Source organism: Acomys russatus, chromosome 6 (assembly GCF_903995435.1).
Source record: "Acomys russatus chromosome 6, mAcoRus1.1, whole genome shotgun sequence".
Classification (NCBI taxonomy): Eukaryota; Metazoa; Chordata; class Mammalia; order Rodentia; family Muridae; genus Acomys; species Acomys russatus.
Genome location: NC_067142.1, coordinates 67,672,847 through 67,744,935, shown reverse-complemented (window position 1 = coordinate 67,744,935; position 72,089 = coordinate 67,672,847). Strand labels below are relative to the sequence as shown.

The window sequence follows — 72,089 nt, the reverse complement described above, 5'->3', positions numbered from 1 at the left end:
ACAGGCCGCAGTAGACTCACTCAACACTTGAACTGTGAAAATCATGCCGGGGAGGGGAGCTGAGGGTGGGAGCTGAGGGTGGAAGGTAGGCTCAACAATTGTCTGAGGAACAACGGAGGACAAACAGGAAGCACTGAGATGGAAATGACTCACAAAGGAGGCCCTGGGGGTGCTCTCTCACTTTTATTAACCCCTCCTCATGGAGGAGAGAGTTTCCGTTAGCCTCCCAAATCCCTCAGTGAGGGAGCATCATCATCTTTTCCAAAGACACCACACACCTCCTGACCTTATCTTCCGTTTTAACTCCTGGTGAGCCGTCTTTGTTCTGAATGTTTTGTTTAGTATTTATCGCTATTGATGAAAACAGTGACCGAGGGGGAAGATCTGCTCACAGACTGTTTAGAAACTGTTCACACTTGCTTAGCTTTGAGAAGGAGAAGGCTCTTGGTCTTAGGAACATCTCAGTGGGCTGCTTTTGCTCAGAAGTAGGCCCCGGAGCCTGTTCTGAAAAGGGAACAACTGTTTAACAAAGCATTGGAATTGCTCTGAATTTTAGAGTAATCAGTGTGTTTCAGTTTCCTAAGGTGGGTAAGGGGAAAGGGTACTGTGCTAGGTTAAAAAAAAAAAGAAAAGAAAAAGATAAAAACTTTGGTTCATTCATAGCAGCTGCTAATTCTGTGGAAGCATTGGTACCAAGTTACTGGAAAAAGATGCCCACTGGTATATAGTATTTCATTATAAGGCAAACAGATATAAATAACTTCTAGAGTGACAGTAGGCGTCAATAAAGAATGGTTTCAGGGGCTTGAGGAAATGATAGTAAGATTGTCCCTGTGCAGGAGTGGCCAAGGAGTTCTGAGCACAGCAACTCAGAGCACTTAATTTTAATGTTTCCTATTATTTAAAAAATTATTGATTTTTTTATATCTATATGGAGACCAGAGGCTGATGTAGAGTGTCTTCTTTTATCACTTACCTTTTTTTTTTGAGCTGGGGTTTCTCCATAAGTCTGGGGCTCATTAATTGACTAGCCTGGCTAGCCAGTAAGCTCTGAGTATCTGCCCTTCACTCCTCTGTCCCCAACACTAGGGTCACAGATGCACACACGCTATGCCGTGCCTGGATGCGGGGACTCTGAACTCAAGCCCTCGGCCGGCACTTTACCACCAGGGCAGTCTCCCCAGCCCCGTACTTTCTATCCTGTAGGGTGCTTTAGGTTCCCGCCCTCGCCCTGAAATCTTCAAGTAAAAGTGAGACAGGCACACAGACACACAGACTTGTATCAGTGGTCTTTGGAGGGGCCTGAGTTTAAGATGGAACAGCAAGGTGAGAACACCTGTAGGAGGTGAGATGGCAGCAGGGATGGGAACGTCTGCAGTCACAGAAGCTTGGAGAGGACACAAGGGGAAAGTAAGCTCCACCTCTTCCCAATCCGGAAAGCTTCAGAAATGCAGACTCTCAATGGAGTACTCAAAGGCCGGGAGAGAATTTTATTTAGACGTCAGATGAAAGGAAAGTCTTTTACCTCAAAAGGCAAAAGATACAGACAAATTTCATTTACATATTTAAGAAATATTTATATTAATGTGGCTTAAGTAAACAAGTGTGGCACAAGAAGTTTTGGGTCACTATTGTCATTGGATTTTAGAAGTTGGTTCTCTCCTTGCACCGTGTGGGTTCTGGGGATCGAATTCAGGCCATCCAACTTAGCAGTAGGTGCCTTTACCTACTGAACCATCTTGCCAGTCCTGCCATTATTAGATAAAGGAAGAAGCGTGCTAATTCGGAAGGGCGTATGTACGCACGTGTCACCTTTCCATTCTGATTTCTTTCTGGACTCTAGGGATGGCAGGGCCTATGTATGGAAAGTATGACGTAAAAGCCATGACAGTCAAATTATTACATAGACATCCTCAGACTTTGAGAAATGTTAAGAAGAGTTTAGGTACTAAAAAGAGAGCTCTGTAAGAGAGGGTCTTGGGCCGTCTCTCAGCCCTTTGTTCACAGAGAAACAGTGGCAACTGTGTCCTCGGAATACAGCAAAAATGAAATGGCTGGTTAGAAGGCACTGGAAGTTCTGAGAGGCTCTTATAAAACAAGCAATTAGTATTCTCTCAATAGGGCAGGATCTGATAGAGAGCCCTGATAAAGTGTGGTAATTAATAGCCACAGTGACAAACATGATTCACCAGGAAATGGTGAAAGGGTAGTCTATTGATGGTTTTCACCAAACAATGACTACCAAAGAAGTTGCTGAAGAGGTTCTGAAAAACAATTCGTGAATCAGTCATGTTGTTCCTTAAGGGCACTGTATAAAGGCAGATCTATTAGTTTTTTAAAAAAATAATTTGAGTTCTAAAACACTCCTGTAGCCACTCTTCTAATTTTCCAGGTTTGTTTATGTTACTGTATAATTATATAAACTAAAGCATCTCTGTGCTGCATCTCTAGCTGTACTTTTCCGTTTACTGCTCCGCTCTTACCTCATTTTCAATTTATTTACAACTAAAACACAAGTTCGATGAAGTCTACTTCCTGTTCACAACTCTGAGCCTCTGTTTTTGTCTCACAGTTCTCAGGTGAGGTGCCCTGGATTGATGCTTGAAAGCTTTCCCATTTTTACGCACAGTCCTTGCAGTCATGACGAAGGCCCTTTGTGTTTTCTTTTCATGTTTCTCCCTCCCAAACCTTGGTGACACTCTAGTTGTACTTTCTAGGTTTTTGAACTTAAGCATGATCTATCTATCTATCTATCTATCTATCTGTCTATCTATCTATCTATCTATCTATCTATCTCAAACAGGAATGAGGGAAAGATATTTAAAGGCTAAAACCACAAGAAGACCTTGAGTGTCTGCACAAGCAAGCCGAGAATAGGTAGTCAAGGTGACTTCAAAATAGTCCTTGAATGTCTGCATAAGCAGGTTACAGAAGCCAACAAAGCAAAACAAACCAAAAATCAAAACCCCAAACCAACCAACCAACCAACCAACCAACCAACCAATGAGTGTATATGGCTGACATAGCCACACCATGTGGATGACCCTAATGCCTATGACCCTTGGGGATGGCAAGGCCTTCTCCTGGTTGGGAGAGCTTGTAGACAGTGTCAATCATAGCCTGAGAATGCTCCCCTGCAAAGACTTCCTATGAAGAGGAGCTAACCTACCTCCCCACTCAGTTGTATATAATAAACCCGCCTTCTTGTTCAGTGCTATATAATAAGCTCTCTGGGTTGTCCAGGTTGCTGCTGATCCATTAGAATGCATGGTTTACCTGATCCCAGCTTTTATGTAGGTGTCGGTGTTGAAGTTACTTTTATAAAACAGTGTTTGTTTCTCTTAGCTTATTTCTTAACCTGGCTATCACACAAAAAATAGAGACTCTTTTATAATACAAGGCTTCAGAACACAATCTGAGCCGTTTAAGTCTGTTCTCCACCCTCTATGCTATTTTATCTTACTCCCAGCAATACTTGCACTTTGTAGCTTTCCTCGGCTCCAGCTTCTTCCTCCTGATCTTCCTTGGACCTCTCCCCAAAGCTGAATCCCCTACTTCCTCCTCTGACTCCTCCTTCCCTGGCTGGCAGGAAGTTCAGCCCTATTCTCTCCCCTGCTCAACAATTGGCTGTAAGATGCTTTCTTGGCGTACTGGGGGGACAACTGGAAGCAGTGTTCACACAGCATTAAAACAGGAGATTATCAGAACAAGGATTGCAACCAGATATGAGAGATATGGAAATCAGCATTTAAATACACAATAATTTTATGCCTACATGTCTGTGTCTGCCTGTTTTTCCTTTCTTCCTTTTCCCATCACACCAGTCAGGTCAAGCCCAAAGCTGTGCAGGTTGCTGCAGATAGCATCTGAACAAGGACCTTGGCTACTGGGAGTGCACATTGGTCCAGGGAGGGAATATGTCAGTGAGACACTCTCAAATAAAGGTGAATGGGAGGGCATTTCTAAGCAATGAGTGCAAAACCTGGGACAGGCAGAATCTAAAGAGAGGTAGCTGTATGTTAGTGCTTTGAAGGAGATTTTGAGGGACTGTAGAACAGCACTGGTTGCCAAAGGACAGAGGAATAACACATAAGGTGTTATGAAATGATACCATTGCAGAAAATGGTTTGGTCCATCTCTTATTATAATGTGGGGGTGAAGGTATCCATGTGTATTGCATGAAGGCCCTGAAGGTGCAGGACTGCCACTTTGGGTACCTTCAAAACAGATAAAGATATACTGATCCAGTAAAGAGCCTGATTCCAGGTACGAAGGACTCTGGCTGAGACCAGAGTCCACGGAGAGATTGAAAGCGTGGCCCTTGAAGCTGGTCAACTCTTGCACAAACTACAAGGAAGATGTCATCACCAGCCTGGGGTCAGATAATGAGGCTGATGCAAATGGCAGAGGAGAGAGCATGAGACGTGGGTTTGGGAAGTAACATGGAAGCTATATTTTTGATATGTCTGATAATTATATCCATACAGGTAACTCTAGTCAGGGGAGACAAAAAAGACAAAAAAAATCTATACTTTTTATTTTTCATTCAGTGGCTTGGTTACATCCTTCATATCTTTTTTTAATTAATTTATTCATATTACATCTTGATTGTTAGCCCTTTCCCTGTTTCCTCCCATTCTTCCCTCCCTCCCATTTCTCTCCTTCTCCCCTCCCCTATGTCTGTGACTGAAGGAGACCTCCTCCCCCTATATATGCTCTCAGAATATCAAGTCTCTTCTTGGTAACTAGCTATCCTTCCTCTGAGTGCCACCAGGTCTCCCCATCCGGGGGACATGGTCAGAAAAGGGGCACCAGAGTTCGTGTGAGAGTCAGATCTCACTCTCCACTCAACGGTGGAGAGTATCATGTTCGTCGGCTAGGTCTTGGTAGGGGTTTGAAGCTTACTGCCTATATTCTCCTTGGCTGGTGCCTTAGTTTGAGGAGGACCCCAGGATCCAGACTTGCCTGTCATAAAGTTCTTCTTGTAGGTTTCCAGGACCCTGTGGGTCCTACTATTTCCTCATTCTTCCAGGCTACTCTTGCCTAAAGTCTCAATCGGATGTCCTCTCCTCTGACCCACTTTCTTGGTAAGTAAAGATTTTCATGGTACGTATCCCTTGGACTACTGTTTTGATATAAGTGAGTATATACCATTTGTCTCTTTTTGTTTCTGGGTGAACTTACTCATTATGATAATTTCTAGATCAATCCATTTGTCCACAAATTTTGGGAATTCTTTGTTTTTAATAGCTGAGTAGTATTCCATCATGTAAACTTCATATCTTTTTATACAAATGATTCCCTCTACTTTTAGAGGCCATTTCTTTAACCGCCTGAAGCTTCAGTGGGTTCCACTCAACTGTTTGAGGCTGCCGAGCTTACAACAAATTGAAGAAAGGCAGAGAATTGCCATACCGAGGGGGAATAAAAACTTCGTCACTAACTGAGCTATGACAAGGTCTAGAAGAATTGTACTAGACTTTGGGGCCCAGGTCTTCAAGCAGCCCAGAGAAATCTCACTGGAGGGGGAGGATCTTACTACTTTTTTAGTTTTTCTAGTGCTTTTGGACAGAATGAGCCAAATTCCCCAGGCCTGAGGCCACGGCTCTTCTCAGTTGGGCTCCGGAGACTATGTAGAGCTTTGCAGGACTGGAACTGAGATGCATCAGGAACACTGAAGAAATAAGAACGGAGAGATATGGGGCACCAGAGTTCATGTGAAAGTCAGTCCCCACTTTCCACTTAACTGTGGAGAATGTCTTGTCCATTGGCTGGATCTGGGTAGAATTTTGATGCTTATTGCACGTATTATCCTTGGCTGGTGCCATGGTTTGAGCAGAACCCCTGGGCTGAACTCTGGTGCCCCGTATTTGACCATGGTCCCTTGATGGGGAGGCCCAGTGGCACTCAGAGGAAGGATAGCAGGCTACCAAGAAGAGACTTGATACCCTAGGATCATATACAGGGGGAGGAAGTCCCCCTCAGTCACAGTCATAGGGGAGGGGAATAGGGTGAAAGTGGGAGGGAAGGAGGAATGGAGGATACAAGGGATGGGATAATAATTGAGATGTAATATGAATATTATTAATAAAAAAATCAGAAAAAAGGGGAGATAAACGGGAAACGAATGAAATCCTGATTGAGTGTGTGTTGTTGACAGGGGCTTGGCCATATCAAGAGCTCTGAAGCCTCAGGCAGCCCCATGAATGACAAAGCCTTCTCCTGGCCTGGGTACGTATGTTGAAAGAGACTACAGAAGATGTCAACCACAGCTTCCTCCTCCCAGGAAACTACTGCCTAAGACAGTCAACCCTTTATGGAGATGAGATGTATCTCCTACCTCCTCCCCCATCTTCTCACCAGCTGTATAGATTAAGCTCACTTTGTGTCAGCCATGCATCATACATGCGTTGAGTTTCCAGGTTGCTGCTGCCGTGTCTGCCAGAGAGTGCATGGCCCCTCGACCCCAGCTTCTCAACATGTGTGTGTCTGCTCTCTCTTCACCCTCTCACCATCCCAGTCAGGTCGGGTCCAGAGCTGGACAGACAGGTCATGGCAATTTTCAAACCTATGGTGTGTCTTATTGGTTAGAAGTGCATTGGGTGGCTTCTTCCAGCTGCAGAGAAGCTGGGGGTGGAATGTTTTGGTTTTCACTGTCTCCTTGTTAGGGGTAGGCAAAGGGGAAAAGAGTCAGAAATGTAAAAACTCAAGTTAGGAACTTGGGTTATATCTCTTCTCCTCATTCGCAAGCCTTTAGATTCCTCTGATTTGTACAGATCTTTACATATTTTGAAGAGTGTTAGCTAAAGGGCACAAACTTGGAGACAATAGCTTCTCCAAATTAGTGGCATTTACTATCATATAGGCACGTAGAACTGTTCTTAGTTTTATTGTTTCCCTCTGTTATTTATTTACTGTAGATCTTTAAAAATAATTAAAAATTGTATTTATTCTCTCTCTCTCTCTCTCTCTCTCTCTCTCTCTCTCTCTCTCTCTCTCTCTCTCTCTCTCTCTCATGTTCATATCCCATAGCACATATATGGAGGTCCAAGGACAACTTTGAAAAAGTGGTTCTCTCCCACCATATGGGTCTTGGGGATGGAACTCAGATTATTGGGCTTGGCAGCAAGTGTCTGTACCTGATGAGGCAACTGGACAGCCCTATTATGAATATTTAACCTCAATTATCTTGTTTAAGTCTGTTCCTTATAGCCCCTTAACTCTCAACTGACTGTAGTCTGCTGAGAAAATCGAGGCCACAACATATGAAATTCCTCAACATCCATAGAGTTTAAAGAGTAGGACCCACGATTGTGGTCTTTATCTCACTCACATCCAGTATGCTACAAACTACTTTATGCTGACTTTACTCTTTGTATCCTAATATTTGGAATCTTGTGGTAGCAGGCATACCATAAGGATTAGCTAGACATTTATTGAAACCTCTTTACAGGATTTAGACACATCAATTCTTCCTCCTAAATATTTTCTGCATCTCCAACTTTTAGTTTACACTTACTCAAACATGTATTTAACAATGTTTGTTTGTTTGTTTATTTATTTGTATGTATGTATGTATGTATGTATGTATGTATGTATGATGTATGTATGCATGTGCATGTATGCAAGCCACAACATACATTTAGGGGTCAGAGGACAACTTGCAGAAGATGGTTCTCTATTTCCACTGTGAGAAGTCTTGGAAATCAAATGTAGGTGCTCAGGCTTGGTGACAAACACCTTTACCTGCTGAGCTATCTTTCCCACCTTGAAATTTCTCTCTCTCTCTCTCTCTCTCTCTCTCTCTCTCTCTCTCTCTCTCTCTCTCTCTTGTTTTTTTGAGACAGGGTTTCTCTGTGTAGCCTTGGCTGTCCTAGGCTCACTTTGTAGACCAGGCTGGCCTTGAACTCACAGCAATCCACCTGTCTCTGCCTCCCGAGTGCTGGGATTAAAGGCGTGCACCACCACTGCCCGGCTCATATTTATCTCTTAAGATTTATTTTTATTTGTGTATATTCATGAGAGAGAAAGAGAGAGTGAGGGAGAGAGAGAAAGAGAGAGAGAGAAGGGGAGGGAAAGGAGGGAGGGAGGGAGGGAGGGAGGGAGCGAGAACACCATGTATATGGGTGCCTGCAGAGGCCAGAAGGGGTTGGATCCCCAGGAGCTGGAGTAGCAGGTGAGGTTGAACTGTCCAATGTGCTGGAATTGTACTTGGGTCCACCAAATTGTCTCTCAAAACGCTCAAGTTTGTATTTTGAACATGAAATCGCAAAATACAGAGATTCCCCCAAACACACGCCTTCCTGACGTGTATTCGCATTCACCCCATTGCTAACACGGGCCCTTCCCTATACAGGCGTGTATTCTCTGCTGAGCTCAGCTTCTCAACCGTCTCCAGTTGCAGTTTCTACTTCCACTTCTTCCTCTCATTTCTCAAGGCCTAGCTTTCCAGCTTCAGTGAGTGTGGAAGCTCCCTGCTGCCTTCCTTCCTGGCAGACTTGGGTATTACGTAAGTTTTCTGGAGAATTTACTGACACGTCTCTTATTTCTTGCAATTCTCCCCTGCCCTGAATTTTGTGAAGCTAAGTTCTTCTGGTTCCCCTAATGTATATCAATTCCTCCTTCCCCTCCTCTTGGGATCCCTGTCACTAAGGCTCTTATGCTGTCAAACCACATACTACTCTCACTTAGCAGTACCCTGGCTCTTGCTTCCTCTCAGATGAAAACAGTTCCCAAACCTGTAACTCTCCAACCATATGATTTTGTTCGTCTCTAAAAGAGGTGCAGGAAAATAAAGCAAATCACGTGTGTATATGGAAGACTATCTAGGGAGCAGAAGTGGAGACTCCAGAAATAGGAGTGTACTTGCGTATACAAGGTATGACAAGGAAGTCAGTGAGGATGGAGCTGAAAGGTTGGACATTAGTAGAAAATGATGACAGAGATGCAATCGTGAGGGGTCAAGCCACGTAGGCCTTATGGACAGTTTTAAAGCTGGAAGCTAGCACAGTCCCTGGTGCACAGTTCTGGTGTTGATGGTGTTCTAGACCAGGGGAACAGCAGGGAAACAGCTGGTTACACATCTGTATTAAAGGGAGAGCCAACACTATGCGACCACAGATTGGGTGGGAAAGGACGACTCCAGTGTTTTTGTCCTGCAGCTGGAAAGGTGGGGTTGTGATATACTGAGCTGGGGAACACCGTGGCCAAGACAAGTTGTGGGGAGGCTTGGTGGGTGTCTGCTTGTACTGATTAATACATTAAAGAGGATTTAGTGGGGAAGCGTTGAGGTAGCTGGATAAAGAGGAGGGAAATAATAAGACGGGGAGCGTGACCTGACCTGTGGACTCTAGAGGATGGCGGGTAAGACAGAATGAACGCGATTGAGAAGGCGTTGATTAGAGATGGTGGGGTGCTCAAAGTGAAGATTATGGAGGAGCGCAGTGAATGTGTGAAAGGCTTTTAAAGGAATGGAGGACAGGGTCACTGGAGGGGAGGCCAATGGCCAACTCGAAAGGTGTAGAACACTGAAAGTCAGCTGGGGGCTGCGCACTTCAATCGATGGGGAGTGGTGACCACAACAGGAAGAGCAGGGTGAGGCAGTCTAAAACCACCCACTCTATGGCCATGCGCGATCGCCTTCTTACTAAAGTTTTATCTGAAGTTTTCTTCAGAATTCGTCATCACTTCTCCTTTTCTCTTATTCTTTCTTTTGTTCTTTGCTTTCACCCTTCCTTCTTCTTAATTCCTTATTGAAAAAAAATTAAAAAAAATTTAAAGTCTTGCTATGTAGTTCAGGCTGGCCTTGAACTTATAGTTTTCCTACCTCGGTGAGTGCTGGGATTGTCGGTTGTACACATATGATTGTCTAATCCTGGATAGCACTCTCACCTTCAATTATTTATATTTTCTTGAGATGTTACAGTCCTGGGATCTGTTTGTTTTCCCACCTTTCGGGGCAATTTCTTTTTTTCCCCCCTTCAACTTGGGACCTTTTTTTTTACTCATTGAAGTTACCCCGTGTTTCCTACATCTTCTTTCCTCTCACCGTGTGCTACTCAAATGCATACACCCCCGCCCCCCCGCATCTTTATTCCCAGCCTCCTCTGAGTTCCTCTGCTCCCCTGCTGTATTCGTGAATGCTCCACAAACAGCCTTAAGATGTCCTCCTGGCACCTCGGTTACTGGGGCTCAGTTATGTTTTCCAGTTCCCTCTCTTCATTTTTAAATTTCAGCCGATCACAAAGGTGTTTTGCCTTATCGTAGTCTAAGCCTCGTCTCCCACATGCACTCAGCCACTGATTCCTGAGGATTCTAGTTTTTTCTTTGTGCGTCTATGTGTGCGTGCATGTGTGAGTTTGGGCGTACACCTGCCTTGTTGAGCGCATGTAGGATGGAAGACAACCTAAGGTCTTGGTCTTTTCCTTCCACCTTGTTTTAGAGAGCGTGGAGAGATGGCTCGGTGATTGAGAGCGCTTGCTGCTCTTCCAGAAAATCCAAGTTTGGTCCCTGCATCAGGCAATTCACAAGCACCTATAACTCCAGCTCTAAGAAACCATGTGCCCTCTTCTGGCCTCGATAGGCACTTTCATGCATCTGTGTACACACACGCACACACACACACACACACACACACACACACACACACACACACCAGGCTAGCTGGCCCACAGACTTCTAGGGATTTATTTTTCTGCTTTTCCCTCTCATCTCTCTGGAGGATGCTGGGTGGCAGATGTGCATTTATGCTCTTGGGTTTGGCTTGGAGTCTGGGGTCATAGAGTCAGGTCTTTATGCCTATGCAGTAAGTGTTTTGCTCACTAAGTAATTTCCCAAGCTTGTGGATTCTGCTTGAGAAATATGAATTCTATTTCTGAAATGTCAACACTCATTGAATCTAACCCTTTTTCTCTGTTAAGTAAAAAAAAAACACAAACAAACAAAAAACAAAGTGGCATTTATCTCGCTTCCTGAAAAGCTAGAAAATACACTTTATCCTATATTAATTCCTGCAGTACAATGAATTTGGGTATGGTGACACAGTTGGGAGGCTGTTACAGGATGATGAGGCTAGCTTGAGCTTTATAACAAGACCCTGGCTCATAAAATTAAAAAAAAAAAAAAAAAGATAAAATCAGGTAAATAGAATATTGTGCAGATGTGACGTATCATCCCACTATAATCTATGATTCAGATATATGACGTTATAGTTTGAAAATCACTCTAGGACTCCAAATGAGATAAAAGGTTATAGCTGTAGTTTATCACTGTAAATAAAAATAGAAACAATAAAGAAGTCACCATCTATGGGGAAGTATTCCCCATAGGCTTCTTTGTAGCATTAATCATGTCTTTATTTGTTTATAGATGTTGAAATATCTGTGTTAAGCAATACATTCTGTGTTCTAGGAATGTAGCAATGACAAAATGCCCCCTTTCTTGAACTTAGAGGAAAGTGGGTGCATCAGCTCTTTGTAATGGTAACAAAATCTGACAAGAAGCAATTTAAGGAAAGAACAGTTTATTCTGGGGACTTGGGGGGGGATACATTCTGTCATGATGGCATCACAGAATGGAATAGGAGGCTGGCTCGCCACTGCAGTCAGGAAACAGGGCAACAGATGCTTGTGCTCAGCTTGCTCCCTGCTCTGCATCAGCCTGGATCCCCAGCCCATAGAATGATACCATCCATACTTTGAGGTTAGTCTTCCCACCTCAATGACCCTAGTCTGGATAACCCTTCACAGACATGCCCAGAGATGTGTTTCCATGGTGAGTTTAGATTCCATCAAGTTAACAATCAAGGTTAAGCACTGCAGTGTGTGTATGTCGGGGGTGGGGTGGGTGGGGTGGCGGCAGCGGATGGCAGGTAAGAAACTCTACAGGAATGAACAGCGTGACTGGGATGTAGCTTGCCCAGTATGGCGGAAACTCTGAGTTGCATCCTCTAAACCATGTAAGCTGCATAAATAAAATCCACATCCTTGGAGGGAAAAAAGAAACAAAAGATATTTTCCAGTAGCGGTCAGTGCTATGAAGAAACAAAGGCCAAGAATGAAAGGGGGGGGGGGGGCGGGGCGGGAGGCAAGAAATCATTTCAGGTGAAATATCAGGGAAAGCACCCCCGCCTTTTTAAAAAAGTTGAATTATTTAGTATGTGAGCAATGAAATGAAGCTAGCTATAAAATGAGAGCAGCAAGCCTGAAAGGCCCTGAGGTAGTATAATCTTGGCGCGTGCAAAGACACGATCAGCGTCGCTGGATTATTTATAGGACTTACAATAGGGGCAATTATCTGTTATTTCTGTTTACCTATTTACCTATTTAGAGCTATTTAGAGCTATTACATGCTAGTTTGGTTTTGTGCTGGAATTCACTGTGTGACCCAGATTGGTCTCAAAATCATGGCAATCTTCTTGCGTTAGCATCCTAGGTACTGGGATCAAAGGTATGAGCCACATCGCCTGGTTTGCATGTCTGCTTGCTATATGTTGTTTGAAGATTCCTGACGACTGGGGCCATGGCCATGATATTCAAGGTCACTTCAGTACTTGCTGAACCGTAGTGGAAGTTATGTGTTAACTAAATGTATAAATAATTATATGACAAGTACTTGTTAAATAAAATATTGGTAGGATGGATTAGAAAGAGTTTTCTTAATTTTATGTGTTTGAGTGTTTTGCCTACACGTAGGCTTGCACGCCACATGCCAGGGACCCTCAGTTATCATACTCGGCAGGGAAATGATCTGTGGGAGGTGAAGAATGAAACTTGAGTCAGCACCACATCTGCAGGTGCTGGGTCAAAACTTCCAGGCTCTTACCTCAGGCTTTATTTCTCTTACCCGCTTGAACACAGTAAGAGTTTGGGCAAAGGTTACCAGGTGACAATGATCACAACAAGGCTTTAAGCAGGGCTACATAGCAACCCCCCCTGGGCAAGCAGCAAAGCACCCATGATATTTGCAGTAAGAAGGAGCCCTTTGCTTAAGGCAAGGGCCTAAGGAAGAAGGATTTGTAATAAGCTTAAGGATGTATTCTACTGATGGAGGATGCAAAATACTCAGGATAAGGGCCTAAGCAATGCTCAGGATATTGGGGGATTGAGGAAGGCTGGCTTCATACAATAGTATAAAGGTTTCCAGCTTGGAATATACCCAGAAAATGCCCTACCACACAACAGGGACATATGCTCAACCATGTTCATAGCTGCTTTATACATAATAGCCAGAACATGGAAACAGCCTAAGTGTCCCTCAGTAGAAGAATGGACTAAGAAACTGTGGTATATTTACACGATGGAATACTACTCAGCTATTAAAAACGAGGAATTCCTGAAATTTGTGGACAAATGGATTGATCTAGAAATTATCATAATGAGTGAGTTCACCCAGAAGCAAAAAGAGACAAACGGTATATACTCACTTATATCAAAACACTAGTCCAAGGGATACGTACCGTGAAAATCTTTACTTACCAAGAAAGTGGGTCAGAGGAGAGGACATCCGATTGAGACTTTAGGCAAGAGTAGCATGGAAGAAAGGGGAAATAGTAGGACCCACAGGGTCCTGGAAACCTACAAGAAGAACTTTATGACAGGCAGATCTGGATCCTGGGGTCCTCCTCAAACTAAGGCACCAGCCAAGGAGAATATAGGCAGTAAGCTTCGAACCCCTACCAAGACCTAGCCGACGAACAGGATATTCTCCACTGTTGAGTGGAGAGTGAAATCTGACTCTCACATGAACTCTGGTGCCCCTTTTCTGACCATGTCCCCTGGATGGGGAGACCTGGTGGCACTCAGAGGAAGGATAACAAGTTACCAAGAAGAGACTTGATATTCTAAGAGCATATATAGGGGGAGGAGGTCTCCTTCAGTCACAGACATAGGGGAGGGGAGAAGGAGAGAAATGGGAGGGAGGGAAGAATGGGAGGAAACAGGGGAAGGGCTAACAATTGAGATGTAATATGAATAAATTAATAAAAAAATGGTTTCCAGCTTGTTAGGCAACATTCACTCCTAGCCTTCGGCAGATCAGGAGTCAGCCATTGGTTTTTCCTTTGATTAAACAGGCTCACGTGTTTAACAAGTCTGGTTTCTCCAGTGCTTTCCTTAAGCCGTGCCTCCTACAATCACATGCAGGCCTGGTGCTTGTGGAGACTAGAAAAGGGCACCGGATTCCCTGGGATTGGAGTTACAGAATCATGAATTGCCAGGTGGCTTCTGGGAGTCAAACCCAGGTTCTCTGTAAGCGCAGTAAGGACTCTTAAGCATACAGCTGTCTCTCTAGCTCCATGGGGATTCGGTTTTTTAAAAGGTAAATTTTATGTCTCCTCCCTTCACTTGGCTTTCTTGAGCTAGGATCTCCTGTAATCTAGGTTTGGCTTGGACTTGTTACATAACCAAATGTGGCCTTGAACTTCTGATCTGCTCTGACCCTGTCTCTGAAGTTTAGGGGTTATAGATATAATGTGCTATTATACCCAGGTAATTTATATTTTATAAAAAAAGAACAATACTCTTAAAAGTAATAGAGGGACAATTTAGAGAAGGGCAAAGAAAAGACCAAGGAAAAGCAATAGCTGAACATGGCCGTAACATGATAGATACGTACTGATAGGATAACACTGCAAAGGCAGGGGTACCTTCGTGGCCTCTGCCAAGGTGTGCAGCTAAGAAATTATGTCATGCAACAGATTTAGTGTAAGAGGTTTATTGGGGGAAGAGAAAGAGCAAAAGGCCATCTCAGAGTTGGGACATGGGTGAGAGATAGAGACAGACAGGCTGACAGAGAAAGAACAAGACAGGGAGTGAGAGAGAACGAATGAGACAGAGATGTAGTGGACGTTTGGTCATGTTATGTAAACATGTTTTTGTTTTGATCCCAAGTGTGGGATGTTGTGGGATGTGAAACTGCATCTATCCACCGCTGATAATAGCCTTGTGAGAGGGTGCATGGTCTTTGCCATCTGGAAAACATCCTTGTGCAGAGGGTATAAATAGGACGCGGTGGGGGGGGGGAGACAGAGAGAGAGAGAGAGAGAGAGAGAGAGAGAGAGAGAGAGAGATTTGGCCCTTCTATGCACCACACCTGTCCCACTTGTCACACCTGGTGGTGGGTGCTGATGTAAGCTGATGCTAGGTCCCTGAGGGCAGACCAGGGAAATGCCTGATTGCTAGCACATACATGGAAATGTCACAGTGAAATCCACTGATAGGCATTAGCGATTTTATAATAAAACCCAACACTATTGCCTATGCCCTATCAAATTGCACATTTTGCTCTTTATCAGAGGCAGGATCCTTGTGTCCTTTGTCAGTCTCTATCTCAAGAAGTCAGGTGTTCCGACTATTTTCCTCTCTGAATTCTTCCTGTGTGTTTGGGTTGTCATAAGATCCTGAGAAGGGTTTTAACATAAACATTCATCTTTGCCTGGTTGATTAAGGCTCCTTCCTATTCATGAGCTCGGTCTGGCATTGCATGCCTTTAGTTGCAGCACATAGGAGGCAGGGACTGTCATATCTCTGTGAGTTTGAGGCCAACCTGGTTACCCAATGAGTTCCAGGAAATCCAGAGCTACATAGTGAGGCCCTGTCTTAAAAACAAACAAACAAACAAACAAATGACTCGTTCGTATTTGTGCATAGACATGACCACAGGGAGAAAGCAAAGCAGAAATTAGGGTGATAACAGGCTATTCAGGTGGTAACCCGTCAGCAGAACCTAGGGAAACAAGTTCACTTATAAGTCAGGGATTGTAAAGGAAGACTAGCTGAAGAAATGTAAGGAGAAGTCAGGGGCGGGGGGCGGGGGGGAGATGTGATTTGATGAGACCTAGGAGGAAATGTTATGACAGCTGAATTTTGTGTCGTTAAATGATGCAAAGATACAAGCGTGTAGAGGAAAAGCCTGTGCATCTTCAGGGTGCAAGTTTTGAGGGGTCGGCAGGCTGGGAGTAAGAAATCAACCTCAGCCATTGTCTCTTATTCCAGAGATCTTTTAGTTAGAACATGTCAGTGCCATGTCCTCCTCTTTTTCCAATGTCTTTGGTTCGTCTCAGGGAAGAGGAGGGGGCGGGGTCACACTGGCTTCATTCAGACTGGAGAATTCAATCACCTTTCAGCCCATTTTTCTCATTACCTTGAAATCCAGGATGAGATGCCTGTCCCATGGCCATGGAGCAGGACTTCCCAGTCTCATCTGTGGCCATCTTCCCTTAATCAGCTTTTACACTGGATCCCAAAGAAGAGGAAAACAGTTCTTTCCCAAAAACTTCAGGCGGGAGCCCTATAGCTACATATGGTCTAGATCAGTGGTTCTCAATCTGTGAGTTGCGAGCCTTTCACAGGGGTCACCTAAGACCATTGGAAAACATAAATATTTACACTATGATTCATAACAGTAGCAAAATTACAGTTATGAAGTAGCAATGAAAAACATTTTTATGGTTGGGCATCACGACAACATGAGGAACGGTGTTAAAGTGTTGCAGCATTGGAAGGTTGAGGGCCACTTGTCCAGATGTTGGTTTGGCGGTGAAATGGAGTGTGGACAAAGGGATTAGACACCGCTATTTTGAGAGCGGCTAGTGTACTCTTTTGACCGGTATAAGGTACGGCAAAGATAGATATTAGACATGTAAATAGTTTTAGGGACTGGGTAGATATGACGTGAGTGAAAGGCCATAGGAGGGATGGAGAGATAGAGTCCCATTTAGAATAGGACCAGTCCTTTTCAGGTCATTGGCACGCTGTGGGAACATGGTTCCAGCTCGACAGAAGCTCCAGGTGAGTTATTCCAGTTTCCCCTGATGCCAATAATAGAACAACCGAGGAGCTGAACACCAGGAGGGCAAACCCCAGGCCTTTTCCTACAGTGACCTGATATGCTGCTGAAATCTCAAGTTTGAAACTACCCTTTTCCTTCTTCCTTCCACTTTCCCTGTATGTACCCTTGGGTACAGTCTCCATCTGGCCATCTTTCATTTCTTGTTCGCAGACCAGCAAAGCCGTTATTGACACACTAGGTCTCCTTCAGCTTTATAGTCGTTGGGCCAATATCCAATCCAAAAAGGATTCCCTTACCCGTGAAGGACTCTCTAACAAGCCTACGCATTGAAAACATGGCACCAGCAGGGCTTGCCCTCCTCTGTTTCCTCTCCCTTGCTAAGCCGTTAGATTACAGTCCTAAAATTAGTCCTCCCCCCCCCCCCCCGAGATCCATTCCTTATTTGGCTATTTCCTTATTCCTGACTAAAATTCCAAGGTCCAGCTACCAAAACATCAAGGCCCAGCAATCGAAAGTCATTATTTGGCTGCATTGATTAGCATGTCCAATCAAGACTTATGAAGCCATCCTAGCACATATTCCCCCTTTTCTCCTTAAAGGCCACTACTGCAGAAACATCTCCTGTCTTTGCTGTCTTTGTTCCGTCTAGGGACAGCCTCCTCCCCGCTCCCCGCCCCCCTCCCCCCACTGTCCCCCTTCAGCCAATCTGCTTGTTCCTCAAGGGTAATACATCTCCACTATGTTGAGAATTTGGTGTCTGGGTATGTTCTGTGCCAACTTAGAGGCCCCTTCAACCCCCATCCTAAAGAAATCACAGAACTGTGCTGCATGGCACAAACCTATTCTACTTGTTTTTGGTGCATTATCTCCTTCAATGATACTTTCACTATTCCAGACTTTCTCTCTACCTTACATATTCCTAATCAACCCACCCTATTATAATGACTCTTAGCCTACTGGCATCTCAAAGCCACCTAGGAAGCTTTTGAAAATGCAAATGGCCGTGTTCTGTCTCCAGAGACATACTGATTTCATTAATCTAAGCCAGAGCTGAGGTGGCAGCATTCTGCAATTCCTGAGGGGGGTGGGGGAAAGAACATTTGCCTTTGCATACAGAATAGATAAGGGTACTATAAAAGTAAATTAATCTTTCCGGTGGACTGGGGTTTGTCCCTCACTGCTTTAAAAGAAGATTGATGGTGTATTTGTGGACTTGGGAACCTTAACTCCAGCGGACAAATTCATCCTCTTTCCTCACTCACATTTATTTATATAGCATCACTCATCTGCCTACTTCTCTCAGGGCCAGGGGATGAGGAGGGAAGAGAAAACAATGATAAATGAGGAAGGAGAGAGCTGGATGTGAGTACTGTGGGGACAGGAGGTAGCAAGTAATGTATGCTGGGGGCATATCTGGTATGTGTGTGTGTGTGTGTGTGTGTGTGTGTGTGTGAGAGAGAGAGAGAGAGAGAGAGAGAGAGAGAGAGAGAGAGAGAGAGAGAGAGAGAGAGAGAGAGAGATTTAATTAGAGTCATCTGCATGAGCAGATGTTGAGGATATCTGTGAATGTGCCTGTGGCTGCACCCCTGAGGAGTAGGACTTCCCCTCCCCTGTGACCTTAACTGCCAATAGCTGCTCAGGAAAGGCTAAAATTACTATTTTTTTTTTTTTCCATAGGAGCTTGTGACCAATGAAGTTTTCTTTCTTGTTTGTAATGCTTGCTTTGTGTTTTGGGAGTAGAGCACCTGGGTCTTAAGGACAAAGTTACAGTTGGTTAAAGCCACTTGTTTCTTCCAAGAAAAGAAAACAATGAGTTATATTCCGAGTTCCATGTGATCTTTAGGCATGAATAAGGTGATCTAATGAAGTATTATCAGCTGATGTGAAGATGAACAGAAGAAAAGAGTTGGATGGAGAAAAAAATCAAGAGTTTTGATTCAGAAATACTTTGATACACATTACTAAATATGTGAGTGGAGATGACAAAAGGCACTTGGTATCAGCTGGGAGGCTAGGGATGAAGACATTAGTTTGTGACCATTAGCAATAAGGCAGTGTTAAGACAAAGGGAATAATCACACCAGAACAGGACAGGAAGATGGTGGCGAAGAGAACCTCTTGAGTCTTAGCCCGAGTGCAAACCTTCTTTGTGGGTTCTGCAATAGAAGTGGCAGCTCAGTGAGGAGACTGAGGAAGAGCCAGAAGCAAAGGAGGCAAGCCAAGGAAATGCAGCGTCATGGAGGCCAGTAGGCAAGGTTGTAAGGGTTGCAGGTGGGTGAAGGGTTGTAAGGAAGGAAGAAAAGGCTGGGTCAGGAAGCACCATTTCATTACTTGGTCTTTTGCAAAACATAACCTCAATCATTCTCACACAGTTTCCTAGCCTTTTAGACACCTGTAGAGATGTTCCTTCTTTTGTTTCAGTTGCAGTTCTGGCCAGTTCAGTCTAGATGTCAAGCTAGGGTGTGATAGCCTGTTCTAGAGGGTTAGATGGTCCTTTCCAAGACATAGGCTTAAGTCTGTTGCTTCCCCAACTTTATAGATTTCTTCTACCTCTGTGAGGGTCACTGGATGTCTTGTGATGTACTATTATCATTTTTTTGAATACTTGCACACTTGAGGGGCTGGTGGGAAGGCTAGCAGGTTGAGGCACCTGCAGCCACACCTGGCAGCTCATCTCCTGGGATCCACATGGTGGGAGGAGGACCCGATTCCCTCTAGTTGTCTTCTGTGCTGGGAGTTTGATGCCAATTTGACACAAGCTGAAGTCATATGAGTGGTTAAGGAAATGGCTCCGTAAGCTAGGGTTATAGGCAGACCTGCAAGGCATTTTCTCAGGAAATGGAGGAAAATGGTGGTGGTGGGGGCATGGAAGTGATATAATTATATTTCAATTTCAAACATTAAAAAATTAAAAATAAAAAGCAAAGTGATTTGAAATGAAAATTTGTTTTTAAAGACCAACAGAATAATGCTTTGTATTGTAATAATTTAAGTATTTTATGCACATGTAGAAGAAATAAAAATTAGGATATCTTAGAGTCAAAAAGTCTTAATGGATTGTCTAAAATGATGCAAAAAAAAGTCTCAAGGTAGTTGTTATACTACAGGCATGGAAAGTAACCAGCTTAGAATGTACTAGAAAGACATGTTCCAGGAGGCTGTCTCTATAAGACAGTTAATACACTTGACTAAGTGGAGAGTTACATTGAGGACCATTTTATGTAGTTAATAGAGGATATAGAAATATGTAAGTCTACTGAAAACCGAGCAATGAAAAATAAGGTAACTATTAACTCTAAGAAAAACAAAAGGTTGTGTGAGAAGAGAAATATAATTACACTTGCCTATTACATCAGTAACTGACACTTTTTAATAGGTTCGTAATGATAAAGTCATTGAGTTTGTATTTATTTACATTAGAAAAACAAGGCAGCTCCGTGTCTTAGCAAATAGTAAGAAACCAACAGATTGTGTTTGCATGTGTGAAGTAGGGGCGTCGGGACCATAAAATTGTTTACCTAGCTCATACGTGCATTTCAAACCATTGCTGGACTTTCAACTATTGGTAGATAAAATGGAAAAAAAAAAAAAAAAAAAAAAAAAAGAACACAGACGACTGTTGGTAGGATTACATATTTCTGACTTCAGAAAGTTGTTTATGGGATATTGTTAAAAAACAAGTCAAAACAAAAAGATGAAAATAAACTAAAAGCCAAGAAAAATTTATGAAAATATTTTATTTTGGTAAATGAAATATTTGGTAAAAATAGTACTATTTTAATGTACGATTATTAATGGTAGTTATCTTGGCTGTCATAGAAAACTTTTGTTTTAGAATGTGTCAATTACTCACAATTAAAGCACATGGGATGTTTTTTGAGAAAAATAAAATATACCAAAAGAAATATGTAAAAACCCTTCTTCTCCCTCCAGAAATGCTTTTCAAGGACAGAGGAGTGTTGTTTTTTCACATTTGGAACTTGAGCAAAGGCAAGAAATGACATGAATGTAGTCAAGTAGTATGCCTTTTCTATTCTCAGTTATTTTATTTTACTTGTTGGGACAGAGTCTTGCTGTGTAGCTTAGACTGTCATGAGACTTCCTATACTGTAGCCCAGGCTGGCCTGGAACTTAGGACTTTTCTAGCTTTGATGCTGAAGGCATCAAGCAGATTCTGTGATTTCAGGAGATAAAATTTAATAGCAACGATAATGTCAGTGATCAGTTTTTTTTTTGAGACAAGGTTTCATGTAGCCCAGGCTGTCCACAAACTTTCTGTATAACAGAGGAGGGCATTGACTCCTCCTGACTCCATTTCCCAAGCATTAGGATTCTAGGAGTGCGCTGCCATACGGTAACTGGCAAAACTAGCAGTTAGACCAGATGTTTTTGAGCTTTTAAATGTTAGGCACTGTGCTAAGAGCTTCAGGTTTACATTCATCCCTTGTGTTCCTGGGAGATGGTCTAGGCTATCCCTAGATGCCAAGAAAAAGTATGTATATACTTAGTATAGATACAATTCTTTCTCAAATATTTGTTTGCACCTGATAGGATGCACACAACATAAGCAGGCCCACAGTTGCAGAGCCAATACTGTCTTATTTAATTACCACACAAACCTGTTACACATGCATTTATTTATTAAAAATATTGAGCACTGAGAATGTATGAGGCATTAATGGTTACAGCAACAAAATAATTATTGTCTCTGTTCCCATGAACTTACGCTCTTATGATGGTAACAGTATTAAAAATAAAAATAAGTGTAATAATATAAATGTATATGTAAAAAAATTTAAAAGTTAAAGAAATAAAAAATAAAATAAATATTCAATTACATGTGATAAACAACATGGAAGGCCTAGGAGAATAACAAGGAGATCCAGTTCAGGTATAGTGCTCTGGAAACCAGGCTTCTTCTGTGTCCTCTTCCAAGGGCTCAGTAGACAGGTTCTACTTGCGTCTCTTCAAAGCTTTCACCAACTTACTTGATGTCCTTACAAGTATTTATCCCATGAGAGATGGGCTTATTTTATGAGGAGAGAAATGAAATAGATCAATAGAGATCAGGGCTATAGCCTACCTCCCGTGGCTGCAAAGAGGACGTGAGAGCCCTGATGGTTAGATTGTAGGGCTATTGGTGGCACGAGGCAGGACTACGTTAAAAAAAAAAAACAAAAAAAAACTAGGCTAATTATAATAGGGGATCCTAACACAAGATAATTTAAAATTTCATCACCTTATTTATTTATTTACTTATTTAGTGTGTGTGCACGCGTGCAAAGTGCACAAGTGTGCTCTGCCTCAGAGAACAACTTGTTTCTCTCCTACGCTGTTGGTTCTAGGGATTGAACTCAGGTCATCAGGCTCCTTGAAAACTGTCTTTTTACTCACTGAGTCAACTCACCAGTCCCAAGATAAGTTTTTACATTTTAGTGATGTCTCCAGACTTTTTTTTTCTAGTGGTATTTGGATAGCTGTAAAATGGACCTTTTATTTTATTTGCAAAAATCGTAGGAAAGAAGTAAAAATACAAGAATACAGGGGCTGGCAAGATGACTCAGTGGATAAGAGTACCTGCTGAGCAAACAGGAGAATTTGAGTTCAAATCCCCAATCCCCTTGTAAAAAGCTTTCATGGGCTTGTAATGCCAGCACTTTAGGGGCCAGAAGCAGGAGGATTGGGCTTTCTGGCCACAGGCTTAGCTTCAGGGTCAGGAAGAGACACTGTGTTCTGAGAGGAAGGTGGAGAATGATAGAGCAGGTCCCTGTATGGGCGTGTTCCCGTCCACACGCACATAAGCACACACCACACACACATACATTACACACATATTCACACATACAAAATAAAAGAAGATAAAGCAGTCATGGATTTACCTCTCTGGCCTGATTAACTATGGAGTAAATTGTCATGGAATCATTTTTTATGGACTTGGAGCTTTCCATTTCCTGTAAACAGACAAACAAACAAAGAAACAAACAAAGAGTTATATGTACAAAGAGGTCCATATGTACATGTATTTTGGGAAAAGGCAGTATGACAAAGGAAGTGGTATTGCCAAGGGAAGCTGGGGACCGAGCTCCATCAGTTCAAACCTGTGAGGTTTTAGCATGCCAGAAGGTTATTGCATCTTGTCTTTTGTCTTAGCCTTTACTGGCCATAACTGGGGCCACTTGCTTCAGCTGCTCCATTTATCCTTGTTATTCTAATGGGCTAGTTAGCATGTAAAGGTGCGGGGGACCGGAAGTGTAGGAACTCCAAGTTTTGAGAGCGCTCTCTCTCATGCACTAAGTAGTAGTAGCAACAAAAATACTCAGGCCCTAGATGAATCTGTTCATATATTGTGATACTTTAATAAATTAATGAAGGAATTTTAGAGATTAATTTAGACCCCCAAAACTCTCCAAGGTATAATGCTTTTTTTTTCGTTTTTGTTTTTTGTTTTTTGTTTTTAAAGAAGCTGACAAATGGGCTAGTGATTAGTGTTTTGGGTTTGCTCCCAGTGGGAGTTGGGAATGGTAAATGAATAAGCGGTGTGAATGCCCCTTATTGGTTTCTTTTAGGAGTTTACTCCCCAAAGACTGTGACTGGCTGGGCTAGAACTGTTTGCTGTTTAGAAAAGTGGCCCCACATTTGCCTCACTCATGGGTAGTGGGGACAGAGGATTTCCCTGTGCTTGTCAAAGGCCGTCCTACTGTGTGGGAGTTCTCTTGCTTTCATTTCCTTTCTTGTGGAGGAGGTCGAGTCCCCAGTCTCTCTTGAGACACTGCTCTAAGCACTCCTATCCCCAGCTCTGCCTGGATGACAGCTCCTTCTGGAAGAGAATCTCTTCTGATCTAGTCAAGCATGCCAATGGAAAGGGAGCGAGCTGATCTAATTTGTCCCTTCAAGCAGGTTGAAGCTACCCTGAAGGGACAAGACCTACTGGTGCGTTAAGCAGCTACAGAGAGCACTGAGAAGCAAGTGAAAAACAAGGTTCCCTCAGGGGTAATCACGGAGGACACTGGGATGGTCAGCCCTGTACTTGCCTTTACCTGCATTGGGCGGATGACTTGTGCATACACAGTGTTCCCAGGGGAGCCTGGAGCATCTGTGTTCCTGGGGTAATCTAGGGTGAACACAGAAAGGCACAGCTGTCAGTGGTAGGACTCGGGGCCTGTTCCTCACAGCATCTCGGCAGGTCTTGCTGGTCTCCACAGCACTTCTTTTATTCCCAAAGCAGTTATTTCAAGCTTGCCCTTTCCTTAAGGGCTCTCTCCCCACCTCTCAATCCTTAGTATTCTGGGTTAAACAAGAACTTCCATATGATCTATTTTTAACCTCATTTTTTGGGGGGGTGGAGGTAGAGGTGGTATTCTCATGACTCAAGCGTTTTAGTGACTTTCTCGTGTCAAAACACGAAGGACTAAATACTGCAGTCCATGGGACATTGTTTTCACAGCCCCGTGGGACAGATTGGACTACTTTAGAGACAAGGAATTACAGGCTCAAGAGAGCTTAGTAGACTTATAGAAAGTCTGTCAGGAAACAATGGGATAGGAGCTGGAATGCTTGTTTTCTGACCCCTGACCTTGCGCCATCTCTTCAACAATGGCATCTTGAAACTATCACCCATGGGATGAGGCAAAAAAAAAAAAAAAAGCCTGCATTCATCTATTTATTGCACCTACTTTTTCAGCAGTGACTATCCACTGTCGAAACCTTGGCTGAGTATCAATGGTGCAGTCACAGAGCTTGGTTTTGAGTGTTGTATGCCCAACTCCTATTTCTGCCCCAAACCTGTGGGGTGACAGTGGATGGGTGGTTCATGGATGCTTTCACTGGGATTTATTTTCTCCATCAGAAAGGAGGTAAGTGATCTTGACTTTGCTATAGAAAACGGTGATGTCCCTCACATGTTTGGGAGGAGCTCTACGGGTCTCATGGCCACCAGCCAGCCTCTTGGACACCATAGGGTCCAGTTGAATAGTGATGCTCTGCTCTCTCTCCTCTCTCATTGTTCAGCCCTCTGGCAAGCCCCTCTTCTCTTTCTTTTATCTCTTCCTGTCTGCCTTAAGTTTTGTGGTCGAGAGCTTGGGTGCTCACCTGCATGTTGGCTAGCCAAAGGAAGAAAACCTAGAAAATAAAAGCAAGAAGTAGAAATGCGGGACCAGGGAGACGAGTCTCTATCCCTACTTCCCCAACGGGCATCTTTCCAGAGGATGTAGGCAACAGGTCCCAAATGAAGGGCGGGTGAGCAGGTGGATCCTGAGGCCGAGTCCTGCTTTTCTCAAGGATACCTCTCTTGAAATATTAACAGATGCCTGGCCACACCCAGGGATCATCCCAATAAACTAATTTAGCTAGAGGTTGGGTCCACCCTCCCTTGACCTTTGGCAACCAGAGACCCAAGACTCTAAACACTTGCAGGCTTAGAGGAGATAGAAGAAAGCAGAAGGAAAACTTACCTCTCCTTTTCATGCAAACATAAATGACCACGCCCACAAGGACAGCTATGATTATTGCAGTAATTATAAGCCACTGTGGATTCCAGTAAAGATTAGTTAGAATGCCTAAGAAGAAGAATAAAGAAGTGGAATTTCTTAGGGTACATAAAATGAAGGCTCCATTGAGTTTGTTTCATCTCTTGAGTCTCTTCTGGGATGCCTACAGAGGTATGGTCATTTATATTCCTGTCTGGGGCTCTGGCAGAAGTCCTCAGTGGCCTTGTGGAAGCAGGAGAGGTAGGAACTGGGGGTGGGGGGTGGGGCGGAGGAGAAAGCCATCCTGACTCCTGAGGCCTAGAAGAGGACACCGACTCACAGAGGCGGAGAGTTTTAGAGCCTGCCTGTCTCTCTGCAGCAGTTTGGCCACTCCCATAGCCACAGTCCAGGAAGTCATGTGGGCTGTGAATTCATGCTGTAACACCACACAGCTAATTGAAGCTCCTAGAAAAGACCCATGGTGGCTGGTGTTACCTTTGCAAAGGCTCTGGGCAGAGACAGAGACGGAGAGATTGCTGATAGCGTTCTCAGCTCTGCAGGTGTAATTCTGGTCACTGGAATTCTTCGGGTCCCAAGAGATAGTGAGATTTGGTCCCCCTAAAGAGATGTTCCCTGAGGCCTGCCACCCAACTGAGACAGTAGAATTTGGATTCTCCACAATACAGGCCAGGTGCATCTGGCAGGTCCCATTCTCAAACAGGAGAGTATGGTTGGTGACTTCTAAGTTACTCAGTCGTTCTACACAAAAAGAAAAGACCTTAGTTAAGAACACATGGCCTTGCTCATCAACCTGTGAACAACATCCCTCACTTTCCTGTCTTGTCTTTTGGTGTGTGTACATGTGTGTGTGTGTGATAGGATGTGTGCATGTATGTGCGGGTACATGCTCACATGCATATGGAGGTCAGTGGTTGGTGCTGGGGGCGGATCTTCCTTTATTACTCTCTACCTTATTTTGGGGGGACAGGGTCTCTCACTAAACCTGGATCTTACTAGTTGGTTGAGGATAGCCGGCCAAAAAGCTCCAGGGCCTTTCCTGTCTCTTGCTCTCTAGTCCTAGGATTACAGATGGTTGCCACCACCCCCAGATTTTCCTGTGGATGCTGAGGGCCAATGCTCGCCTTCTTAAGGGATGCTCTTTGAGCATAGAAGAGCTTTGTTACCTGCTCGGAATGACTCTTCCTCCAGATAGCTGCATGGTTTATCCTCTTAACACCAATAAATCATCTCAAATGTTATGTTTTTAATGAGGGCTATTCTGATCACTTCCTCTGAAATGCTTCCTTGGGCCTGGTGTACATTCAGCGATAGAGTACCTGCCTGGCTTACTCAAGGGCCTAGTTTTGGCCTGTAGCACCAGGTCCCCTGCCCTGTTCCCTGGCACCTCTGATCCCCCATGCCTTTTTTCCTTAGCACTCATGGCATACTGTAAGTTTATTTACTAATTAATTAGTTTGTCTTTTGAGATAGGGTCTCTATACATAGCCCTGCCTGTGCTGGAACTCACACTGAAGACCACTCTGCTGGGTCTACTTGGTCTTTGTGGAAAGTGAGACGGGTCAGTCACGTGGGATGTGCCACTACTTATCATTCCCAAGACCACGACTAAGGCTGTGCTTTGTGCTTAGCATCGTGCACACTTCATAGGGCCTTTGTAAGGAGTGAGCATGGAGACCTACTGTGTATGTGTGTGTGTGTGAATAGCATCATTAAGTATTTTGCTTCCATTAACTGTATGCTTCTGATAAAGAGGAAGTGAGGTGACTGGTGTAGACAGCCACAAGACTTAGTTTTTGACTCAGCTCTGCTTGCTGTTTCGCTGTGTAATGTTATCAAATTGCTTTACTTCTGGGCCCCCTTACGATGCCAAATGCCACCCTCATTATGCCTAGACTACAGTGCACAATGGTAGGCATGTCGGATTGAAATATATGGTTTGGATTTTGTTTTGTTTTGTTTGTTAGTTTACACATGGCTAAATGCCACATTTGGACTCACCGAACACCCTCAGAGTATAACTGAAGACGACTGGTTTAGAGTCCTCTGTGGTTATCTGCACGCTGTACTGTCCTGTGTCTGCCATTGTGAGGTTTCTGAGGAGCAGGGAATAGGACTCGGTAGCATTTAGTCGCTCTTTCCTCTGGGGATCAGGGTGTATGATCTGTGGTTTCTCAGACGGATGTAGCCGGATGATGAGGATCGTAGTGACATGCGACGCTTCTCTCCTATAATTCCACACAATGATCATCTTTCCTGCCGGAAGCTTTAGAGGAAAAGTTGCAGACTCCCCTAGGATACCATTCACTGGCTGGGGGGGTAGGCTGCTTTGTGAAACTTCATTCCCTGTAAACACAGAAGGAGAAGAGCCGTCTCTGACCACCTCCGGTCATCCCTGCATCCTTTCTCTTAATTCTGCTAGTCTGTTTAAGCTATTTGGAAGATGACCAGAGGTGTGATGATGAAAGAAAAGGGTTAGAAGTGTTGTGGTGGACAATTACTCTCCCAGTGGCTGCTCCACCTCCAGTGAAATACCTGGCAGTCTTGGTAAATGGGAAATTGATCTAATTAGACAATCCTGACTGATGGGTGGTCTCCTTCTACCCTGGCTGGTCATACTTTTGTCACTTCAGCCTTTGAAATCTTTTGACACCAATCTGTGAGGGATAAGGAAATATATTAACCCCTTGGCACAAACTCCACCCATTGCAACATTTTGTTGATGGCAGTATTGTCACAGTCAGCCATTTATAATTTAATGTTTGTCTATGTACAGTGCTTATACAATCTAGAGAGCAAGTAGCAGGGGTCTATTTACATACAGTTCTTTATATGCATTATTTCATTTGATGTGGATAACAGTCTTTAAGGCAGAGTTTTAAAAAGTCTGCTTATGGATAAAGAGACTGAGATACAGAGTGGTCAACTGACTTTCCTTGGTATGGCCTCTGAAAACCAGCAGAGTTAGGATTCAAACTCAGGCCTTTAAAACATGTGGATAAGTTGCTTGCGTGTATGTCTGTGTACCACATGCCTGGTGGCTATGTAGGCCAGAAAAAGGAGCTGGGTCCCCTGGAACTGGAGTTACAGACAGTTGAGTCGCTATGTTGGTACTGGAATCAAAGCTGAGTTCTCTGAGAGAGCAGCCTATGCTCTTAGCTGCTGAGTCAACTCTGCAGCCTCATTCTTTAGCGTCAATGCCAAATGCTTAGCTTGTGTTACTCTGTTTTCTAGGTCTCTGCTTTCTTGTCTGACTGGCCACGCTGTGATCATTTTCATATGCCAGACTTACCACTTAGCACTCCGCACGGTGTCTGACACAGGGCATGATCTGTGGTAGTGTTTGGCTATCAGTCAACAAATAACCTCGGTGACTTCAACTTTCAAGGAGGAGTTGCATATGTGTGTATATTTGTGGGATATCCCAGAGGGGACATCTCAGGGCTCCTGACACTTACTCAGCTCTTACATGAACTTGCACTTCTGCTTTCTTTCCTGAATTGCCATATGGTTACCAGGCACATCAGGATTGCCATCACACACCCACTTCTGCGTGGCATGTTTTCCATCAGCCTTTTGACACATGGCTATTTGTCATCTCCACCTCTCTTTCCTCTCAGAATCACATGAATAAAATATAACAAGAAAAACTTTGAGTCCAAAAGTGTCCCTCAAGTAGTATCCCTTGTATTTGAAATTAAAACCAAGCTAATCTGTACTATCAGAAATCAGGAGAACGGTTGAGGAAGGACAGGCAGTGAGTAGGAGGCACCGTAAGAGGGGAACTTAGGGTGTTGATAACAGTGCTCTCTGTCTTTATTTGTGTGTGTAGCACACATGCTCTTTTTTTTTTATGACAATTCATTGAAGCTAATAGCTCAGAATTTGTGCAGTTTCTCTTTGCATTTAGTAAGAATAATTATAGCAATGACAACAAAAATCAAACCTAAAAATGTCATTATAATGATCTATAAAGGACTAAGATGATTTGGCCAGTTTCCTTGTCTGGCACACTTCCTATGACTGCCTTCCTGTTTAATTTGCCCCAACTTGGGGAATTCCTTGAGCTGGCTCTGCACTTGTACCTCCCTGGAAGGCACTTCTTCCAGGCATACGCGTGGACGCTCCTTCATCTGCATAATGCCTTCAATGCTAATGTTTCTTTCAGAGATGCTTTTCTGAGATCACTCTTTCCTCACTATCAACCTCTACCACTCCTTCAAGCCACTCTCCACTGGGCTTATTTTTCTCTATGGCAATCAGCATCTAGTATACTTTATACATTTGTAGGGTTTTGTTTTGCTTTGGTTTCTGTTTGATTGTTTTGTCCTCCCTACTAGAAGTGTAAGCATCACACAGGAAAGAGTTTTTTATCTGTCTTATCACGACTGTGAACATGCTTGACTGGTGCCTGGCACACTCACGCAGAGCATCAGATAAATGCATCGTGAAGTGAATGGACACATCCCTGGTGCTCTTTTTGGAAGGTCTTTATCTAGGATGTTGAAGTTCACTTTCTCCGAATAAAGAGATTGGGCTTATTTTCTCAGTGGCCATAGGACTCACCAGGAACTCCCCTCCCCCCCCCCCCCCCCCCTACTGCCCAGCATATTCCTCTCAGTTCTCTTGATTTTTATAGATCAAAATTATTAGGGTTTTTTTTTTTCTGGTTGTGGTTTGGAGACAAGGACTTATACATAGCCCAGGCCAGCCTCAAACTGGCAATCTTCTGCCTTAGACTCCCGAGGCCTAGAATTACAAGCATGTGTCACTATGCCTGGTTTATTCGTTTATTCAAAAAGCTTACTAGTTGGTTAGTTTTGTGCTAATTTAATGGGTAAAAATTTAGAAGTCGTGGCATCCGGACCATTTTTTTTTTTTTTTTTTGCTTCCCTTCGTATACCTGCTTCTGGTGTGGATCTGGGGAATACATATGTTGTTGTATGTGTGAAAAAGATCATCCTGATTCACTGGCTCACTCTCTGCTAGAGAAGGCTGACAGGTGAGTTGCTCTATGGTGTGGTTGTGGGGAATGGCCTGGGATTAGGCTTGCCTTTGCATTGTCCAAGTACCGCTACTGTACCAGCTACATTGAGTACTCCTTTTCTTTACTATAATTATAATATTATTTCCACATTTTTCTTCCTAAATGAGAGCAGGCTTTATGCTTGTTTACTATGTATTCTTATTGCTTAGCACAGTTTCAATTCAATAAAATAATGACCTGATAGAGGTATATATGTGCTCTACGGAAACACAAGTAGTGAATGAGGGACCAGGGCCAGTTGCCAAGAAGCAAGCCACGAGATACAATGTTACAGGAAGATTTTGAACAACAAGAAGGAATTTTCCATTGCTGAGTGATTTGTAAATTTCCTACACGAGTCTGCTTTCTTTGGATTGCTGTTGCTTCGGACTGAAATTATCCTTCATTTTTACATGGCAAGCTGTTACTTTTCTTTGAAGGATTGCTGAAACACCTGCTTGCCTCTGGTTATATTTGTGGAAGTTTTCACTGGTGCAGGGGAAGGAGAAGGGAGCTCATGTTGAGAACAGAGACGTGCATGGGCATACAGAACAGTAAGAGCAGTTCCCTGCACATCTAAAATGAAATAATGACAAAACCAGGTTGGAACCAACAGGCTTATGATACCCGAAGATCAGAAGTTGCTGAGCATGCTCGAAAGACCACCAGGTGACATGGTTTGGCCCAGAGGAAACACGGGATTTTTCTTTTTTCCTGCATTGGGCACTGATGCTTTTCATCACTCTGGACTAATACCTTTCACATGGATACTGATGTTCGGGGGCATCAAGCTGCTCTGCTGGCGTAAATGTGGAAGAGTAGAGGCAGAATAGAAGAGTAGGAGTTGGAAAGATGCTTTACGGTGGCTCTGGTTATGGCAGGCTACATGGCCTTTGTGTGTGTGTGTGTGTGTGTGTGTGTGTGTGTGTGTGTGTGTGTGTTGTAGAAAGCTTACTTTTGGGACTCTATAAACCATCAGAGGACCACTTGAACTATGGGGAAGGTGTCAAAATTATCTGGTGACATCAAACCAGGCATCACGAATGTCTGGCTTAGCTTTATATTTTTGTACAAGTTGGTACAGTGTACACAATGAGAGCTCTGTAGACCGAGACTAGAATGTAGAAAGTCTTAAAGAGTCACTTGAGCCGTGGGAATCTACTTTGTAAAGTATTAGTAATGTAGAATGCATTGGGGAAGCAGAAAAATGTATGGCAAACAGTGTTTCAGGAAGGAGCAGGTAGGCAGAAGATGGCTCTGAAAAAGAATGAAAAGGCTCCAGAGATCCAAGTGTTTCTAACTTAGATGGTTGCCTTAGGTATGTTCATAGCCAAAGGGGGATACAGTGGACTGCTTTACCTCCCAGGCGATTAGTTCAGAGTGAAAGAAAGTGGGGGCTGATTTGTCAAGGGATTTGACAGAGAAAGAAAGAAAAACATAGAGCAGACCTTTTAGGTGGAGTTTGAAGAAGGAAAGGTGGTCATTAGGACTGTAAGAACCCTTGGTAATGGGCTGGAGAGATGGCTCAGCGGTTAAGAGCACTAGCTGCTCTTCCAGAGGTCCTGAGTTCAATTCCCAGCAACCACATCGTGCCTCACAACCATCTATTATGAGATCTTGTGGCCTCTTCTGGTGCTCAGGTGTACATGCAGATACAATATTGTATACATAATAAATAAAATCTTTAAAAAAAAAAAGAACCCTTGGTAAATTTAGAGAAAAGGGGAACAGTGCACGAAGAAAGACTTTAAAAATATGGTGGAAAAGGAATATTTAAAACACAGAGCTGTTTCTGAGGAGGAAGCCAAAATGGTGCTCTGGAGCACAAGTGAGGTGTCAGTTTTGAATGAAGGTGGGTCTCCTCTGCCATCAAAGCAAGCAAGAATGAGACTAAGACATTTATAGGTGAAGGAAGAGATTTAGATACGTCATATAGCTTGATCTTAAAGTTATAAGACCACTGATCTGATATGTCCTGAAGGAAGATATTCTTGGATTATTCACCAAGATAGACTATATGTGAAGGCTAACACAAGTTTCTGAGAATTCTAAAAGCCATCCCCCCAAACCAAACAAAACCAACCAACCAACCAAAAGACTCTTCTTTGACTACAGTGGAATAAAATTAGGAATCAAGAACAGAAAGAACAATAAAAAATGCACAAATAATGTGGAAATTAGACTTCATTGTCTAAAGCAGTCCATTGGCTAAAGAGGAAGCTGCAGTGGAATTAGACTATCTTGAGAGAGGCAGAAATGAAATGACAGCATGCTAAAACAGAGGGGATACAACTTAAGCACAGCACAGAGGAGTGTTTGGAGATATACATGCTTACATTAAAAGGGAAGGAAGATCTCAAGTCAATAATTTAACAACAAGGCCAAAGATATCAGGAAAGAAAAGAAAGAAAAAGAAAAAGGAACAAGGAAAAACATCTTATCCCCTCCCCCAACAGCAGTTCTCAACCTTTGGGTCACAACCATTGGAAAATACATATTTCTGATGGTCTTAGGAACTGAGACACTGCCCAGTAGCAAAATTACAGTTATGAAATAACAACAAAAATAAGTTTATGGTTGGGTGTTTCTAAGACCATCAGAAGTCTGTGGTTTTCAATGGTCATGACCCATAGGTTAAGAACCACTGCTAGACAGAATGTTTGTGGAAAAATCCTTAACAAAATGACAACAAACTGAACAGAACTCTGAGGTTATACTTCATAATTAAGTGAAAGTTATCTCAGAAATATCAGAGTAGTTAAACACACACACACACACACACACACACACAAAACCAATCAGTGCAATTCATGAATATTAACAAGACAAAGAAAAAAGGACAACATCATCTCTTTTGATATAGAAAAAGACTTGAGAAAAACTTAACACTCTTTGAGAATCTAGGTATGAAAGAAAACGTCTTTAACCTAACAAAAAGCATTTATGAAAACCTGTGGTTAACGTTCTACTCAGTAGGTGTGCCTGATAGTTTTATGTCAACTTGACATGAGCTGAAGTCATCTGAGAAGAGAAAACCTCAATAACCCAGGGTTGCAGGCAAGCCTGTAAGGCATTTTCTCAATTAGTGATTGATGGGGAAGGGTCCAGCCCACTGTGCATGCTGCTACCCCTGGGCTGGTTGTCCTGGGTGCTATAAGAAAGCCACGAGGGGCAAGCCAGTAAGCAGCACCTTTTTATGGCCTCTGCACCAGCTCCTGTCTCTAGATTCTTGCCGTGTTTGAGTTCCTGTCCTGACTTCCTTTAATGAGGAACAGTGATGTGGAAGGGTGAGCCAAGTAAACCCTTTTCTCCCCAACTTGCTTTCTGGTCATGGTGTTTCATCACAGCAACAGAAACCCTAACTAAGACAATATGCAAGACTGAATGTCTTCTGGTTAAAACTGGAAGAAGAACATACCCATTTCTACCACGTCTACTCAGTGTTGTTCTAGAAGTTACAGCTAGAGCAAATAGGCAAGAAAAGGCAACAAAAAAGCATACAAACTGTAAAAAAGGAAAACAGTTCCTGGTCATAGATACTATGGTCATATAAACAGAAATTCCTAAAGAGTATATCAAAATAACCAGAGCCAATATGTGAATTTAGCAAAGTCGCAGGTCACAAGATCACACACAAATAAACTAGTTTGGCTAGGTGTGGTGGCTTTAATTCCAGGACTTGGGAGGTAAAGGCAAGTGAAACTCTGTGAGTTCAAGGCCAGCCTGATCTACATAGTTCCAGGACAGTTAAGGCTATATAGAGAGACCCTGTCTCAACAAACAAGCATAAATCCAACAAAAGCTAGTTTGTATTTGTCTACACAAGCAATGAAGAACAATCTAGAGAAAAAAAAAGGGGGGGGGGGACAAATTCCACTTACAATAGTATCCAAAAGAATAATGTCCTGGGAATAGGGCTTCCTCCAGACCCAGCTATTCCACTCCTTAGAATATACCCAGAAGATGCTCCACCACATAACAAGGACATATGCTCAACCAGGTTCATAGCAGCTTTATTCATAATAGCCAGAATCTGGAAACCGCCTAAACGTCCCTCAGTTAAAGAATGGATAAAAACAATTGTGGTACATTTACACTATGGAATACTACTCAGCTATTAAAAACAAGGAAATCCAGAAATTTGTGGACAAACAGATGGATCTAGAAATGATCATACTGAGTGAGTTAACCCAGAAGCAGAAAGACTCATGTGGTATATACTCACTTATAATTGGGCACTAGCCCAAAAGGTATGTCCCATGAAAGCCTTCACTTATCAGGAGATTGGGATAGATGTGAGGACATCCTATTGGGACTCTAGGTAAGAGAAATATAGGAGATGAGGAAATAGAAAGACCCAGAGGGTCCTAGAAACCTACAAGAAGAACATCACAACGGGTGGATCAGGGCCCAGAGGGTTCTGCTCAAACTATTGCCCTAATCAAGGACAATACAAGTAGTAAACATTGAACCCCTACTCTGAGCCAATGGACAGGACATTCTCCACAGTTATGTGGAGAGCGGGGACTGACTCTGACATGAACTCTGGTGCCCCATATTTGACCACCTCCCCTTGGTGGGGAGGCCTGATGGCACTCAAAGAAAGAATAAGCAGGCTACCAAGATGAGACTTGATAGCATATGACCATATAGTGGAGGAGGAGGTCCCCCTCGGTCTTAGACCTAGGGGAAGGGAATAGGGTGAAAGTGGGAGGGAGGGAGGAACGGGAGGATAAAAGTGATGGGATAACAATTGAGTTGTAATCTAAATAAATTATTTAAATAAAAAAGAATAATGTCAATAGGAGCACATGGATTAGTACCAACTGTGGTCCGAGAAGTGTCATCTGTCATGGGCACCAGTTATGCAATGACTCATAGTCAAATGGTGAGAATAAATGATTCCTGTGGGCTCATCCCTAAATAGCACATCTATGTCAACCACACAAGGGTTGGGAAACATCAGGGAAGATGATGTGGAAAGAGTATAAGAGACAGAGAATGAGGAAGGATGCTATGAAATGCTATTTTCTAGACATGACGTTTTAGTTTCACTCATTAACTCACTGCAGCCATGGCCACTTGCAGAAGACTAAGCCAATACAACCAGTCAACATTCCAATAGGCAATGTTAACTGGGACTCAGTGGGTTCCAGAAACAACAGCAACACCCCCATAACAGCTCAGTGCCAGACATGGCTACCCCATATAAGCTATTGGTCAGGGAGGCCTGAGAAGAGTCTCAGATACACAGGCTATTGCAATTGCTCTTGATTGTCCATCAGAACAACATGGTGAGACCCCAAGGCACCACTCATTTTGGATACAGGGTATAGAGAAGTCAACCTCTAACTTTCCAGGACACTTGCCTCCTGCCGGCTAACTTACATAGTGCCAGAAGGTGCTATGCAAGTTGCTAGGGGAGAAAAGGTATCAACGGTCCCTCCCAGTGCTGGACCCTGTATGCGACAACACTGATATGTCGGCAAGATATGCCTCCTGGGTCAGTAGTGGTATGAAAGGTTATGGTGTGTATATGTGTGTGTGTGTGGTAACCAACTACTTTCCGATCAGATATATGGCCTGCTCCACAGGAAGGAATTTGTACCTCCTACTGTAAACCTCTTCAAAAGCCTTTGATGGGAAATGGCAGACTCTGGACAAGAAAGATGGAGCCTACTGTTGATGTTTTGTAAAAGTCTTCTTGAGGAAAAATAAATAAATAAAATAAAAGTCACTAACTGAGGTTTTGGCTCTTACTCAGGAGTTGGCCTTTAATTTGATTGGACAGGGCCACTAAGTAATAAAAACATGGGATCTAGTCATTTTGCTCTGTAAGCTGATTAGCTGCTCACGAGCTGTCCATAACTTGTGGTTTTTTCCCCCCAGAAATTGTTAGAAACTTGACCTACTTAGGCAGAGTAAAAACCTGAAGCCTGTCATGGACTTGGTTTACTCAAGCAAGCTGGGGTCTTTGGGGGAGGGATTTGGGGCTCCTGGGGGACGGTCCCTTCAGTACTGGGTATAAATAACTCTTAGTGTGTTCAGCTGTGAGTGGGTCATTTATACCAGTGTGTCACTAGCCAAGGTCCAGGGATCTTCAAAGAAGAGGGAGAGAAAAGAATGCAGGGGCTGGAAGATGAGAAGGAGAGCTGTGAAATAATACTGACTTCTAGACAGGAACGGGGTGTTACATATACACCAGGGCAGAACAGCCATGGCCACCTGCATAAGAGAAGCCAGTCAAAATTTTACATATATGGCTGCTGAGGGAGAGAGAGTCACGCATTCATATTGATATGGACGACACTAATTGGACTCGGAGGGTCATTAATGGCAGCCGAAATAAAAGAAGAGAAAGGATGACATGAAGCAGAGAAGGAGGTAACGTGGGGTGGAGGTGCTAAGGGGGAATTGGAGATGGGAGTGAATGTAGTTAATGTTCATTGTATAGATGCATGAAATTTTCCAAGAGAACAGAAGTTACTACATAACAAATGAGTCTATTAATCACACGTCAAGACAGCTTTCTTAATGGAAGAAAATCTTTACCAGTTATACATTCTAATTATAGATATTAATCTAGAATATGCAAAGAACTACAAAACATAAGCATCATAAACCAAACAACCTAATAAAAATGGCTGTGGAAGTGAACAGGGATTTTTCTCTCTTTTTTTTATTATAATTTATTTATATTACATCCCAATTGTTATCACCTCACTTGTATTTTCCCATTCCCACCTTCCCTCCCTCTTTTGCCCTATTCCTCTTCGCTAGACCTCTGACAGAAGGGGGCCCCCTCCCTACCATATGACCACAACCTATCAGGTCTCATCTGGATAGCCTGCTTTCCCTTCTTCTGTGTGCCACCAGGCCTTCCCACCATGGGGAAATGATCAAATTAGGGGTACCAGAGTTCACATTAGAGTCAGTCCCCACTCTTCCTACAACCATGGTTGTAAGCTGCCCACTGGTTAGATATGAACAAGGGGTGTAGGTTTAATTTTCAAACGAAGAAATACAGAATATTAATCAATATTTTAAAAATATTGTTCAATACCCTCTCCAGTGAGGGCAATGAAAATCAAAACTATCTTGAGATTTCATCTCAGGCCAACCAGAATGACCAACATGAAGAATACAAATGACAGCAAATACTGGTGAAGATGTAAGGAAACTAAAAATAGAAGTGCCGTATGATCCAGCAATACCATCCTTGGGTATGTACCCAAAGGATTCCACATCCTACCACAGAGCGCCTTACAGCTTTGCTCACTGATACTCTGTTCACAATAGCTTTGGAATGGGTTCACCCTAGATGATCATTCATGGATGAATGAATAATTCAAATGTCATACGAATATATGATGGGATTTTTATTGACCTATAAAGAGAAGTGAAATTATAAAAATTTAAGGAAAATGTGTGGAACTAAAATTTTCTGAGTGAAATAGCCAAGACCTAGGAAGACAAGTGCCATATATTCTCTTATATGCAGTATCTTAGCTTTGAATTTTATTTATTTATTTATTTTTTAAATTTAGCTTCTAATTTTAATTTTTTTTTGGTTTTAGTGCTTAAGCTGAAAAAAATTGATGCTAAGTAATTGTTCAAGTCCATTTACCAAACCAAAGATTTCAGGCAGCTAAAACTCCAGGCAGCTAAATATTTCTAAATGTGAAAAATGAAAGAATTAGTTGCTATCCTTATGATAAAATTAAAAAAGAATATGCTGGGACAAATGGATATCCAGATACAAAACAATGAAGCTAAGTTCTCAAACCAACTTAAACTATAGCTGGGTGTGGTGGCACACGCCTTTGATTCCAGCATCAGGGATGGGCAAAGGCAGGTAGATTTCTATAATTTCTAGGCCAACCAAGACTACAAGTGAGTCTGTCAACAAAACAAAACAAAACAACCCTTCGAACTATGTCGAATATATGTAAGAGTTAAGTCTATAAAACCTGTAGGAGAAAACATAAGGCTTGAGCTAGATATACAGCTCAGTGGCAATGTACTTGCTTAGCTCTCATAGAGCTCCGGACCTGAACTGCAAACAAACAGCCACAGGGGTCAATGTTAACGACCTTGAACTTAACAGTGACTTTTTTAGACATGATACCAAATCCGAAAGCAATGAAATCAAAGGATGTCAGTACACAGCATTGTAACAGCAGAGCCTTAACTTTCTGTTAGATGGGACACAACAGGCCAGCCACTGTGTGCCTTCACTTAGTTGCTCCATAGATGCAGAAACCAGATTGAGGTTGACTAGGAGATGGGGACAGAAATAAATGGAAAATGGGAGGTGAATAATAGCTTCTTTCTCTCCATTGGGTTGGATCCCAAAGACCTGAAACTCAAACTCTACCACTGAGCTACATGCTCTGTCTGGGATTTTCTTTTTGGGTGACGCCTATTTTAGAGCAATATAAGTGATGGTTGCAAAATACATGCTATGTGAATTTCATCTTGAAGAGAAAGGAAGGAAGGAAGGAAGGAAGACAGGCAGAAAGAAAGAAAGAAGAAAAAGAGAAAGAAAGGTTTTAGTGTGAGTGAAGGAAACAACTTGAGCTAGATCTGGAGTGAGAGACCCAAACCCAAGAGGTGTGAGGCATGGAAGGCTAGAGATCACAGTGGTGGGGACAGAACACAGAGCCTGAGTGGTGGAAAGTCACATGTTTTTTGAGCATAATAACAAGATGTCTTTGATGAGGTAAAATAACTGTCTGAATATGCAGATGATTGTTATAAAGAAGATAACGGTGCTTGGGGAGTCATTAGGCCACAATCTGTCAGCACTAGAACAGTTCCCACTTTTGGCTGATAAAATTTCAGTCAGGGCTGCAGAAGGAGGTCAGTGCATGCTTGAGGCTATAATTTGGATCCCTAGCTGCAAAGTAAATGAAAGAAGGGAAGAAGGAAGGAAGGAGAGAGCGCAGAAGGGAGGATTTCCCTTTACTGGTACATCCAACCACTGCTCTCCTCTGGGCCTCAGAGACCCTGTGTCTGTTTCCTTCCAACGCACCCAAAGAGTTAGCTCTTACTTTTGTCTGACACCGACTGCAGTGTGACTACATTTCAGAACCTTGCTGCTAAAGGTACAGTGCTTTGACAGGCAGCAGTGATATCACCTGGGAGTTTGTTAGAGCTGCAGGGTCACAGCCTCCTCTTAGAGAGTCGTCATTCCAATAAAGCCCTCAAGCTATGTGTACATTAAAGTTGGACAAATTCCTACGGAGAAAGAAGAGAGAGAGAGAGATAGCAGAGATTCACGAAGGTGCCCGATTTCATTTTTATAACTGATGTTTTGCTATATTAGGCTTTTTGTATTTTGCTTTGTTGTGTAGCCCAGTTTGCCTCAGCATCCTAAGCTGGGATTGAAAACTTGCAGCATCACACCTGGATGTCAGGCTAATTTTTGCTAGTCTCTATTAATTATATGCACTAAGAGGTTTCATTATTTTTCATACATGTATATATTTTGGTTATTTTTACCCGCATTACCTTCTCTTGGCCCCTTCCTACTCCTGTTGAGCTCCTTCTAAATTAATCCATCTTTTTTTTTTTTTTTTTTTTTTTTGAGACAGGGTTTCTCTGTGTTAGCCTTGGCTGTGTCCTGGACTCTCTTTGTAGACAAGACTGGCCTCAAACTCACAGCGATCCACCTGCCTCTACCTCCCTGAGTGCTGGGATTACAGATGTGAGCCATCACATGGGTAAGTGCTTTTCATGTACAGGGGCAAAGACACCTTACAAGTGGTCACACTACCAAGGAAAATGTCTCTCCCTCCCCAGCCAACCACTAACTACTTATAGGTCCTGAGACAGGGGCGGGCGTGATTGGTTTCTTCCATCTGTGTGACAGGATGTTGTTGGGTTTAATCTTGTGCACAGTCTTGTGTGGGTAATCACAGGTGCTGTGTGTTGAAGAGCGCAACTGCCATGTCACATGGTAGGTTAGTTTTGTGCCCCCCCCCCCCGTAAGGAAATGAGTTAAAAGCAAACGAAGGGGGCTGAGGTGATGCATAACTTGGCAAAGTGTTTGCCATGTAAGCAGGGTCATCTGTGTTCAGATCCTGAGCACCCGGAGTTAAAAGCCAAGTCAACCGATCCATTGCTGTCACCTCAGCACTGGGGAGGCAGGAGGATCTTTGGGGCTTACTGACCAGCCCTCTGCCTAGCCAAATGAACACGCTTCAGGTTCGGTGAGAGCCCTGTCCCAGAAAATAAAGGAGCAGTCATGAAAGATACTCAATGGATGTCCCCCCCCCCCCCCCCACATTTGTAAGCACACGGGAACAAGTAAACATCTGTGCATGCACACAAAAAGGAAACAGGACTGGGTTTTCAGTATGATTTATCTTTGAGCTAAGTTTCTTAAACGGAGTCAGGATGAGTCCCTGCTACTTGGACACTTGTAGTGAGTCATTTTCTCCATTTTCTCAGAGAGTATCTGTCTCTTCGTCTGACTTACCCTGCAGTCTTGTCTTTTGTCAATCACCCCAAATACTTCCCTGCTGTATTTTCTTCTCTCTCCCACACTTCTTTGACTCCTCTTTTCACATACTTTTCACCTATTCCAGAAAGTTCTTCCTCAGCACCCCATCCAGAGCAGTTCCTCTACTTTTGGTGCCCTTCTTAGTTTTACCCTAGAACCAGACTCTTCACTTTCCACCCTGGTAAGCAAGGTTCCGCTCCACTATGTGTGTGTGGGGGTGTGTGTGTGTGTTTCTGGCCACCTGCATCTATCTCCTGCAGAGTCAGTTAGCCTTGTCTTTCCCTTTGTGCCCCTCCCCCACAGCTGTGTGGCAGTTAACTGTTACTTAGGCTCTGTTGCTTTCTTTCTGCACCTTCAGATTGGTGACGGAGCCTGATATTTCACAGGCTTTTTTTTTTTTTATAACAGGAATCCTCAGAGATATGGAGAAGAGATTTTAATATAAGGACACTCAAAAAGTATTCAGTTTTATAGAGGTGAAAGTGAGGTTAAAAAGCTCAAGTCTCAGCCAAGCCTTTAGTCCCAACACTTAGGAAGGCAGAGGCAGGCAGATCCCTGTGAGTTCTAGGCCAGCCTGATCTACAAAGCAAGTCCAGAACAGCCAAGGCTACACAGAGAAACCCTGTCTCGAAAAACCAAAAGAAAACAGCAGCAGCAGCAGGAGCAGAAACAACAAGAGAAAAAACTCAAATCCTTGGTCAGTTCCAGGCCAAGACATCGCAACTTGGATGGATGCAAGTAAAATAATTCTCATAGTTTTTCTTCATTTTATATGTATTTCCCAAGGTTCTGTTCTCCTCTTTTCTCCTTAGTTTGGCTTAGTCTCTATTCTCAGCATGAGCCTTGTGGCTCAGTTTCCAGCTGCTTTCAGGAAATCTCCTCTTGGCTATTGCACCGATGTCATAAAACAGATATATCCAAAAAGGAACTTATCTTCCTCCTGTGGCTGGTCCTCCATCCTAACTCTGTCCCTATCTTTGACTGTCCAGTCTGCAACGCGACATTATATGTCTCTCTCTTGAGTTCTTTTTTCTTATTTCTTCAAAAATATCTGTCATCATTCAGTGCACATTTTACTTGTTTATAGTTTATCTTTCCTGCCGAGACATTAATTCCACAAGAACAGAAATTTTGCTGACTTAGGTGCTGATGTAGTTCCTGAAACTTCTACAGTGCCAGGCATTCAGTAGTCATTTAATGAATGGTTATCAGATGACTTAATGAATCTTTCCTTCCTCTTATTTCTGTTGTAAACTAATCGAATTAGTTCTGTATCTACAATATGTCTTGATTTGTGTATGTGTGTGTGTGTGTGTGTGTGTGTGTGTGTGTGTGTGTGTGTTACTGACAGGTTTAGTCAACCTGTTTGCTTTTCTTTTTGTTTCGTTTTCATCTTTTTGATGGCTAATAAAAATTTGGCAAGTTATTTACTTTTAGTCTCAGTTCCTTGTGTCTACGTACAGTTATTAATAGAAGAAATTCACAGACATGCCACAAGACTTCTAAATACAAATCATGCTTAACATGATTTGCTCAGGCTTTTTCCTTTTTCTGGCTTTGCCCATTTTCTGGAATAAAATAAATGCTTGCTAATTTTTTTCCTCGATGGACTCCTCGGGCATAGGTCTGAGTTAGCAGCCTTTGTTTGATCTCTACTGTGACACCACTTCAGCCCAGATGGACACTGTGTGATGTCTCAAACATGATGTGAGCCTTCTTGCTCTCCGTGTTACAGGGAGCAAGGAGAAGAAGAAGCAGGCTCAGTTAATCCCTTCCTAACTGCAGCGTAAAAGCATTGCTGGGTTTCCAATATTTGAGTGTAGAGTGAGGCTCAGAAAAGATAACAGATGCCCCTGAGTTACACAGGATCATAGTAGGTAAGGCCTAGAAGACTGTCTTCTTCTTCTTTAACTTATCTTTGTGCCACAACATGCTGGTCACAAACAGTCTTGACTTACAAAGACCCATGCCCCAGAAAACACTTCCCTTCTAGACAGCCCGAGCTGAAATGTTTGTGCTAAAGGGGTCCCATGGCAGTCTAAGGAAGCGGCTTGCTATGAACCACGAACCATGAACCACTGAATTTCCTCCGGCTCCGAAAAGAGAACCAGGCACCTCGATTTAGATGACTTAGATTCAGCAAGCCTTGCCAAAGAAGAAACTCGCTCAGAGACAACAGTCCAAAAGAAGAAACTCGTTCAGAGGCAACAGTCCACAGACATTTACCTGAGCCAAGGCAGAAGACCAGTGGGAGCAGCCAGACCATCCTCTGAGAGCCCGAGTCAGATGCTGGTGCCCTTGACACAGCCATTCTTGCATAAGCTTGTCACTGAGACTTCCTTTTCCTCTAGTGATGAGCGCTCTTCCTCTAAGTTAGCAAACCTTTGTTTATCAATTTTTTTAACAGCACACTTTGTGTAAGTTAAGACTGCTAGCAATGGAGGATATGGAGCCTGAACTGGCCATTTCCTGTAACCAGGCAAGACTTCCAGTGGAGGGACTGGGACACCTGCCCAGCCACAAACCCTTCCATCCACAATTTGTCCTGTCAGCATGATGTACGAAAGTAAAGGAGGTGCAGAATTGTGGGTGTGGCCAAGCAATAACTGGTCCACCTTGAGACCCATACCACGAGAGGGAGCCCACTCTGCTTGGAGAGTCAGGAACCAGAGGCTGGATTGTCCAAAGACACAATCTGAAAAAAAAAAAAAAAAAAAAAAAGAAGAAGAAACGAATTGCTTCCTAATGATTATTCTTCTATATTCATAGACAGGAACCTGGCCCAATTGTCATCAGAGAGGCTTCATTCAGCAACTGAAGAAACCTGCAGGGACTCACAGCCAAGCATTAGGTGGAGTTCAGGGGGGAACCCTGTGGAAGAGGTGGGCAGAAGAATTGTAGAAGCGAGAGGGGTCAAGGACACCTCAAGAAAACCCACAGAATCAACTAACCTGGGTTCATGAGGCTCACAGAAACTGAAGCAACAATCAGGGAGCCTGCATGGGTCTGACCCAGGCCCTCTGCATATATGTTAAGGTTGTGTAGCTTGGTCTTGTGGGACTCCTAACAGTGAGACTGGGAGCTGTCTCTGACTCTTGTCCTTTTCTTTGGGACCCTTTTCCTCATACTGTGTTGCCTAGTCCATTCTTCATATGAGGGAGGTGCGTTGTTTTATTGCCACTTGATACGCCATGTTCAGTTGATGTCCCTGAGAGGTCTGCCCTTTTCTGAAAGGAAACAGAAAAGGAGGGGAGGCGGGGGGTGGGGGGGTGTCAGGCATGGGGGGTAGAGGTAGGGAAAGTGTGTGTGTTGGGGAGGAAAGGTGTGTGGGAGGAGGGACTGGGAGGGAAAGGAAATACCTTGTAGAATTTTTTTAACCTTATATAATTTTAACTTAAAAATTTTAGGGAGAGTTGTAACCTGACCTATTTATGTATTTGAGAAAATGTTCACCTTGTCCATGGCATCTTCTGTAATGTCTGCCAGATTTTACTGGTTTGCACAGTTGCTCAGGGTTTTTTTTTTCTGTCTTCTGTAGTTCAGGTGATTGATGTGCTGGAGGCTTGCTCTCCAATGTGGTGATGCAGAAGGGTGGTGGGACCTCTGAGAAGCATGTCCTAGTGGGAGACTATCAGGTCATTGATGGTCTCTGACAGGGGAATTTCCGGTATGCAAATGCCTTTGAACCAGCCACACGCCTCCACCCACAGAAAGCCCCTCACCCATGCACCTGTAAGTAACCCCAGTGAACTAATCTACACTTGTGTGGCTGTTTCTCTGTTTTGTTGTCAGTGCCTTATCTGGGGTGACTAGAGATACTTGTTCAAATCTCCCCAGAAAAAGTCACAATTGGTGCCTAGACTGGGAGAAACAAGACAAAGAAGAGCATGAGAGAGAAGGGTTCACGTGACCCCTGCCTGTGGGTGAGACACAAGAATGGCGACTGATCCAACGGAAGATGGAGGATTCAGGCAGCAGTCCTGATATCATTACGCTTCCCTGTTGGTATATGAGACCATGTGCCTCCTTGCTGGAGTGTGTGTCACGCATAAGACATGCAACTGAAGCTGAACCGCTTTGAGGGGAAACCCAGGGGGGCTGCCTTCCTGTGCGGTATGGTTGGCATATCCCTTTTATGAATGTGGTCTGTCACTCAAGTACAGGAATGTCCCCAAGGTGGCTGATGGACTAGAGACTCTATTGTAATTTCTGAAAGTGGCACATATGGCGTGTGATTTTAAGCAGGTCATGGAAATAGTCCTTTGGTCTTGGCTGGATGCCCTAAGAGATGTAACTGAGGCTGAGATTTCTGCCCAGAAGGAATTGCCAGCAGGAGAGAGAAATTTCGATAGAAGAGGCACACAAATGCTCTCCTCCACATCACCTTATAAAGTGACAGGAAAAGGAAGAGAAAGGAGGATGGCTTTACCCCCCTTTCAGTTAGTGAAAAAAACTTCATTAGTCCTAGTAGAGAGAGCCCTTCCTGGAACCCCAAAAATCTTGACCCATGAGAAGAATCAGACAGTGAGGAATGAAGAGATGAGGAGGAAATGATAGAAAAAAACCCCTCAGGTTAGAACACTGTATAGTTTGGAGCTGCTAGTACTGGGAAAACTGGGAGAAAAGGGATTGTTTGAGCAGACTGTTGGGGAACTGCTAAAGGAAGAACATTTGGGAAAGAAATTAGATTCAGGTCTCTCTCTCTCTCTCTCTCTCTCTCTCTCTCTCTCTCTCTCTCTCCTTCTTTTCTCCTATCTAGTGTTAGGGAGTGAAACCGGAAGAGGGGCTGAGTTGAGTGAAGGGTGGGAAAAAGAAGATCCTGTGAAATAGCAAAGACAGGCTACAGAGATTGCTCAGGATGGGGTTCTTTTAGAAGTCAGGGATGGGTGATGGAGGTGGTCTGGAAGCAGTCTGAACCCTGTCTGGTACAACAAGGAGCTGGCTCAGTAGTGGGCGTGATAGATGACACCACTGGTTTGCTTTCCCTTGCCTAAAGCAGCCCCATGGAATCTATCAGGGTTGGGAAGATGTGTAGTTGCCCAGGAGGAGGAGATTGGATGACATGGATTACAATGATTAGAGATGATGAAGATCCAAATAAGGTGATGTCCCCATCCATGTATCTAAATTGCATTTTGAAAAAAGCAGTTGAGACAGTGATGGAATACTTTTTATGCTATGTCTCTAACTTTAAAAATATCACTTTAGCCAGGTGATTATAGCATACAACTTTAGTCCCAGAACTTGAGAGGCAGAGGCAGGAGGATCTCTGTGAATTAAAGGCCAGACTACTCTACAGAATGAGCGTCAGGATAGCTGGGACTATACAGAGAAACCCTGTCTCAAAAGCAAACCAAACCAAACAAACACAATTTAGATTGAATGTCAAAACCAATTAGCATTTGCTTAGAAGAGACAGCAATGGACCTTTAGAGGCCCTGTTCACTCTCTGTAAAAGTTTTCATTATGTAATCCTAAACTTTGTGTGTCTTACAAATTTAGAAAAGCAACTAGAAGAACAGTAAAAAAAAAAAAAAAAAAAAAAAAAAAAAAGAGTAGTTGAAAAGCTTGAAGGAATGTACCCTATGTGGGTGGGGGAAAAGCATTTCTAGAAACACGAAGTTGTTGGGTTAAAACAATATGCATGACAGAAGTGGATTACCTCTCTGAGCAATTATTGGTGAGAAAGGCCCATGAGGACCCTATAAAATATGGGCTATAGCCACTGCTGTCAACTGCATGTCAGAACTACATGCTAAGTTTCTACAACTGCAGACACTGTATGCTTTGGTTGCAGGCAGTTAAGAAATCAAATTTGAACTAAGTTGAAAGCTCATTTCTTGTTGGCCAGCTTTTGTAGTACTTGAAGGAACTATGTAGGATTGTGGAAGAGATTTGTGACCAACAGGCCTGCTTCACTATGGACATTGTGTGCTATACTAGTGACATGTCAATCAGAATATGCCTCTGATTCAATAGTGGCATGGCTGTTGTAGGCACAACCAATTGCTTTCTGCTTGGATTTGAGGCCTATCTTACAGGATAGAGCTCATATTTGGTAATGTAAGCCAGGGTAAGATCTGTGATTTGGAGATTATAGGAGTGAAGGAAGCTACTGTTGTTTTGTTAAACTGGTATTATGTACCTCTTAATTTGCCTTCTAAATATTCATGTGTATATCCACACATTACTGCAGAATTTCTTTTTTCCAGTACCTAATCCTGGAGAAGTTGACAACCAGTCAAAATACTGAGAGTAAGTGACTTTTGCTGTGGAACAGTGCCGCAGTATGTAGCCATGAATGAAAGAGAATACCCAGATGTCATTATTGTCCCTTCAAGAAGCACTGTAGAAGAGAGGCCAGAAAGAATGCAGCAGCTGCAGGAAGGAGTGGAGTTGCTGCACAGCTCTTTCCTCTAAACGGAATGATTCCTTCCTGCAGGAAAGAAGGAGGTTCAGAAGATTAAGGAAACTCACCAAGAGCACATAACTTACAAGGTTTAGGAATAGCATAAAAACTTATAAGACCCAGAAAACCCATCACCAACTTTAAAGAAGCAGCAAACAACTGTGGTAGGAGAGGAGAGTCTTCAGTGGAGATTCCTGCAACTTGTTCAGGGGACTTCAGTGATGATGCAGCTTTCGGGTGTTAACAACCATGCCTGGGTGGGCTTTTCAGTGATGCAGCCATCTGCCTTTGAGTCTCCTAGGCTTCTGTAAGCAATCCATCACCTGTGCACCTGTGCAGTGACTCTTTGCCTCACCAATCTAGCTTTGGGCGAATTGGCTTTATCAGTGCACTATCTGGGAGGAATGGATGCTTTTGTATAGCTCTCCAGGAAAAGTCACTTAACCCTTTGATAGTACTTAAGTACACTCACTGATTTGATCTATTTCGGTGAATGTATGTTGTAGCGGCTTTTGCTACTTTGTGGGTTCTTCTTTTTCCCACCCTTTGTTGCCCCAATTTTACCCCCTATCACTAGATAGGAGAGAAGAAAGGATAGAGAGATATCTATCTATCTATCTATCATCTATCTATCTATCTGAATCTAATTAATTTCTTCTGTTTTTTTCCTTGCTTGTAGCTGGTCTTGGCTACTTTGTGAGTTCTTCTTTTTCTCACCATGAATCTAATTTCTTTCTTCTTCTTTGAGCACAACTACTAACAAACTGCAACCAACTTCCCTCAATGACCACCAACCACCAACCTCAACTCTTGGGGCCCTAGAAAGTTTTATACCCTCTAAAAATTCTGCAGCTGGTAAAATCATGCCTTGGCTAGAGCACAAGGCAAATCCTAGGCAGCTTCTGTGAAGCAGCCCCATAGCCCCACACCTGGGATTAAAATGAAAACATACTCTTACAATACTTCTGTGTATTTTTTTAAAGAAGCCAAAATTGCAGAATTGTCACTACAGTATGTAAAGCAAAATCAGCGAAGAGAAATGAATGCACAAGCTATGTGCTGACAAGATGGCTCATGAGAGAAGGCCATTTGCTGTCAAGCCTGATGACTTGAGTTCGATCCCTGCAGGACCATATTGTAGAAGGAGAGAACTGACCCCCATGATTTCTACATGCACTGTGACAATTGTGTGCCTCCCTTACACAATAAATACAATGAAAATATAAAAAATAAATAAGGGGGGGGGCAAGGGACAAAGCCACTTTCAATTCAATGCTTCAGGACACATCCTCAGGCCCTGAAGGTTTTGTGGGAATCATAGCCACCCTGTCTTTGTCTAAAACCCAGTGCCTTAGTTCCTTTCTTCAAAGTGGTAGTATGGGTAATAACTGTCCCATTCCCTACTCTCAGACTCTAAGTGTTTTGTGGTTTCAGATGGCGTAGGGCTTGTACTATGCTGACTGTCTTTTGTTGTTTTTAGCTAGTTCATTTCTTTCCTTGGGAAAAAAAGACAGACAAATGAAAAGATGCGTTATAGGACAGTATTTATTATGTTTACTTGATGAAGTGAAGCCTATAGCCCAATGCTTCAAACACTTACAAAGTAAAATTTATAGATAAGGAAATTTACAAAGCAGTGAAATAAACAGAGGCATGAAGACAGACATTGTGTCACTAACTTCTGAGGCAGGTGAGTAGCATTGTTTATTGTCATCAAGCATAATCTTTTTGTTCATAATAAACTAATCTAACAAAAATCAATTTGATGACTTAATATTTGGTCCTGGAGAACTCAAAAATAGAGTAAGATAGATTCCTGACTCAAATTAATTCACTGACTAGTCAGAGAGACAGTCAAGAAAATATAACAGCTATATAATGGCCACAAGCTGTGGCGAGTGCTGCCATTATGCATGTAGGTATGAAATGCTGTAGAAGCAAAAATAAAATGATGTATAATTAGCTTTGGTTGGGGAACTGGGACGGATAACAAAGAGAAGATACTTAGTTTGACTGTGAAGACAGCATGATATGGAAAAAGGTGTGTGTGTGTGTGTGTGTGTGTGTGTGTGTGTGTGTGTATGTGTGTGTGTTTGTGTGTGTAGGGGTATGGAAATGCTTTGGCAACTCATGGATCCATGACAATTCTGTGTGATCGGAACTAGATAAGAGCAGGACTCTAAGCCTTTGAGGTAGAAAATTCCAGTAAGGAAAGAGGAAATTAAGTTATAGCTTTTTATGCGTCATTCAGGTAGCACAAGACAAGGTGAGCTGACATGCAGAGGACGTATGCTTCAGAATTAGGTAGATAGAGGGAGATGTGCTTGAGAGGAGGCACGAGGAGGACTTGGGACTGACCAAATCCAATAAAAGGGGAATTGTGATGGCAGGCTGAAGGAAGTGTCGAGCTTTTGACTATTCGGTTAAATGGGCAACTGAGCCTTTCTGTGATTCCCAGCTGCTTAATCCACACAGGATGACGTGTCTACTTCAGAAGGAAGATGGGTTTTGATGTTTCTCGAGAGCTTCCAGTGACTTATGTGCAGAAGAGCACAGGGAGTGGCACATGACGAGCACTCAATCAATGCCAGTGTTTATGCTTACCTGGCACAGGGGAAGCAGAAGAGCAAGGTGGGGAGGTAATGAAAGACTCAGTTCAGTTTGGGGCCCAGTAAGTTAGAGGTGACTTTTGACATCTACAATAAGATCACAGTTGGAGAGAAACAAAAGTGGAAGGGTTGAGACTGGCGCATGTTAAAGAAATAGTCTTGACAGATGATATATACGAAGAAAGAAACTCAATTTCTCATTTTCAAAGACACAGCCATATTTAGGTCAGAGACTTGACCCGCCTACACTCAGAGACTCATACAGGGCTCTTCAGGATGGACTGGACCATCAGCCAGCAAAAGTTCAGAACCATCACAAATTTCCTCATGTATTCATTTTCAAAAAAATTATTTATTCACTTTACATCCCAATTGTAGCCCCCATCTCCTTCCCATCCGGGTCCCACCCTGCCTCCTATTTCCTCCCTCCCCTATTCCTCAGATAAAAAAAGAGTCCTCCCCAGCTCATCAAGTCCAATTAGGACTGAGCATGTCCTCTTCCACTGTAGCTTGGTGAGGCATCCCCACTTGGGCGTGGTTGGAGGAAATGATCAAAAAGCAAGCAAATGAGTCCATATCAGAGACGCCTCTGCTCCCCTTGCTAGAGGATGCACATGAACCATGAGCTGCCCATCTGCTACATCTGTGTAGGGGTCTAGGTCCAATCTATTGATGGTCCTTGGTTGGTGCTTCAGTCTCCTCAAGCCCATCTGGGCTCTGGTTAGTTGGCTCTATTGGTCTTGTGGAGCTCCTGTCATTTCCAGGTCCTTCTCCCAATCTCCCCACTTTTCAGCAAGACTCCCTCTGCTTTGCCCAATGTTTGGCTATGAGTCTTTGCATCTGTTTGGATCTGCTGCTAGGTGTAGCCTCTCAGAGGACAGCTATGCTAGGCTCCTGTCTGCATGCATAGCAGTATATCCTTAATAGTGTCAGGGGTTGGCTGTCTCCCATGGAGTCTTCATGTAGTCTTAAAATAAACCTCTCAAGGGCTGAAGGCCTCTGCTCTTTATTTTGCCTCATTGAGCTAGAGGTCAAGCCTTCTGCTAACTACTATTTGTCAAAATATCTGAACACTTTAGTATATTTTGAAAAAAATCTCAAAGGCCTTTCATATTAGTGAGCAGTGCAATCCTCTAAATTTTTACCTCTTCTGTTCCTGTTATTTTTATGATGTTAATGACGGAAATACACACTGTCCCCCTCATCTTCTAAAATCTCACCAGAAATATACATGACAATGACTCCTTGTTTTCTATGAAAGCAACTTTGCCCAGGTGCAATCAGAAAGGTCTTCTTTAGTTTGATGGACAGTGCAGTTAACCACACTACCATAGGATTAATGTGTCAATATATTTACATCTATGTCCTTCTAGTAGCTTTAAAATAAGAATCTATGCAATTATTCATTCAGCAGGTGTTTGGTGACCCATCTATTATGCAAAAATGCCATATGTGTGCTGTGTCTGAGGCCAAGTGTCAGGTGTTGCGGATCCGCAGCAGGGAAATGGAGGCCATGTGTCAGGGTGTAAATGCATGGATCTCAAATTCAACTCCTGTCTTCCCAGCTTCCTGATTTTGTGAACATGTCTATTCCTTTAGTCTTAATGCAAACTAGAAGAATTAGTTTTCTACTTTCACAGGGCTGTTGGTATTTACAACAATATACAATGTATTAGTGGTTGACATGCAAAATAAGTCCTCAATGAACGGTTACAGTATCTTTTCCTTGCAAGAGCTCTTCACTTCATTTTCATTGTTATTTAGATATATCCCCTATATTCTCTGTGTCTTTGAGGAGACGGGTATATAGACTGATGTGTGCAGGTGGTGGAGGGAATAGATGGGGCCTGTAACAAAATAGCCTTAATAGTCCTTGTTACCAGGACTTTGTTAAAAGGACCCAGGACTTTACTGTTTTCTGCCATATTCTTATAGTAACACTTCATTTAATGATCCCAACCAACCCTGCTAAAGCAGGAACTGTTGTAATATTGATAAAAAGGCCACCACACAACATATTTGTGATAAGAAGACTTATTGTAGAGGGAAGGAGGGGAGAGAAAGAAGAGAGAAGGGGCGCCCCAGGAGGACAGAGGGAAAGAAGCTGAGGAAGTGACAGAGAGAGCAGGCAGGGGTGGCAAGTGGCCTATATCCTGGGCCCTGGAGGCCATGGCAGGTGATGACATCAGCGGTTGCTAAGCAACCTAGAGACAGGCTAATGGAGCTGCTTTTATGCTAACAGGTACTATTAACTATTTTTATTTTACAGATGGACAACTCAAGGCACAGGAAGTTGAAGTTACTTGCTCCAAGGCCACTGGGAAACTAGGTTTTAGATTTAGGCACTCCAACGTCAGAGCCCATGTTTCTGATCACAATATTTTCTTCTGTTTGTTTTTGTTTTTCGAGCTTCATTTGTACCCAGTAGAGAAAAATCATCATTTTGGGGAAAGGTATACAAATATTGGGACATTCAGGAAAAAATTGAGCAGAATAGGTATAAAATTTGGAATAAACTAGCTCAGTCATTTCTCCTCACCAAGGTTTAGCTAAGTTTGCTTTCTGTTGACACAACCCAGACCACACAGGCTTCTTTATGTCTGTAGCCTTTTTCCAAGGAGGCCCAGCCAAACTCTCTCATGTGAGCTGTCTTGTTTATGGTAATTTTTAAAATAAAAAATATCTTAAATAAGCTCAGTTTTCTCCCATTTTTTGAGTAACGTGAATTGCAACTTTTCATTTACTTAGTGGAGTGCCCAGTGAAGCCTTGTGTCTGTAGAGGCAGGGTCTTGGATCACCAGCACCTTCCACTAGAGGGCACTGTGTTGGAGAGCTCAGTATTGCAGGGGAAGGCACACTGTAGGATGGTGAGGACTCCTATTGGAAGTACACTTTGATTTTTATTGACCTATTGGTCACACTCTAGTTCTTTAAAAGGGAAAATAATATAACTATTTTTTTTATAAGACTCTGAGAACTGAGCCCTAAGAAGGGAGTGGATAGCTTCCATCTTTACAAATCACAAGATTCCTAGAATAGAGCACAGGTTGGTCCTGAGTCTCAAGGCCACCTTTCGAATTCCCATGCTTCCAACACGGGATGTAGTTAGTGTCTTGTAGGCTGCCTAGAGAACTCTTGCCTCTGGTCTTTTACACTTGGCATGGTACGCTAGAGCTTTAAGATGCTGGGAATGTTAGTGAGCTGGTTAGAGAGAGGAAAGGACAAGCAGGAGAAAGAGATTTGTCCGGGAGGGAGCCCTCAGCTCAGCTCCAGGACAAGGAGTAGGTCTGAGAAACTCTGTTCTTGTCTCCACCCTTTATGACCCAGCCTCTTTACTCCTTTCTACACGTGTCTCTCCAGGGCACAGGCTCGTCATGCCCTGCTTGCCACTTCAGCTGACCTCATGTGCAGGCCATGTTCCAAGGAGAAGAAAAGTGTAGCTTTGTTTGTCCTAACAAGGGAAGTCTCATGTAGCCTAGACTGGCTTTGAATTGGTTGTGTAGATGAGGCTGGTCTTGAGTCCTCTTGCCTTTGCCTCTTCAGTGCTAAGATTATAGCGTTCATCACTGCACCTGGCTTTAGCTGGCCTCTTAGTTGGTTTCTCGAAAAGTCTTTTTCTACCAAATTCCCTCACATTAAGGCTATATATGATGTTTGTACTTCATGATTAATGTTTAGTGTAATCTGGTTCCCCCATGTCTTTTAGCTTCTATCAATCCTTACTTTCATTGTATGCCTTCTTCTGAGTTGGCAGGTCACTTGAATTCTATTCAACAGCATTCATTACTCTCTCGTAGGCTACACTGTGGTATGTTTGGTGCGGCAAATGCAAGTGGGAATTAATAAATAAAAGCAACAGATTTTTAAAAGAGTTGTGTTTGTCACAGAGAGGAAAACAAAAAATTGCCTTTTCTGTAAGTCAGAATGAATTGAGTTAAAGTGAAAGAAGGACCCATGGGGAAGAAAAAGTGCAAAACCTTAACTGTTTGATGCAGGGAGAGCTTCATAAAGAGGGAATCAGAGAGAATGCAAATGGACAGGGTTGGGGGTTTTAATTGTGAAAAACAAGATATGAAATATGCACCACACAACAGATATGATAGGGAGAAGTTTATTATATGAGCATGGGGGTGAAGGAAGGGGGGTGCTCCAGAGAGAGAGAGAGAGAGAGAGAGAGAGAGAGAGAGAGAGAGATGGGTTTGTCCTTTTAAATAATCTTGGGGAGGGGCATACCTATGGCAGGCACCTAGTGACATTATAGGTTGATATACAGACTGCGACACTATGCTAACATTCTTCCCTTTTCCTATAATTAAAAAAAAGAAGACATTGGATTGTTTTTATGTAAGGTAGGTTAAAGTATATAAATGTAGGTTCATTGGAAGCAGCTCTTGGCTACTATGCAAGGGGAAAATGAGAGAGAGAGAGAGAGAGAGAGAGAGAGAGAGAGAGAGAGAGAGAGAGAGAGAAAGCAACAGCAACATGTCCAGATTATATGGTGAATGAGAAGGAAAAGCTCTGTTTTGGAAAGTTCAGGGTAGAGGGCAGGCTGTGTCAGCCAGGTCCTGCAGCAGACACTCCCGAGGAATGATGGGAGAACCTGGAGCTGTTTGCCCTGGATCTGAAGCACACCATTTCAGGCTTTAGTAAATGGAAAAAGAATGAAGAAATCAATGTCTTTGACTGCTTCCTGTAGAAATTAGGGCAGCAACAGGGGGTTAAAAGGTGGCAATGTAGGCCAAGTCCAGGAAGAGCAGGCTGTTGTATTTGCTGTCCAAGGTCTGAGAAATTCTGCAGCTAGGAGGAGTAATGTAGGTCAAGGTAGGAGGAATAATGCAGGTCCAAGTGGCATGATCTGTGCGGTTGGGCTGGAGGACTTGTGGATAGCTGCTTTGATGGTGTCCTGGATGTAAGAATATAGCAGCATACTGGACCATATACAATGGGCAGAAGGCAAAGTTAGTAGGTCAGAGAGAAAAATTCCCTTTAGCTGTACATTTGAAATTCTTGGGAGAGCAAGCAGAGACAGAAGTTTTGGAGTGAAGAAGGGAAAAGCTTGAATGTAGGGAGCTTGCTTTCATTTTACTTTAGGTATATATTTGACACTTTTGGGAGGGCAAAGAAGAGAAAAGGTTTGAACATGGAGGAACTGCCTTCCATTTTACCTGATTGCTGGTGGTAGGTAAAAAGGTCTCAGTTTGGATCTAAGTATGGTTGTAAAGGCATGTAAGCTTAGACGCCCTTAATGTGGCTGTAGGAATTTGAAATTGTCCCGAAGATATTCCAGAGGAGCTTGGGGGTGCGGCGAATGGACTGTTTCTCATGTGGAGGTGAAGTCAGTATTCCATTAGGGTGTTCCCAGAAATAGATTGTGACTCAAAAAGGCAGGTACAGACTGCCCCAGAGACTCATCAGTTCTGGTCAATGACCAAGAGAGCACAGCCAGACCAATAGGCACAGCCCATCCAGTACTAGGACTTAGTGGCAGCGGCGGACAACAGCAGTGTAAAAAAAGAGCTGTATCAGAGGTCTTGCCCAGTGGGAAAGGTCCTAGTTGTAGGTCAGTGAGAAGGACCAGCCACAGTTATGCAGACTGGGGTTGGGTACCTCAGCTCCCGGTGAATCACAGAGGTGTCGACAGTCTCTCAGAGAAAGGGAAGCATTTACACAGACTAGGAAGGGGCGACTCATGTAATCAGTGGGTGTTGGGTACAGAAAGATGGCAATCGGGAAGTTAGGGAGGGGAGTCCCAAAACCAGTGAAAGGGGAAAGAATCCCACCCTCTGAAGGGGGAGACTTAGACTGTTGATTGGCAATACTCATCTGGATTCCATTTGACCTGAGAGGTGGATTTCCTGTAGCTTACAAGAATCCTTTTACGTTTGTAAATGGAGATAACTTTTAGACATGTTAGCATCACCACTGTTTGTAATCTGCAGTGAAATTCAAATTGTTAGACATGTACACGTTATAGGAAAAGGCAGTAGACATATAGCATGGCAGAGGCTTGGGAGGGGGGAAGTTTGTGTTAAAAGTACGAATGCTCTTTGAGGTGAACTTAGAAAATGCAGAAGCCTTATAGATTTTTCTGACATCTGTGAAACAGTAACATGGGAAGGACAGACGTCTCCTGTAGAGCAGAGGGGCAAAGGCTTTGATTTTGATTTTTGGCATCAGTACACATCATGAATTAGATTAATAAATCAGAGCTTCAGTGATTAGTGTCAAGACTATGAACAGTTAATACAACAACAGCATAGCAACAGGTTAGCAATAGGAAGAAATAAAACATCCTTTAGATAACTTGACCTTCATAACTTGTATTTTCCAACCTTGAAATGCCCTTTTAGACCTTCTAGCATTCATCTTCCTGGAAGCTTTAAGATATAGGTGAAATCGCTGTGATCAGTCACTGTCCTTTAGATAAAAGGATGGTAAAAGGTTGTATCTGAGAAGTGTTTTTAAGTCTGGTAACAAGGTAGACTATATCTAGACCTGACAGGAGCTCTAGGAGTGAGGCTTAAAGTCTGGTCTCCTAAAGGGTTGTATCTGAGACCTGTCCTTTAACTCTGGTAACAAGGTAGAATGTATCTAGCCCTGACAGTTAACATTTGGTCTCGTGTGTATGAAGAGGACTGGGAAGGTATCTGAAGCCTCCCCTGATAGAAGTTGCCAATGCGACCGTGTAGACTGAGTATGAGGTTAAAATAGACCTGTAGTATCGCCCTGGGCTTGACTAGGTTGTTGAATCTAGGAGTCATTCTTAGTTCACCGAGTCAAGGAGCTAGAAGGCTGGAAGTGTCTATAGCACTTGGGCTGGTTGACCCTCCATGGCTGGGTACGGAGGACATGCCTGCATGGGAGCATTTTGACATCCATAGACTAATGTGCTGACAGGAAGGGTATGGCTTTCAGTCAGCTGTGGTATCATTGTCCCTTTCTGGATACAGCCTCAGCGGGACTAGTGTTCCCTTTTTTGCTGCATCTGAAACAGGTCCCTGGTGAAGCTGACTCAGGCTGGACCCTGGTGGGAGGGGCCATTGCAGACCTCTATTTCCTTGACTCAGGGAAGTGGCTAAGGCCTTGTATATAGTTTTTTTTTTCCTTTTTCTTTTTCTGTTGCTGAGCCTGTCCAGAAGGCTCCTCTCAGGTTTTAATGATTTTAAAATTATTTTTACCAGTTCCTATATGAGGGTTTAGGAACTATCCTCAGCCTTTTAGTTAAGAGGACAGTGAGACCACAGTCTATCCTCAGAATATTCAGATACACAAGCTTTATTTATAATTTATCTTAATCATTAAAGACTAAGGCTTTAGGTTTTATTCCTGCTAAGTTGGAGTCATCAAGAATATAAACACAGTCCATAAAAAGAGAGCAGAACCGTTTGTTGTATGTTTTGGTTCATAAAAAGTCCATAGCTCATAAAAGTTTAAAGCTATATTAATATTAGTAAAAAAAACAAGGCTAAATATATTCACAAGGTAGTGAATTTCAGGCTTTGAGAATGAAGGTAAGGCACGGCAATCAAGTTCTAACATTGTAAAAAATTGAATGTTAATATAGCAGAATATTATAGAATGTCAGGAGCCATAGGATCTTGCCTGACCTGCCCCAGTGGCTGAGAGGCCCTGCTGGCTGAAAGCCACAGCTGTCTGCATACTTGAGATAATTATTCTGCCTGGCTACCACAAAGATCCAGCCTGACCTTGAGAAAGAGAACATTCAGTGTATCGAGACTTCTGTATAGTCGCCCCACTCCACACCTGCTGTCCTTGGGCCTGGCCCAGAAGATTTTGTAACTTTCCACTGCATTCCTTCCTACCCCTGCCCTTTCAGAAGCTTATTATAAATTTGGATACCCCCTTACAATAAACGGCCCTCGATAAGCAAAGTTTTTCCTGGGCTCGTGTCTCTCTTTCACCTAATTCTTTATTCACAGGTCGCGACCCTCCTCGCCACTCCACGAATAACTGAACCCGCGGGTCGGGAACAGTGGCGCCAGACGTGGGGCTGAGGCACGGATTGCCCCCGGATGGATTAAGGGATCCCGTTTGGTTTTTCATAACTCGTCCTGCGCGCCCGGCTGGTCTTGTTATTAGGTGAGTCATCCATCCGCATTTTCTCAAGAATGGGCCATTCTATGTCCAAGGAAGTCCGATTCGTTAAGGACTTAAAGGAAACTCTCAGAGAGAGAGAGAGGCATTAGGGTTAAAAAGAAAAACTTGGTGCAGTTCTTTGTTTTTATTGCTGATACGTGTCCATGGCAAAAGGGGGGCAGGGAACTAAATGCCTTAATTGAAAAAGAAGGCAATGACGCAGTCAAACACAGTGTATTCTCTTACTGGGGGCTTATTAGAGATGTAATTGAATCGGCTGAAAACGATAGTGGCCAAAAACAACTTCTTTCTGTTGCTGAATTATGCCTCCGTGAGTCCCTCCCGTCCTCTTGCCAATCTTCTCGTGCCTCCTCTCGTTCTTCTATTCAACGATCCTCTTTCACCCTGATCGATAAGCCCCCTAATAGTTCCCAGCCCGACCCCTTTCCCCCTTTAGCGCAGACCTCGTACCAGGTCGCTCCTCAACAACAAACCCGCCCTGTCTCTATCCCCCCTTCCTCTTCCCTCTACCCGACTCTGCCTCTCCCTGCTTATGAAGATCCTGCCTCCTCTATGGAATGCGGCTATTCCCCTTTCTGCGCGCCTGTTATCCCTCTTAACAGTAAGAATTCTAAGACTGCCTCTCCACCCACTACAAAGTCTTCTGTGCCCCCTGCTGTCCTTTTTGTTAATCCTGGAGATTCCCTTTACCCTGATGACGTCGCAGCCCTTGAAGAAAAAGCCGCTGGAGATCATTCCGAAGAGTGGCCACCTCCTACAGCTTCACCCCGTAAACTGCAGCCTCCTGTCCTCCCCTATAATCAATCTCCTTCCTGCCGATATTTTTCTTGCCTTTGTAACCTAAAAGCCCATCTTCACTCCCAGCTCGAAGATGCCGCTGAAATCGCTCGACTTCAAAAACAGCTTTCGCTTTTAAATTCTCGTCTTTCATAGCCTTCCGTTCCATGCCTTACGTTCCCTGTCACTTGCTCTCAATCTAATCCTGCTCCTCCCCCATCCTCTGAAGAGGCTGAGGCTGCGGGCGAAGATCCTGCACCTGCCCCATCTGCCACACGCTCCCGCGCCTCCTCTGTTCGTTCACATAATTCTGATTATTCAAATAACTCTTGCAACTCTTCTGACGCTGAGGAAGAAAAAATAAACAAAGACGTTTCCGGGGCCACCTCCTACCGGCGTCTCAACTTTAAAAAATTAGAGAAGTTAAATACAGCAGTCCACGCTTACGGGCCCAACGCCCCTTTCACTCTCTCTCTTCTTGATAACCTGGCGGAGGGCAGACACCTCACTCCTAATGAGTGGATCACCATCGCCCAATCTGTTTTAACTCGGGGCCAATTTCTCTCGTGGCGAGCTGACTGGGCTGATCGGTGCAGAGATGCCATATACAGAAATTACCAACAAGGGCGGTCTTCTGCTCAAAAATGGTCTCTAGATAAACTACTGGGCCAAGGCAAATATTCCACCGATGAAAAACAACGAGCCTTCCCCCTTGGCCTCTTGGCGCTTTCTAGCGCTGCAGCTTTGGCTGCTTGGAGAAATGTCTCTTCCCCTGGGGGCACTTCTTTCCCCTGTTACTAAAATTCTCCAGGGACCCCAGGAACCTTTCAGCGATTTTGTGGCTCGCCTCCTCGAGGCTGCAGAAAGATCCCTTGGTCCGGACCAAGCTAAAAATAAACTTCTTATGCAGCTTGCCTTTGAAAATGCTAACGCTGCCTGTAAGGCTGCCTTGAGAGGAAAATATAAGGGAAAGGACCTTGATGAGATGGTTCATCTGTGCCGAGATGTTGACCCTATTACTGAAAAATTTACCAAGGCTATTCTTGCAGTGGGCACTGTGGCGGGGTCCCAATTTTCAGGTTCCCAGGTTTGCTTTCGCTGTGGCCAACCTGGACATTTTGCTCGGACTTGTCCCACTGCTATGCCTCAGGGCTCTCAAAATTCCTCCTTGAGTCTGACACCCATGGGACCTATTTCTAGGCTCCCTCCTAAAACTGTCTGCCCACGCTGTCATCGCGGCCGCCATTGGGCTAACACTTGTCGTTCAAGAACGGATGCCATGGGTAACCCTCTCCCCCCGCCTTTGGGAAGCTCCTATGGGGGCCAGTCTCGGGCCCCTCTCCTGATTCCGTTCCAGCCTGCTACAGGACAGATCCAGCAGACTCCGGCGCTGCCAGCCAGCCTTCCACCACCCTTAATCCCTCTACCCACTGCCAATTCACTTTCTGTCCGCTCCCCCCCTTCCCCAGCCCAGGACTGGACCTCTGTGCCACCACCTCAACAGTTTTAATTCCGGAAGATGGAACCCTCTCGCTGCCTGTGGCCTTCTGTGAGCTCCCTCCCTCCGACTCCCCTCTTCTTATTTTAGGACGCACATCCTCCACACTCTTAGGACTTTTGACCTACCCTCTTGTTCTTAAGCCTCCCTTTCCTAATCCCCTGTATCTTTTTGCCACGGCCACTCAGGGCCCACTTACAATTTACTCCGGACAAGTTATTGCTCGCGCTTTTCCCCTACCTTCCCTTCGGTCTCCCGCCACACAAGACTCCTTACAGTCTCCCTCCCAGCAGTTTCCCTCCTCTTCCCCGTCAGTTTATTGGATACAGCAACTTACTCAAGATCGCCTCGTCTAAAGCTAAAACTGGATGGCAAAATTTTTGACGGCATTTTAGATTCAGGTGCAGACTCCACTGTCCTGTCACAGGCCTCCTGGCCATCCTCTTGGCCCTGTCAGCCTTCCCTAACTCACCTTCAGGGCATTGGGGTCTCCACAAACACCTTGCAAAGTTCCAAGGTTCTACACTGGGAGGACCCTGACGGTCATTCGGGAGCTGTTCAGCCCTTTATTGTCCCTGGGATCCCTTTAAATCTCTGGGGCCGAGATATCCTTTCCCAGATGGGAGTTTTTCTTTACAACCCTTCACCCACGGTCACTCACCAGCTCCTAGACCAGGGCCTATTGCCCGGTCAGGGCCTGGGAAAAATTGGACAAGGTCGCCCTGACCCCATCATTCCTGTCCTAAAGATTGCCATGGCCTAGGATTCAAAGAAAAATTTTCATAAGGGCCACTCATCCTCCTGCACTCCAGGCTGATAAAATAACTTGGAAAAGTGATTCCCCGGTCTGGATCGATCAGTGGCCCCTCCCCTCCCGTAAATTGACCGCCGCATCAAAGCTTGTGCAGGAGCAACTTGAGGCAGGTCATATTGAACCCTCCACCTCACCTTGGAATACCCCCATCTTTGTCATTCAAAAGAAAAATGACTCTTGGCGCCTTCTACAAGATCTAAGAGAAATTAATAAGACTATGGTCCCCATGGGGGCCCTCCAACCTGGTCTGCCTTCGCCAGTGGCCATCCCTCGTGGCTACTTTAAGCTTGTTGTTGACCTCAAAGATTGCTTCTTTTGTATTCCCTTACACCCTGAAGATTCTAAACGATTTGCTTTTAGTCTTCCTGTTGTTAAACAAATTGGACCTTTGCCTAGGTTTCAATGGCATGTCCTTCCCCAGGGCATGGGCAACAGTCCTACCCTCTACCAAAAATTTGTATCCCAGGCCATAGACCCCTTACGCCTTAAATACCCTGACCTATATATACATTATTCACTATATGGACGATATCCTTTTGGCAGGGGCCCATGAAAATCAATTATCAGGGGCTGCTCAAGACCTAGTTCTTAATCTGACTGCCCTAGGGCTTAAAATTGCCCCAGATAAGATACAACAGCAACCACCCTTTTTCTTTTTGGGGTTCGAACTAGGGTCCTCCCTTGTCCGTTCACAGAAGGTCCAGATTAGACGAGACTCTCTTCATACTCTCAATGACTTTCAAAAATTGTTGGGAGATATTAATTGGTTACACCCTTATCTCAAGCTTACTACTGGAGACCTTAAACCTCTTTTTGACATCTTAAGAGGCAATTCAGACCCCTCTTCCCCTAGAACCTTAACACCAGAAGCTATAAAAGCATTGTCCAAGGTAGAGGCTGCTATATCCCGACAGTCCATTAGTTATTATGACCCCTCTCGACCCTTTTTTCTTCTTATATTTCCCTCCCATTTTTCTCCCACAGGATTGCTCTGGCAAGACCAACCCCTCTTCTGGCTACATCTTCCAGCCACTCCCTCCAAAGTTCTTCTTACCTACCCTTCCCTTGTGGCCTTGCTCCTACAACAGGGACGTGAGGTTGCTACTAAACTCTTTGGAAGAGACCCCCACTCTATCATTACACCCTACAATGCTTCACAGGTTCAATGGCTTTTGCAACACTCTGATGAGTGGGCTATTTCCTGCATCTCCTTCTCTGGCCCTATAGATAACCATTACCCTGCAGATAAACTAATCCAATTTCTCCAATGTCAAACAGTTGTCTTCCCACTTCTTATGCGGTCGGATCCCATCCCTCAAGCTTCCCTTGTTTTTACTGACGGTTCTTCCACAGGTCTTGCAGCCCTTTCTATCGATGGACAAATTTTTCAAAAACAAACCCTTATCGTTCTGCACAGCTCGTGGAACTTGAGGCAGTTCACCGTGCCTTCGAACTTCTCCCAGATGTCCCTTTTAACCTTTATACTGACAGTGCTTATGTTGCCTCTTCCATTCCCCTCCTGGAAACGGTTCCCTTCATAAAGCCTGATACCAATGCTTCTCCCCTTTTCGCTCAAATACAAACACTCATCTCTAAGCGTTCTCCGCCCTTCTTTCTTGGCCACATTCACGCACACTCAGATCTTCCTGGGCCTCTGACAGAACAAAATGCGTGCGTGGACCTTGCCACCCGTGCTCCCCTTCTGGGAACTGCTCTTCCTGTCCAAACTGATCCCCTCGCCCAAGCTCAAGAAGCCCACCGACTACATCATCTTAATGCCCGCACCCTCCGTCTTATGTTTTCCCTTACTAGAGAACAGGCCCGGACCATTGTTAAAAATTGTCAGTCCTGTATTACCTTCCTCCCTGAACCACATTTGGGTGTCAATTCTCATGGTCTTATGCCAGGAGAGATATGGCAAATGGATATCACTCACCTTTCCTCCTTTGGTAAACTAAAATATGTTCATGTCTCTATTGATACCTTTAGTGGATTCCTCTGTGCCTCCCTCCATGCAGGAGAAGCCACAAGACATGTGATTGACCATGTCCTTTACTGCCTCACTGTGGCCCCTAAACCCAAAATTTTAAAAACTGATAATGGACCTGGGTATACCAGCTCCTCCTTCAAGTCCTTCTGTGCCCAGCTTCAAATCAAACATGTTATGTGTATTCCTTATAACCCTCAAGGACAGGGAATTGTTGAACGAGCACACCAAACCCTTAAGGCCATGATTACCAAGCTCCAGTCTTCCAAGGGCATTTTTTACCCCTCTCCCGGGAGCCCTAGGCTTATTTTAAGCCACGCCTTCAACGAGACCAACAAGGCCAAATGGCTGCTGACCGCCTCTGGCATTCTTCCACCTCCTCCACTTATGCTAAAGTTATGTGGAAAGACCCTCTGACTCATCAATGGCACGGCCCTGATCCTGTCCTAATTTGGGGCAAGGGTCATGCCTGCATTTATGATAAAAAAGAACTCAATGCCAGGTGGCTACCAGAAAGGATGGTCAAACAAATTAACACCCCTACCCCAGGGAATATCCCTGAGGAAGAGCAATAAATGTGTTTTCTCCTAGAATGTCCCTGCTCATTTTCTTCCTCGTTCTCCTGAGTCCAGTGGTAAGTATTCCCCTCTCCCTCCCCCGTTATAATTCCTATGTGATATTCAATTATACATGGGTCATGGAAAACCAGGCTGGCGACATCGTTAATTCCAGTAGCCACGTGGGGGCTCAGCCCCATTGGCCGGTCCTCCAAGTAGACCTCTGTGCATTGGCACTCGGGGCCAACCCCGACTGGGGTACCGAGGACATTTTATGGCCCCCGCGTGAGTCTAAGGCTCCTGAACAGCCCCAAAGAGGAAAAGATTATGTCGGATGCCGCAATGATTTAGAACAAATACTGCTTCATAAGACTTTACTAAATTGGGATGAAGGCGGTCATGGAGGCCTGTATGTTTGCCCTGGCACTTCCATCGTCCCCGGACCAATAATTATAAGTGCGGAGGCTCTAATGATTTCTTCTGTGCCTCCTGGGGATGTGAAACATCGGGAACCACTTATTGGAAGCCATCTTCCTCCTGGGACTATATTTCTGTCAACCGTACTTGGGCACACCCTGAGGCTGATAATCACTATACGCCTGATGACTTAAAAAAGCTCTGCAATAGCGCTTATTCCACCACCCTCGGTTGGTGCAATCCCCTATCCATCTCCTTCACCGCCCCGGGTAAACACCAAACTTGGACTGGCAGGGGCTTTGAGTGGGGCCTACGCCTTTATAAAGACGGTTATGACATGGGATTAACCTTTAAAATCAGGCTCTTAAAAGAAGTCCCCAATAAAAATGCTGCCTCTGCAGGCCCCAATAATATACTTCATAAGCCTGCAGCAGTCACCCCAAGCCTCCTGCTCCTAAGCTACAGCCAACCCCTCATCCTTCTGCCACCCCCCACTCTTCTTTCCCTACCCTGTTCCAACTCACCATCCCTGTTGGTCCCCCTAGTACTGCAGAACTCATTATTGATCTCGCTAATGCCTCTATCCAGACCCTTAAAGGTACTAATTCCTCCACATATCCGGAATGTTGGATATGTTTCTCCCCCACCCCTGCTTACTATGAGGGCATCGTGCTCTTTTCCACCCCTTCCTTTACTAATGAGACATCATCTGCCCTTTCCACATCCGAACCTGACAATAGCATTACTGTACAATCTATTTCTGGTTTCGGCACCTGCCTTCTGGGCCCTAATATGCTCCCCCCCCAGAGCCCTATTGAAGGTTTGCAATCAGACTCTTGTATTAAATACCACCTTCCAATTTGCCTTGGCCCCTAATGGTACTTATTTTGCCTGCTCTTCAGGCCTGGCCTCTTATCTCTTTACCCCTTTGTTTGTACAAAAACATATTTGGTGTGTGATGGTTCTCCTATTCCCTCACTTTTCCATCCACAACCCTGAAGACTTCCTAAACTTTGTAGATAAGGGCATCTCCATTCACCCCAGATCTAAAAGAGAGCCCGTTATGACCCTCACCATAGCCACTATTTTGGGCCTTGGTGCGGTGGGGGCAGGTACAGGAATTGCCTCTTTGGTGACCTCCAAACAAGGTTTTGCTGAGCTCCAGACAATTATTGATAAAGATATTTCTAATATGAGAGATGGGATTCAGGAAATAAAAGACTCCCTTGATTCCCTTGCAGAGGTAGTTCTTCAAAACCGCAGAAGCCTTGACCTCCTTTTCCTCAAGGAGGGGGGGCTCTGTGCTGCTCTTAAAGAGGAATGTTGCTTCTATGTCAGTAAAACAGGCTTAGCACAAAAGAGCCTTGACAAAGTTTCCAAGGCCCTGGAGGAACGCCAGCGAGCCAGAGAGAAACAGGAGTCCTGGTATCAGAACTGGTTCTCCTCCTCCCCCTGGCTCACCACCCTCTTGCCCAGCCTTCTGGGACCCCTTGTGGACATTATTCTCCTCCTCTCCTTTGGTCCTTGGGCCCTTAACCGCCTTTCCAGTTTTGTTAAAGCACAGGTGGATGTGGCTACCAACCCTGTTCAGGTCCATTATCATCGCTTGGACACAGAAGACCCCCCAGCTGACTTTACACCCAGGACTTCCTCCAACCCTGGGCCAATCTCGTTTGGCCGCCCCCTCAATTTCAGGGCCCTGGACAAAAAGCAGTGGCTAGGAGGCCGCTGGCTGGCAGGGCTCCGTAAAGACACCTCTTAGTGGCTCCTCCCTAAAATCTCCCCTCATTCTACTGTACAGTCGGGTTTTCTAATACAGGCTGGTGTCCACATAGACGGAGACCATGCCCTTATTATTCATGCCTTCTTGCCATTAAGGCCAGGTAGCCTCCTTAGGCTTGGCTGACAGCCTTTAAGCCCTAATTCTCATCACGTTCGGGGTGCGAGGCAAAGCACTGCACAGGAGGTACATTGCCTGCTGTTAATGGCCTCCTGGGAAGCATGTCTGATTGCATGTGGGTTGACACCCAATGTCCCACCTCCAGCCAAAAGGTGTCGGTCGGATCCAAAGCCAGGCTGGGGCCGAGCACTCAGTTAAGCTCTGAGCATATCAGTGGCCATATAGGGGCCGATCACAGGATTGACAGCCCTGCGTATATCAGTGCCCTCTGGAGATCAGACCTCTACTCTCACCCGTTTCGTCAAACATGGGCAAAATACAGAGAGCTGCGAAGTACCATGCCCTGACTTGGCACTGGTTTCCGCCTTCCGCCATCCCGACGATGAGCGCTCTCCGGGTTGAGACCTTGATTGGCAAGAGACTAGACTATGTTAATTGGCAATTGCCCACCCGTCACTGTATTAGTTAGCATAGGGGGAGATGTCAGGAGCCATAGGATCTTGCCTGACCTGCCCCAGTGGCTGAGAGGCCCTGCTGGCTGAAAGCCACAGCTGTCTGCATACTTGAGATAATTATTCTGCCTGGCTACCACAAAGATCCAGCCTGACCTTGAGAAAGAGAACATTCAGTGTATCGAGACTTCTGTATAGTCGCCCCACTCCACACCTGCTGTCCTTGGGCCTGGCCCAGAAGATTTTGTAACTTTCCACTGCATTCCTTCCTACCCCTGCCCTTTCAGAAGCTTATTATAAATTTGGATACCCCCTTACAATAAACGGCCCTCGATAAGCAAAGTTTTTCCTGGGCTCGTGTCTCTCTTTCACCTAATTCTTTATTCACAGGTCGCGACCCTCCTCGCCACTCCACGAATAACTGAACCCGCGGGTCGGGAACAGTGGCGCCAGACGTGGGGCTGAGGCACGGATTGCCCCCGGATGGATTAAGGGATCCCGTTTGGTTTTTCATAACTCGTCCTGCGCGCCCGGCTGGTCTTGTTATTAGGTGAGTCATCCATCCGCATTTTCTCAAGAATGGGCCATTCTATGTCCAAGGAAGTCCGATTCGTTAAGGACTTAAAGGAAACTCTCAGAGAGAGAGAGAGGCATTAGGGTTAAAAAGAAAAACTTGGTGCAGTTCTTTGTTTTTATTGCTGATACGTGTCCATGGCAAAAGGGGGGCAGGGAACTAAATGCCTTAATTGAAAAAGAAGGCAATGACGCAGTCAAACACAGTGTATTCTCTTACTGGGGGCTTATTAGAGATGTAATTGAATCGGCTGAAAACGATAGTGGCCAAAAACAACTTCTTTCTGTTGCTGAATTATGCCTCCGTGAGTCCCTCCCGTCCTCTTGCCAATCTTCTCGTGCCTCCTCTCGTTCTTCTATTCAACGATCCTCTTTCACCCTGATCGATAAGCCCCCTAATAGTTCCCAGCCCGACCCCTTTCCCCCTTTAGCGCAGACCTCGTACCAGGTCGCTCCTCAACAACAAACCCGCCCTGTCTCTATCCCCCCTTCCTCTTCCCTCTACCCGACTCTGCCTCTCCCTGCTTATGAAGATCCTGCCTCCTCTATGGAATGCGGCTATTCCCCTTTCTGCGCGCCTGTTATCCCTCTTAACAGTAAGAATTCTAAGACTGCCTCTCCACCCACTACAAAGTCTTCTGTGCCCCCTGCTGTCCTTTTTGTTAATCCTGGAGATTCCCTTTACCCTGATGACGTCGCAGCCCTTGAAGAAAAAGCCGCTGGAGATCATTCCGAAGAGTGGCCACCTCCTACAGCTTCACCCCGTAAACTGCAGCCTCCTGTCCTCCCCTATAATCAATCTCCTTCCTGCCGATATTTTTCTTGCCTTTGTAACCTAAAAGCCCATCTTCACTCCCAGCTCGAAGATGCCGCTGAAATCGCTCGACTTCAAAAACAGCTTTCGCTTTTAAATTCTCGTCTTTCATAGCCTTCCGTTCCATGCCTTACGTTCCCTGTCACTTGCTCTCAATCTAATCCTGCTCCTCCCCCATCCTCTGAAGAGGCTGAGGCTGCGGGCGAAGATCCTGCACCTGCCCCATCTGCCACACGCTCCCGCGCCTCCTCTGTTCGTTCACATAATTCTGATTATTCAAATAACTCTTGCAACTCTTCTGACGCTGAGGAAGAAAAAATAAACAAAGACGTTTCCGGGCCACCTCCTACCGGCGTCTCAACTTTAAAAAATTAGAGAAGTTAAATACAGCAGTCCACGCTTACGGGCCCAACGCCCCTTTCACTCTCTCTCTTCTTGATAACCTGGCGGAGGGCAGACACCTCACTCCTAATGAGTGGATCACCATCGCCCAATCTGTTTTAACTCGGGGCCAATTTCTCTCGTGGCGAGCTGACTGGGCTGATCGGTGCAGAGATGCCATATACAGAAATTACCAACAAGGGCGGTCTTCTGCTCAAAAATGGTCTCTAGATAAACTACTGGGCCAAGGCAAATATTCCACCGATGAAAAACAACGAGCCTTCCCCCTTGGCCTCTTGGCGCTTTCTAGCGCTGCAGCTTTGGCTGCTTGGAGAAATGTCTCTTCCCCTGGGGCACTTCTTTCCCTGTTACTAAAATTCTCCAGGGACCCCAGGAACCTTTCAGCGATTTTGTGGCTCGCCTCCTCGAGGCTGCAGAAAGATCCCTTGGTCCGGACCAAGCTAAAAATAAACTTCTTATGCAGCTTGCCTTTGAAAATGCTAACGCTGCCTGTAAGGCTGCCTTGAGAGGAAAATATAAGGGAAAGGACCTTGATGAGATGGTTCATCTGTGCCGAGATGTTGACCCTATTACTGAAAAATTTACCAAGGCTATTCTTGCAGTGGGCACTGTGGCGGGGTCCCAATTTTCAGGTTCCCAGGTTTGCTTTCGCTGTGGCCAACCTGGACATTTTGCTCGGACTTGTCCCACTGCTATGCCTCAGGGCTCTCAAAATTCCTCCTTGAGTCTGACACCCATGGGACCTATTTCTAGGCTCCCTCCTAAAACTGTCTGCCCACGCTGTCATCGCGGCCGCCATTGGGCTAACACTTGTCGTTCAAGAACGGATGCCATGGGTAACCCTCTCCCCCCGCCTTTGGGAAGCTCCTATGGGGGCCAGTCTCGGGCCCCTCTCCTGATTCCGTTCCAGCCTGCTACAGGACAGATCCAGCAGACTCCGGCGCTGCCAGCCAGCCTTCCACCACCCTTAATCCCTCTACCCACTGCCAATTCACTTTCTGTCCGCTCCCCCCCTTCCCCCAGCCCAGGACTGGACCTCTGTGCCACCACCTCAACAGTATTAATTCCGGAAGATGGAACCCTCTCGCTGCCTGTGGCCTTCCGTGAGCTCCCTCCCTCCGACTCCCCTCTTCTTATTTTAGGACGCACATCCTCCACACTCTTAGGACTTTTGACCTACCCTCTTGTTCTTAAGCCTCCCTTTCCTAATCCCCTGTATCTTTTTGCCACGGCCACTCAGGGCCCACTTACAATTTACTCCGGACAAGTTATTGCTCGCGCTTTTCCCCTACCTTCCCTTCGGTCTCCCGCCACACAAGACTCCTTACAGTCTCCCTCCCAGCAGTTTCCCTCCTCTTCCCCGTCAGTTTATTGGATACAGCAACTTACTCAAGATCGCCTCGTCTAAAGCTAAAACTGGATGGCAAAATTTTTGACGGCATTTTAGATTCAGGTGCAGACTCCACTGTCCTGTCACAGGCCTCCTGGCCATCCTCTTGGCCCTGTCAGCCTTCCCTAACTCACCTTCAGGGCATTGGGGTCTCCACAAACACCTTGCAAAGTTCCAAGGTTCTACACTGGGAGGACCCTGACGGTCATTCGGGAGCTGTTCAGCCCTTTATTGTCCCTGGGATCCCTTTAAATCTCTGGGGCCGAGATATCCTTTCCCAGATGGGAGTTTTTCTTTACAACCCTTCACCCACGGTCACTCACCAGCTCCTAGACCAGGGCCTATTGCCCGGTCAGGGCCTGGGAAAAATTGGACAAGGTCGCCCTGACCCCATCATTCCTGTCCTAAAGATTGCCATGGCCTAGGATTCAAAGAAAAATTTTCATAAGGGCCACTCATCCTCCTGCACTCCAGGCTGATAAAATAACTTGGAAAAGTGATTCCCCGGTCTGGATCGATCAGTGGCCCCTCCCCTCCCGTAAATTGACCGCCGCATCAAAGCTTGTGCAGGAGCAACTTGAGGCAGGTCATATTGAACCCTCCACCTCACCTTGGAATACCCCCATCTTTGTCATTCAAAAGAAAATGACTCTTGGCGCCTTCTACAAGATCTAAGAGAAATTAATAAGACTATGGTCCCCATGGGGGCCCTCCAACCTGGTCTGCCTTCGCCAGTGGCCATCCCTCGTGGCTACTTTAAGCTTGTTGTTGACCTCAAAGATTGCTTCTTTTGTATTCCCTTACACCCTGAAGATTCTAAACGATTTGCTTTTAGTCTTCCTGTTGTTAAACAAATTGGACCTTTGCCTAGGTTTCAATGGCATGTCCTTCCCCAGGGCATGGGCAACAGTCCTACCCTCTACCAAAAATTTGTATCCCAGGCCATAGACCCCTTACGCCTTAAATACCCTGACCTATATATACATTATTCACTATATGGACGATATCCTTTTGGCAGGGGCCCATGAAAATCAATTATCAGGGGCTGCTCAAGACCTAGTTCTTAATCTGACTGCCCTAGGGCTTAAAATTGCCCCAGATAAGATACAACAGCAACCACCCTTTTTCTTTTTGGGGTTCGAACTAGGGTCCTCCCTTGTCCGTTCACAGAAGGTCCAGATTAGACGAGACTCTCTTCATACTCTCAATGACTTTCAAAAATTGTTGGGAGATATTAATTGGTTACACCCTTATCTCAAGCTTACTACTGGAGACCTTAAACCTCTTTTTGACATCTTAAGAGGCAATTCAGACCCCTCTTCCCCTAGAACCTTAACACCAGAAGCTATAAAAGCATTGTCCAAGGTAGAGGCTGCTATATCCCGACAGTCCATTAGTTATTATGACCCCTCTCGACCCTTTTTTCTTCTTATATTTCCCTCCCATTTTTCTCCCACAGGATTGCTCTGGCAAGACCAACCCCTCTTCTGGCTACATCTTCCAGCCACTCCCTCCAAAGTTCTTCTTACCTACCCTTCCCTTGTGGCCTTGCTCCTACAACAGGGACGTGAGGTTGCTACTAAACTCTTTGGAAGAGACCCCCACTCTATCATTACACCCTACAATGCTTCACAGGTTCAATGGCTTCTGCAACACTCTGATGAGTGGGCTGTTTCCTGCATCTCCTTCTCTGGCTCTATAGATAACCATTACCCTGCAGATAAACTAATCCAATTTCTCCAATGTCAAACAGTTGTCTTCCCACTTCTTACGCGGTCGGACCCCATCCCTCATGCTTCCCTTGTTTTTACTGACGGTTCTTCCACAGGTCTTGCAGCCCTTTCTATCGATGGACAAATTTTTCAAAAACAAACCCCTTATCGTTCTGCACAGCTCGTGGAACTTGAGGCAGTTCACCGTGCCTTCGAACTTCTCCCAGATGTCCCTTTTAACCTTTATACTGACAGTGCTTATGTTGCCTCTTCCATTCCCCTCCTGGAAACGGTTCCCTTCATAAAGCCTGATACCAATGCTTCTCCCCTTTTCGCTCAAATACAAACACTCATCTCTAAGCGTTCTCCGCCCTTCTTTCTTGGCCACATTCGCGCACACTCAGATCTTCCTGGGCCTCTGACAGAACAAAATGCGCGCGTGGACCTTGCCACCCGTGCTCCCCTTTTGGAGCTGCTCTTCCTGTCCAAACTGATCCCCTCGCCCAAGCTCAAGAAGCTCACCGACTACATCATCTTAATGCCCGCACCCTCCGTCTTATGTTTTCCCTTACTAGAGAACAGGCCCGGACCATTGTTAAAAATTGTCAGTCCTGTATTACCTTCCTCCCTGAACCACATTTGGGTGTCAATTCTCATGGTCTTATGCCAGGAGAGATATGGCAAATGGATATCACTCACCTTTCCTCCTTTGGTAAACTAAAATATGTTCATGTCTCTATTGATACCTTTAGTGGATTCCTCTGTGCCTCCCTCCATGCAGGAGAAGCCACAAGACATGTGATTGACCATGTCCTTTACTGCCTCACTGTGGCCCCTAAACCCAAAATTTTAAAAA

The 72,089-nt window shown here is 44.4% G+C and overlaps 1 protein-coding gene across 1 annotated transcript; it reads right to left on the bottom strand.

The window, feature by feature from the left end:
* Nucleotides 1-21,676: 21,676 nt before the first annotated feature.
* On the bottom strand, nt 21,677-43,361 carry Slamf6 (SLAM family member 6). The gene is made up of 8 exons (XM_051147929.1): nt 43,031-43,361; nt 27,273-27,617; nt 25,749-26,012; nt 25,239-25,343; nt 24,877-24,906; nt 23,826-23,899; nt 22,668-22,739; nt 21,677-21,814 (listed from the first exon to the last, which is right to left on the bottom strand). Exons 1-8 carry the CDS (start codon nt 43,113-43,115, stop codon nt 21,773-21,775), a joined length of 1,017 nt encoding a protein of 338 aa, XP_051003886.1. The 5' UTR covers nt 43,116-43,361; the 3' UTR covers nt 21,677-21,772.
* Nucleotides 43,362-72,089: the final 28,728 nt, after the last annotated feature.

What these genes read in the sequence shown, in the direction of transcription:
- Slamf6 (XM_051147929.1), bottom strand. Translation starts at nt 43,115, where the DNA reads ATGGCTGTGTCAAGGGCACCAGCATCTGACTCGGGCTCTCAGAGGATG. An exon ending in TGCCCAGAGCCTTTGCAAAG is followed by an intron (nt 25,344 to 25,748) that starts GTAACACCAGCC and finishes TCTTCTTCTTAG; the next exon opens with GCATTCTAACTAATCTTTAC. An exon ending in AAGTCATCCGCCCAATGCAG is followed by an intron (nt 22,740 to 23,825) that starts GTAAAGGCAAGT and finishes GTCTGTTTACAG; the next exon opens with GAAATGGAAAGCTCCAAGTC.